The 72,089-nt window shown below is 40.6% G+C and overlaps 1 protein-coding gene and 1 non-coding gene across 2 annotated transcripts; one reads left to right on the top strand and one right to left on the bottom strand.

Moving 5' to 3' along the window:
• The first annotated feature begins 28,517 nt into the window (after positions 1 to 28,517).
• On the top strand, positions 28,518 to 28,624 carry LOC145625899 (small nucleolar RNA R71). The gene has a single exon (XR_014110794.1). It is a non-coding gene; the product is annotated as a small nucleolar RNA R71 (small nucleolar RNA).
• A 3,746-nt stretch (positions 28,625 to 32,370) lies between these two features.
• LOC145625162 (uncharacterized) lies at positions 32,371 to 45,552 on the bottom strand. Its single transcript, XM_081678239.1, has 2 exons — positions 45,396 to 45,552; positions 32,371 to 33,107 (listed from the first exon to the last, which is right to left on the bottom strand). The coding sequence occupies exons 1-2, from the start codon at positions 45,550 to 45,552 to the stop codon at positions 32,371 to 32,373; spliced, it is 894 nt and encodes a 297-aa protein (XP_081534365.1).
• Positions 45,553 to 72,089: the final 26,537 nt, after the last annotated feature.

Genomic DNA, 72,089 nt, shown 5'->3' with positions numbered 1-72,089 from the left:
GAGAAGGGAGGAGAAAAAGAAATAAGAAGGTCGGCCTAATTTAGGCGCGCCCGATCGGGCGAATATAGTGAATCTGGATATTGCAATTGCGCGCCCGATCGGGCGCGAACTCGAAGAAATTTTTCGCCATCCAATTCGCCCGACATATCTTTTTCCTTCACTCGATTTCTCCAAAAATGCGCCCGATCAGGCGAATTTCCCTTGAATTTCTAACCTAACATGCGCGACCGATCGGGCAAGATAAAGCTCCGAAAATTCTTCACTTGCGCGCCCGATCGGGACTCCTTGCCCGATAGGGCGTATTTTTGTTCGATTTTGACCTTTACGTGCGCGCCCGATCAGGCGAGCTTCGCCCGATCGGGCCCGTGCCCAGCTCAAAGTACGCAATTCTTCTACTTTTTTCTCTTTAAATATCCTTACTTGTTGATTCAATACCTATACAAAAACACTTTGGAAAGGTAAAATTGCACTCTCCTCACCTCTCTAAAAAAATAAAAATAAAGGAAAAGAAAAACTAGTCTAGAAAGCAAGAAATACTGGTTGCCTCCCGCATAGCGCTGGTTTATCTAGGTCCCGCACGACCCTCTTACCACATTGTATCTCAAGATGAACCGGTACCGATTAGGTGAAGTAGTTCAACCGCTCCAATCGTAGCCCCCTCATGATATAACTTAAGTCTTTGACTATTAACCTTGAACTCATTACCATGCTCATCGAATAATTCCACAGAACCAAATTTGTTATCCCTTTTGACAGTGAAAGGACCCGACCACCTTGACTTTAACTTTCCTGGGAACAGTTTAAGTCTAGAGTTGAACAACAACACCTTGTCATCACCCTCTTTGAACTCTCTCGGAAGGATCATCTTGTCGTGCCATCTCTTGGTCTTCTCCTTGTAGACACGTGCACTATCATAGGCCGTCAACCTAAACTCATCAAGTTGGTTAAGTTGAAGTAACCTCTTTTCTCCCGCGAGTTTAGCATCCAAATTGAGCTCCTTAATAGCCCAATATGCCTTGTATTCTAATTCCACCGGAAGATGACATGCTTTACCGTACACAAGTCTATATGGAGTAGTACCTATTGGGGTCTTAAATGCAGTTCTGTATGCCCAAAGGGTGTTGTAGACACCCAAATGCGTCTCCCCAAAACCAAACCCAGTGATGAATACCTTTCATGTCATTTGATTATCGAACGAAGCGAAAGTGTGAAAAGTCTAGTGATGAGGATGTTTTTATTAAAATATCTCTTCTTTCTGTTTTTGAAAATATTTCTTTTCTTACCCTATTTTTGAAAAACGTGCATTCCAGTTTAGTTTGGTCCATGATATGGGTCCAATAATGGTGTAGTTGGATGGGGCTTGAAAAGACCTTTCCAACGATATATTATAAGCCCAATTCCGATGAATAATGAGGAAGTTATGACCAAATTACTAAACTGGGCCCGGTTTGATACTTATATGCGGCCCAATGATCTAGAGTAGGGCCTAATATGGATTTATCATTCCTAATGCAATTATAATTGATTTTAGTCTTCTAGATTCTTCTAGAAGGATCTTTTCATTCCTAATTCAATTAGCATTGATAAATTGACTTTGGTTGACTTTTTAGAGTTTTAATCAGAATAAAAGAGTGTTTTTAAGGAAAATACGATTTTACCCTTCTGTACGGCTAAATTTTATCAGAATAAAGAAAACGCGTGAAAATAATAATTAGCGCCTGATGACAGACATTAGCTCCTGGCGCTAATGTTCAGCGCTTGGCGCTAACCTGTTTTATCCTCGTCGAAACTCTGATTTGTTTTTCTATCCGTTTGGCTGATTTTCTCTATAAATAGCCTCCTAAAACCTCTGTTTTTCATCATCAACTATCATCAATTCTCTCTAATTCTCATATATTCTCTAGTTTTCTTATTCTCTCTAGTTTTGAGAATACTCTTCTCTCTCTAGCTTTCTTTACAAATTCCGCATTCACAAGACCTAGAAGCACCTAGCCAAGTTTGAAGTTGCCTTCGCCCTAGACGTGAAAGGTTTTAATTTATGAGGGTTTGGTCCCAAATCTCTCTTTCAATTATTTAATTTAATTGTTTGTTTTATTATTTTCCTTGAAGTTACTAACACGTGTATTTTGTTATTAGAAAGAGGTACGAATCATCCAAGTAAAAGCTTTAATTGATTTATTGATATTATGATATAGAAATCATGCTTAGGTTGTTATTATGATTCCTAATGTCATGTTAGGGTGTTTTGATCTTCCTAGTATCATGTTTAGGGTAACAACTATAATTTCTAATATCAAATATGACAATTGTGATTCCTGCGATGCTTCCTATTTCTTTCCTAATACATTGATGTTAGTATCATGTTAGGGCTATATATTTGATTTTTATTGTTTAGTGACATGCTAGGTGTAGGCGTCATTCAAAGTGCGCCTACGTTAGAACATGTGCGAATATGCTTGGCACTCATAGGAAGTGGGAATTGACAAATACGATTAGTGACAAATAAAGTAGGGAGCCGCCAACAAGTTTTTAAGGAACTTGTAAACCATTCACGGATCATAAAAGGCAACCACGATAAAGGGACAACGAAGGCAACAACGATTGACCCGTGAAGGTTACACCCCATTCATAATCCATGAGATTACTAACTCCATATGGTTCGGAACCACGAAAGAAGGATCGGGGATGATGGTACGAAGTGAGCCATGGAGCCACATTCGCCCGTATTGGCCTCTACTTGATTCTGATAGTGAAAAGTGATTCCTGCGATCTCAAAGGCATGCAAACAAAGATTCAATTTGCTCCAAACTATTATTATGCTAAATTGGTTGAATATTAATGCAACATGTAATTCTAAAATATTTGTGATCACTTGATTAAATAATAAGATTAAAAAGGAACCTAAACCGGTTGTCCAAATTATCTTATTAGGCGTGATTTTCAATTACATATTCCCTTTAAACATGCAATATGGTGATCATAATAAAAATAATAGAATAAACATTAATATTGGAAGCAATTTAACAATAATTCCAACAATATAAAATCGTTAGAAAAATAATAGAAATAAAAGGAACATAATTCTTACTTTGATTCTATTTGCTTGCAACTACAAAATAATAAACGAGTTAGTAACTTCAAGGAAATAATAATAAAACAATGATTAAATTAAATTAAATAAAGTAGAGTTGATTTGGGGCCAAAACCTCAAACAGTTCTACCTTTCACGCCTTGGCTTAAGGACAGAACCACGAGTAAAGTATGGACTTCTTGGAGTGCTTGAAGAAGGAATTTTGAAAGAATAAGGGTAGGCTAGTGTTTAGGCTAGAGCATAGAAGAGAGAAAAATAGAGAATTAATTGATGCCCCGTACATCAGAAATGAGGGGGTATTTATAGAAAAAATGTGTTGAGGGAACACACGGAACCCTAAAATGATAAAAACCCTAAAAAAGTATACCGCGACACGGCAAAGTATACCGTGACACGGGAAATCCCACCGTCAGACGGGGAACATTCCTGTGACACGGTTTACTTTTGTGTGACGCGGGAAATATATGCTAAACGGGGGAGAAAACGCGTTAAGGGTTTACGTGGAAAGGACACGAAAACCCCCCGTGTCACAGCAGTGTCCCGTGTCACGGGGAACCCCACCGTCAGACGGGATAGTTTCCCGTGACATGGTGGACTGTTGCCGTGACGCGGGAGTTTTCGGTACATTTTTCCGTCTAAATTCATTTTTAACCCTAATTTCGTTCAACATTTTAAGTGCCGATTGATAATTTCGGGCCATTTTCTGATTTATTATTATTTGGGCTAAAATAAGAAAATAAATAAAATAAAATAAAATAAATTAAAAGGTTTGGGCCAAAATAAATAATAAAATAAAAAGGATTTGGGTTGAAATAAAAACTATGCTTTGACTAAACATCAAGACTGATCCATGGACTATTCAAAAATTAGATTTAATTAAATACGATTTTTTTAAAGCACTCTCGGGATTAAATACTGAACCCGACCAATAATGGCGGTGAAAGGTTGTTCATCATTGGGTTTGGTTTTGGGGAGACATTTTTAGGTGTCTACAGAAGCCCCCACTTTGACTGAGTTTATAGAAACGTCAGTTTCGAAAACGATAGTCAAAGTAGCCGATAGGGACGGAGAATGATTTAAGACGTTTTGCGATCCTAAATCACTCTGTATACGCCGATACCTGCAGAAAAATGTTAATTCCACAGATAAAAGAGTAAAAAGATAGAATACGTATCTGGCACCAGTGTATCGGTGACAAATGAGTTTGGCAGCTTCCTATGCTTGAAGGAATCCACCGGATACGTTCGTTGAAACGCTTTCCATGCCTGAGGAAAGCCGACTGAGGAATTTGGTAGCTTTCTAAGCCTGAAGAAACCTACCGGATGATACTTTCCATGCCTGAGGAAAGTCAACGTATGAATTTGGTGTCATTCTATGCTTGAAGAAATCCACCGATAATGCTTTCCATGCTTGAGGAAAGCCGACTTGGCGGTTTTCTATACTTGAAGAAAAATCCACCGATAACGCTTTCCATGCTTGAGGAAAGCCGACTTGGCGGTTTTCTATACTTGAAGAAAAATCCACCGATAACGCTTTCCATGCTTGAGGAAAGCCGACTTGGCGGTTTTCTATACTTGAAGAAAAATCCACCGATAACGCTTTCCATTCTTGAGGAAAGCCGACTTGGCGGTTTTCTATACTTGAAGAAAAATCCACTGATAACGCTTTCCATGCTTGAGGAAAGCCGACTTGGCGGTTTTCTATACTTGAAGAAAAATCCACCGATAACGCTTTCCATGCTTGAGGAAAGCCGACAACTACTGAAATCGTTGAAATTTGCAAGTGAATGATGGTTCGATTATCCCCGAATGTGGGCCACTGATGATTCACACCTTCAAGTCAACTATCAAACCATATTAGGTGTTTAAAACGTCGGCAAATTGACTTTGGCGCTTGCTAGGGATAAATAGTAATTTTGATACCGTTTAAACGCCAGTTAAAATTTTTCGCGTAATTTACTAACTGTCCACTATGTACAGAAAATTGCGCAATTTTAGTCAAAATGCCAGGAATATTCGCTAACAGCTTTAAGGAACGTGCAGGACACGCGCGAGACCATCGTGTCACGAAGCAAGATTCATGTGACACGACAGGGATCCCCGTCACACGGAATAAATTCCCGTGACACGGGAAATCTTGTGGCTGCAAATCAGTCAACTGGCATCTTTGACCAGTCCAGAGCACGTGCGCCACGTCAATATGTTACCGTTACACGATAACGGAAACCGTCGCACGGGAAACAAGATGTAACGGGATGCTTTTTTTTTTGTCTTTAAATTCAAGCTGCTCTTCACCATTTCTGCCATTTTCTTGCTACTTTTGCTCTTCCTCTTCTCCATTATTTTTATTTTAAGCTGCTTAAATCACCGAGCCACAGCGAGGATACACCGGCGCACGGCTGTGGTTCCCGTCACGCGGAGTTCCTTCCCGTGACACGGCGGTGCTGCTGGGGTTCTTGTTTCATTTTTTTTTATTTTGATCTTCTATTTCCACTATTTCTCGTTGCTGTTGCTGTTCAGAGCTCGTCGCTGCTGGGGCTTACCGTGACATGGGATTTGCTGCCGTGCCGCGGGATTTAACCACCGTGCCACGGTGGTTGGGTGGTCGCAAAATCCAGCTGTTTTTTTTTCAGGCTTTTGGAGCTCGATTCTTCACTAAATTCGGTCCAATATTTTTGCTATCTTCCTCATTTCCGATTTCTTACAAGGATCCATGTAAGTTCTCTTGCCCTTTTGTCTTGAATTTGCTTCAAATGTGTAATTTCATGTGAAAACCCTTAAAAATCAATTTGGGGATTTTTTGATTTTGAGGTTTATGTTGAAATTCTTGCCATGAATTTACTTGTATATGTATGTATGTGTGTTTGTGAGCGATTTGAGACAAAAATTGCATGATTTGGTGAAGAATGGAGCAAATCACCATTTTTGGGTACTACTTGTGTGAAATGGTTTTCTTGTTGCTCATGTTGTTCTTTTGCACTTGAAATGATGATGTATTGGTTGTAGATCTTGTAAATGATGCGTCAATCTATTGTTTTCGTGCAATTTTGAAACATGTTTTGTGTTATGTATGTACTACATTGTCATGGAGAACATAGTATCATGCAATTAGGAGAATATAGTATTAGTTTGTCATGGAGAAACTAAATACTATAAATAATTCCTTTGTTTTGCTAATTTTTAGCCTTGAGGTAAAAATTTAGTCTATAATAGAAAATGCAATAAATAACTAAATAACTTAAAAAATGATGCTAAGCATTTAGGTTTTTATTAAAATGCAACTCGATATAAATAACTAAATATCTTAGGAAATGATGCTAAGCATTTAGATTTTTATTTTTATAATAGCATGCCTAGACGACGGGATCACGATCTTTCCACTCATGGCCGGCGTCAGGCTTTTCGGGAGGACATTCCCACGATTCCCGAGGGTATGGATGATGACGTCTTAGAGTCTGAGCCTCGACCCTCTATGGGTAGAGGTAGGTGGGCTCCACCTCCGTGGATACCAGACCAGTTGGTTTTCTGTCGTGAGAACCACGTTTCTCATCGTCCACTTGCTGGCATAGTCGACGGTACGCTTCGCCATCACGGTTCTAGAGCCAGAGATTTGATTCCCCGACTTCATCGGATTATCACGAGGGATCCTGCTACAAACGCCTTATGGGAATCAGCTGGTCTAGTGGACTTTTATTCGGCGATCGTAGGGTTTCGCAGCCCCCGGGGTTGTGGTGCGACAGTCGTTCACGCGTTGTTGGAGTATTTTTGGGATACTACCAACACTTTTCACTTTGCTTGGGGGGAGATGATAGTGACCCCTCTAGACTTTAGCATGATCAGTGGTCTACGCTTCACTGACCGGGCCGTAGCACAGATGTTCGATCATTCAGCATATCAGGACTCAGCCAGTGTCTCGAGGTGGTCCTAGGAGCGGGCGATCAAAGTTGGCTTCGGTTCTGGCCCGTAGTTTTCACATGGAGGAGACATCACCTAAGCAGCGAGTGCGGATCTTCATTTTGATTCTCATTTCCATGACTCTTTCTCCTGATAGGAGTTCGTGTGCGCTCGTTTGCTACCTTCCTTCTTTGCTTAAGATCAGTGAGATAGGATCCTATAGCCGGGCCAGCCTTGGATATGCCGATCTTCTCTTGTCGTTACGTCATGGCTGTAGGCAGCTGAACGACGAGTCCTCTGTCACTGTATATGTTTTATGGAGAGTCATAGAGGTGACGATCCTTTCCTCTTCTTGTTTTATTTTAATTTGTTCGGCTTATGTGATCAAAGATTACTTTTCATTGCAGCTATGGTTCTACAAGTACTTTCCGGGATTGGCCCCTCGACGACGTCGTGGAGCGGTTCATGACTTCCCTGTCGGGGCCAGTTGGCGTGACCGAGGAGAGTCACGAGTGGAGTCTGTCTCTGCGCTACGCGGGCTGCTACGCCGAGGCACCTCTTTTGTTGGTGTAAGAATTACTTTTGTAGCCTGTTATTTTCTATCTTGACGTTATTTCCGGCACTTCATTGCAACTTTTTATGGTTTTTAGGTTGCTATTGATGTCCAGTATCGTCCTTGGGCTGGGATGACTAATCTCCCCGAGGCTTTGCAGCTTTCAGCGTACCGCACTGTTTTTGTTGGTACTGGACGCTTTGTCTGGTATCTAGGGGAGCGTGTTGTTCGTCAGCACAGCGGGGATCGCTTTGTGGTGCCCTTGTCTCCACCGAAGTCGATGCTGGACTCGCGTTTGCTTAGGGAGTTGATAAACAGGGGAGAGCGCTACACTTTTTCTTGGCATGAGCTTGTGCGTATGGAGGGCGATTATGCGCAGGACATGCTTCCCTCTTTGGCTCCTCCACCCCGTCTTCCAGAGGTATGATTTCTTTTGAGGAGTTTGTTGCTAGTCTCTGTTTAAATAGTCGAATAACTTGATTATTCGATAGTTTTTTCTGACGACTGTTCGCCGTGTGGGGAGGATTGAGATTCCGCCTCAATCTGTCCGCTACCCAAGGCCGATTGGTATTACTGAGGACCATATTGCAGATGCGCCAGAGGGTTTCAGAGAGGCGTAGGAGTCTCTGCCTGATGTTTTTGAGCTGGTAAGCTTTTGATACATTATTCATCCTTTTTAATACCGCTTGTTATTGATTTTTCTTTGTTTTGTTCTCAGCCTACCTGCCCGGAGATGATGGGATTCATGAAGCTGGTTGACGCTCTGAAGTACTGCATCATCAAGCTTCGGCGTGGTGCGAGTTGTCGGAGCGGTTCTGGCGATGTTCTTGAGGTATGTTCACTTTTTCTCATTTCTACCATTTGTTTTATTTTGCATTGTTAACATCTTTTGATTTTGTGTCCTTCAGGAGCGACGGAGGTCCCGCTCGCGCTCGAGGCATAGAGGCTCGGACGAGGGAGAGCCTAGTCGTGGTAGACGATCTCCTGAGGTTCATCGGCATTCTCAGTCTCAGGGGATCCTCAGTTTTCTCAGCCATTTCAGGAGGCTCCGTGGCAGCAGCCTCAGTCCTCCTTGTCGTTCCAGCATTTTCAGGGTCAGGGTCAGTGGCACCGACAGTCGTTTTCTCAGTTTTCACAGCCTGAGCTTAGGCCTGTTATCACTCCCGTGGATCCTGGCTTATATTCAGCTTCATCGTCTGGGGCGCTTCCTCCCCCGATGCTAGGCTTGTTTTCAGTTCCAGTGTATGGGACAATGCCTCCACTGACGATTCCTACTTCTTTGAGTCAGTCTGCACCGTTTGCCAGTTGGACGGGTCCTGCTTTGAGTTTGACTACTACTGGAGTTACAGGGACTAGTAGGGATGTTACTCCTCGTACCCGGATGATGGCGAGACTCTTTGGCTCACCGCTCCCATATTCACAGGCTGGAGATGACACTGATCCTCACTCTTCTAGTTCTACAGATTTTTGAACGAGGATCTTTATTTGTACATACTGTGATGACACTTGACGCTGCTTATTTATTATGACTCATTTTGTACATTATTCACATTTTATGTATTTATTAGTGTGTGTTAGTGTGTGCTTGAGACTCCCCACTGGGGCTAGGAAGTAAGCCCCACAACCCAAAGCGGCGAAGAACAAATAGAATTTACTACAAAAGCCGGCTAACGGGGGTATTCCTGCGATTGTGTGTGATTGTGTATTTATTAATGACGCGACAAAAAAAAACGTAAGTGGAGTAAGTGGAGGGTACCGACCTTCCCCAAAAGAAAAAAGAAATAAAAAGAAAAGAAAAATATGAAATAAATATATTTGGAAATGGGACGAGGTTTATAACTTCCCCAAAGAAAAAGAAATAAAATAATAATAGAAGTAAGAGTCAAAATAATAAATATGAATAAAAAAATAAAATAAAATAAAAATAAAAAAAAGGTTGAGAATTTTATTAGAAATGAAACTCTCGAAAAACAGAATAAAAAAAATAAACGGTGAAGATAAAATCCGGATAGATACAGGAAAAGGATAAAAAAAGAAAACACGTGGGCGCCGCGACACGACACCGTACACCGTGTCACGGAAAAATCTGCCGTGTCGCGACACTAATTCCCGTGACACGGTGGGAATTCCCGTGTCACGGTGCGCGTATTCTACAACGGTGTGGTTTACGCATGTAGAAAGATAGATTCTGAGTAGTTCCGAGCGTTTTTGCTATAAAATAGGTCCAGTATATTCGTAATATGCATAATTACGAAACACAAAATAATTAGAATTTCATATTTCAATAATAATGTCTCAAAATTTTGATAATACATTGCGCGACTGGTCTTATTCTTTGACTAATGTTGACAAAAGAGAATTGGAATTGTTTCATGTTAGGGGTTTACTAGCCCTGAGACATGTAGCGATTGAACATGATTTTATTAGGGCAGCATTAGACTATTGGAGTCCAGAAACACATTGTTTTAAATTTAATTACGATGAAATCTGTCCCCTGCCGGAGGAATTCGGTGCCATCTTTGGATTTCCTGCCAGGAATCTTATTGCCATGCCTACCCTACGTGAGTATAATTACCAAGATTTTTAACGCCATCGGAATCTAACAGATCCAGATTTAAATAAAATTGTGTGTGGTAATGAAGTAGACTTAGAAAAACTTGCAAATTTATATTTCAATCGTCCTGTCTCTGAGTCTTATCATGTATACTGTAGAAGGGCTTATATTTTTTGCATGTTTAGCAAGCTTTTATTCGCAAACGGTAGGGTAGGACATGCTTGTCTAGCATCTGTGCTTGAACATGTCGAATATGGGAGATCTCCTATGCCCACGTGCCTTGGAGAAACTTTACGCGGCCTCGATGAAGCAAAAGCTGACCAGAAAGCCATTAGGAAGGGCTCTCTGGTACTGCTGCAGGTAAAAACACGTTCTGAGTAGCCCCCGTGACACAAAACAGGCACCGTGTCACGGTGGTCTTCTACCGTGACACGGTGAATTCTGCAAAATTTTTTTTTTCGACTGATTTTTTTTGTTTTGTAGATTTGGTTGACGGAGCGTTTAGAACTTTTTGAAGCCCCCGACGATATTGAAAAATATGGTCCCAATGATCTAGTTCGCAGAAAGAAGAATTACTCTGTGAACATGTCGTATGAAGATTGGAAGAATTTCTTTGCAAAAAGAGAATTTTCCATTCGTTGGGTGGTGCCTTGGTGGAGGCTTACTAGGATGGTTGGTACGAATGATATTCCGTATTGTCGTGTTCCTAGTATCTCAAGACTGACTTTTTACTGTCCTTCTCGACTGATGCGACAATATGGACTTGAACAAGTAGTTCCACGCTATAACGATAGTCCTCGTGAAGTATCGTTGTATGATAGTAACGTTCACAAGTACGAGGCTTATTGGATTGAAAGACCTTTGTGGACCGTTTCTGCAAGTAACCAAGCTCCTCCTCCCTTATCTAGTGCATACAAGGCATGGTTGAATCCTAGAAGTAGAAGGGAACGAGTCGGATCACGCAAATCTGATGTGAAGAGCCGTTTTGGAAATAAGAAAGCGCCTCCTAAAGATCGTCTAGGTCCAAGAACACAAGGGATTGAGTTTAAGGCTCCTATAATGCCTAAAAGGAAGAACTATGTGAAAGGGAAGGGTAAAGAGAATATGGTTTATAGAGAGAAACAACCAAATAATTCTAAGAACGGTGAAAGGAGTGGAAGTTCGACTAGGGGTGTGACGGTTCGGGCTACAAAAGACACATTAATGGTGAAGGCCGACCTAGTTGAAAAAGAGAAGGAGGTTCCTAAAGTGAAGAGGGATTAGATCAGTATTGCTTTACTTATATGATTTATAATTTATAATTTTTAAAATAAGGCGCATGATGCCAATAATTCTAGTTATCTTTATTTCAATAATAATAGCATATTTATTTTCGCCTTAAATAAAAAATTACAATGACTTTTTATTTTTTATTTTTTTTTTATTTTATATATCCGAGTCAAGGAGTCGGACGCAATGGAAGAATGAAAATAAAAAAAAACATCGAACAAATAACTGAATTCGCAAAGACTGCGTCACTAAAAAAAATCGGAACGTCTGAATTCCACCGTGCCACGGTGGAAAATACCGTGACACGTTGGAAATTCCCGTGGCGCGACAATTTTTTTTTTGCTGCAATTCCACCGCGCCACGGTGGACTATGCCGTGACACGGTGGATAGTCCCATGCCGCGGCAACTCCCTTTTTTTTTAGGCTGCAATTCCACCGCGCCACGGTGGACTTTGCCGTGACACGGTGTATACTCCCGTGGCGCGACAATCCTAATTTATTTATTTTTTTTTTTAGCTCTGTTTTGTCGTGACGCAATGCTGAACTGGCGCGTATACTTGATCGTCGGAGGGATGATTTTATTTTTTTAAAGTGGTCGGCCCCCCTTGAGGGGTTTCCTACATATCCTTAAAAGGAATCAGGCCAAACGTAGCTCTATTGGGTCATGAACCCATGCAACTAGGCATAGAATTTCTTGAGTTGATCTAAGTTGGTTAAATTGTGAAAACCGTTACCGTCCATGTCTACCAATTGTGCCGCTCCGCCGGACAAGATGGCTTTAACAATGTACAGGCCTGACCAATTTGGTCTGAATTTTCCTCTTGGATCCAACACATTTTTGCGAAGTTCCTTAAGCACCAGGTCACCTTCTTTGATGTTCCTAGTCTTGAATTTTTTATGGAAATGTCGCGCCATACGCTGTTGGTAGGTTTGGACATGATGCAAAGCTGCCAAGCGTTTTTCGTCAAGTAAGACTAATTCATCATATCTTGCTCTAATCCAGTCGACTTCATCTAGTTGGCTTTCCAATGCGATTCGGAGAGAAGGGATTTCGAGCTCTATTGGTTGTACATCTTCAACTCCATAGACCAAAGAGAAAGGGGTAGCCCCCGTTGATGTACGAACAGAGGTTTGATAACCCCAAAGGGCGAAATGTAGCTTACTTGGCCAATCTTTGTAATTCTCCGTCATCTTTTCGATGACAGTTTTCACATTTTTGTTGGCCGATTCGACCACACCATTTGTTTGTGGTCTGTAGGGTGATGATCTGTGATGCTTGATATGGTATTTTTGTAATAATTCCGCGCATTCGGCTTGGAAATGCATTCCATTATCACTAATCATCTCATGAGGTACCACATAGCGGCATATGATATTTTTCTCAATGAATTGAGCTACGTGTTTTGCCGTTAACTTAGTATATGAGGCAGCTTCGACCCATTTGGTGAAATAGTCGATTGCTACGAGGATGAATTCATGCCCCCCTTGTCCTGGTGGCATTATCTTTCCAATAATGTCAATACCCCACGTAGAGAAAGGCCCTGGAGAGGTATATGTGTAGATAAGCGAAGGTGGAACGTGTTGTAAATTTGCATAGACTTGACATTTCATACATTCTTGACGTATTCGTGACAATCTCTCTCCATGGTAGTCCAATAATAACCTTGTCGTTGAATCTTCTGGACTAACATCTTAGCATTCATATGCGTTCCTATATACCGGCATGAAGATTTTCCATGGTTTTGTGTGCTTCTTTCTTGGCTATGCATAAGAGATTTCTTCCTAGTGCAATCCTTTTATGGAGTTCTCCCCTGATGAGCACATACTGTGAGCCCAGGAGCCTAAAAGCACGACGTGCCCTTTTATCAGTATTAGGAGGATATTCTCCTCTTGTCGCGTAGCTAAGGATATCTATATACCATGGCTCTTCATCTTCTTCTTGCGATTCTTGTTCATCATCAAGTGTGTGAATATAAGCCGGTTCATATCTTCTTTCTATGGTCAACGGCATTCTGATTGTATCCGTTGGAATTCGCACCATTGATGCTAATTTAGCTAGTGCGTCGGCGAACTGGTTTTCTTCTCTAGGAAAGTATGTATATTCCACTTCATCTAGTTACTCCGTGAGAGTTTCCAGATGAGCTTGATACGTAGCGAGACTTTCACTCCTCACCTTCCATCTCTTGGTGATTTGGTTAATGATTAGTGAAGAATCACCGTAGATTCTGAGCTTCTTAATACCCAAGGCGACAACTGTTTCTAATCCCAAAATACATGCTTCATATTCTGCGGCATTGTTGGTGACATCAAAGTCGAGCTTCATGGAAATTGGGATATGCTCTTCATTGGGTGATACAAGCAAGACTCCTACACCAAAACCTTTTTGCTTTGAACCTCCATCGAAATAGAGCGTCCAGCTATCATCTTCGATGATGAGTAAATCTTCGTCAGGGAAATCGTACTCATCTTCTTCTTTCTCAACTTCTTCTAGCGGAAAGTCTGCTAAGAAGTCATAAACCGCAAAACCTTTGATGGATTTTTGTGGTACAAATTTCAAGTCAAACTGAGCAAGATTGACTATCCACCTTGATAATCTGCCATTGAGTGTTGCTTTTTCGAACAAGTATTTGAGAGGATCCATCTTGGACACAACATGCACTGTATGAGTGAGCATGTAATGTCTTAGTTTCTGTGCGGCCCACACAAGTGCGAGACACAACTTTTCAAGTGGTGTGTATCGTGTCTCGTATCCTTGAAGCTTCTTGCTCAAGTAGTAAATTGCATTCTCCTTGCTTTCAAACTCTTGTGCTAGCATTGCCCCCATCATTTCTCTTGTGACCGTAAGGTAGAGTCGAAGAGGAAAGTCAGGTATTGCTGGCGCTAGCACGGGTGGGTTTGTCAGGTACTCTTTGATTTTGTCGAAAGCTTTTTAGCAATCGTCATCCCATGTGATCGAGACATTTTTCTTAAGCTTCTTGAATATAGGTTCACATATCGCTGTGAGTTTTGATATGAACCTACTTATATACTGCAACCTTCCAATGAAACCTCAAATTTCCTTCTCATTCTTGGGCGGTGGCATGGCCATGATCGCTTTGACTTTTGTGGGATCTATTTCAATCCCTCGAGAACTGATCACATATCCAAGTAATTTTCCTGACGTGACTCCGAATGCACACTTTGCTGGATTTAATCTCATGTTGTATTTACGAAGTCTTTCAAAGAACTTGCGAAGTGCAACGATGTGACCTGGGCGATCTTTAGACTTAACGATCATATCATCGACATAGACCTCTACCTCTTTGTGCATCATATCATGTAACAATGTCGTGGCTGCTCTTTGGTAGGTGGCACCCGCGTTTTTCAACCCGAATGGCATTACCGTATAGCAATATGTACCCCATTGCGTGATGAATGTGGTTTTATCCATATCTTCCTCGGCCATTAATACTTGATTATATCCTGCGTAGCCGTCCATGAACGATGGGAGTGCATGGTTTGCTGTGTTATCGACCAGAATGTCAATGTGAAGTAGAGGGAACCCATCTTTCGGGCTTGCCTTATTGAGGTCCCTGTAATCAACACACATTCTGACCCTTCCATCCTTCTTTGGAACTGGAACCACATTTTCTATCCACTCTGGATACTTGGATACTTTGATGAAACCTGCGGCCAATTGCTTTCTGATTTCTTCTTTGATTTTGAGAGCCACATCCGGTTTCATACGGCGAAGCTTTTGTTTGATAGGCTTCATGCCTGGAATGAGTGGTATCGTATGCTGAGCTATATTCCTGTCAATTCCTGGCATATCTTGTTATGACCAAGCAAATACATTAACAAATTCACTAAGCAAGTTAATTAGCTCTTTGCGTTCATCTTGACTTAGTGTTAATCCAATTTTTACTTCTTTAATAGTCATATCATTGGAAATATTAACTGTTTCTGTATCTTCGATAAATGCCGTTTTATTTTCATGTTCTTCCATTGATTTTATTATTTCATTGTCATTTTTATCATTAGCAAAGCAATATTGATCAGGGTTAGGGGAATGACACACATCATAAGCAAATGTATTCATTTTATTGAATTCATCGGTCAATACAACAAGAGGGGCAAGGTCACCTGCAACCTCACCGAAATTATTTGGGCTAGAAAGAGAAGACTCAACAAGAGACTCAGGATTGGACTCTATAGCAGAAAGAGGGTTGGCCTCGGATCCTAAAGATTCATCTCCAGACTTAGACTTAGACTCGGACTCGGACCCAGACGACTCAGACTCATCGAACATAGGACCTTTGCCAGCGGTTATTTCCAACTTCTCTCCGCTTGGCGTAGTGATCTTCACTGTCTTGCGCCATCCCTTATGAAATATTATCAGTTTAGACGATTAACTCGGAGGGGTCAAAATCCTTGTTTGCTATAACAACTTGAATGAGCTCGGAATTATCATTGCAGACAGGCTTAGATTCATTCTTCTCCAGTCAAAAAAGAAGGTTAATGCTTAGATCATCAGAGCTTGGGCTAGCTGGTTTCTCAGTTGTGAAGAGCTCTTTGCCTTCATCAATAAAGTCACAATCGAGGAACATCTCGAATCCTGGTTCACGCTTCCCATCGTGGACGAAAGGCTTAGGGAATTCATAGCATGGGAAGTCTTCCCCTTCTTTGATGTACTGGCCATTGAGGATGAATGGATATGGATCCATGGCCATTTCCGTCTTCATGATTCAAGCATTATTGCGAGCCTTCATTTTCAATAGGGCTTTTTTCACATCTTTTTTTGTTGGCTTGAATCCCAAGCCGAAGGTATCTTTCTTGAGTGCACCAGGATGGCCCCGAAGATCATCCATTTTCTTTTTGAGTCCGAGGGTCATTCCAGGGAAATGCCCTTGCTTCTTCATAATGGAATTAACATTGGTGTTTGAATATGGATCGAAGTTGAGATGACACTTCTCTTCTTCGATCATGAGAACATCATCGAGTGAAAACCCCCAAAGATCTTCATCTTCTTCGTCATTTTTGACATGGACAATAGGAGTGTCGATAACTTGAATGCGCATGGGAGAGGCATCAATGGTAATTGGAACCCCTCCAACTATGGCTTTCACTTTCTGGTGCAACGACGATGGGATCGCCTTTAGCTCATGAAGCCAAGGACGTCCTAACAACAGATTAAAAGAAGCCTTAATGTCCACCACCTGAAACTTGGTGCGACGTTCAATGGCTCCAGTAGTTATGTTTAGTATGATAGTACCCACGGATTGACGGCAAGTATTATCATAAGCGCGAATCCCTTGAGTAGATGGAGTCAGTTCTTCATTCTTTATGCCCAACTTCTTTGCAGTGCGGAGTGGACATACGTTGATTGCAGAGCCGTTATCAACAGGCTCAAAGGAACATTCATCTGCCTACACACCACAGTGAGGTGTAAGGCCTTGTTATGTTGGTCCCCTTCCGGGGGCAGATCCTTGTCAGAAAAGGAAATCAAATTATTAGTACTTGGCAACTCAGTAGTGAGAAAGTTGACAAGTCCTTGAGGAGTCAGATCATCATCAACTCCTATTTTCACCAGAGCATTCATCACAGCCTTTCGATGCTCGTGAGAGGTGGTCAAAAGCTTCCATACATTCATTTCCACCTTGGTCTTTTGTAATTGTTTGACCACATCGTTGTTCACAGGATCGATGGGATCAACTATTGGTTGTGATTGCGGTGGAGGTGGAGGTCGACTAGGTTGTTGCAACCGTCCACTTCTGGTGAGAACCTTGACCTCAAGGTCTCCCCAAACATCTTCACTTGTGCCAAGAGATGAACAGGCTATATCCTTGAGATAAACGTCTTCATCATCACTATCCCAAATTCCATTCACTTCTTCATAACTCGAGACAAATACAACTTCCGGCAGAGGTTCATTCATAGGTTGAATGAGTATTGAAGAATCAAAGGAGACTTTATCTCCCATGATAGCCAAAACATCAGAAAGAGGACATGTTTGAATGTTAGGCTTCTTGCCCCCTGGAGGGACAGGAAGTTGATTAGCATCAATTAGGTCTTGGATCGCATCCTTCAACCTCCAACACTTCTCAGTATTATGACCCTTGCCTTGATGAAACTTGCAAAAAGCATTGGGGTCATAGCTAGCGGTTCTATTCTCTGGTCGAGGTTCTGGAAATGGTCCGATTGGCATAATCAGTCCTTGACCATGCAAACGGTCAAAAGTAGCATCATAAGTCATTCCTAAAGGCGTGTAAACCCTCCTTTGCCTTTGGAATCTTTGAGGAGGAACATTAAGGGCCAGCACATCATTGATATTGATATTGTTGGTAGCATTATTGGGCTTGGAAGACAAAGAAGAAGAAGTGTCGTCGTTCTTGTTTTTCCAAGTGTTGTTATTATTGTTGCTACCAGCAGTCTTCATCAATTCATCCTCGATATTGATTCCAATATATCGTATACAACTTCGAAGGTACTCAGAGGCAGAAACTTCAAGTGTTGCTTGTACTTATGAGTCAAATTGGCAATGAACAAGTGAACCATCTCTTTTTCCTTAGGGGGATCCACCAAGAGCGCAGCTGTTTCCCTCCACCTGCTTAAGTAAGTGGTGAAGCCTTCATTCTCTTTCCCTTTGAGAATGGAGAGTTCATGTTCAGAAGTCTTGGCCTGAATGTTACACTTGTAACGATTCATGAAGCTTTCGGCAACATCCTCCCAGGTCGCAACATGTTTGGATTCCAAAGAGTAGAACCATTGTTGACAGACATGCTCTAAGGAAAGAGGGAACACCGTAGGGAAGAGTGTCACATCTACTCCCTTAAGAGCCATGGTCACAGAAAAGGCCTTCAAATGGAAGAGCGGATTATCAGTAGGCTTGAATTTGGGAATTTCTGCAGTGGAAAACTTCTCAGGAAGCTTGTCCCTCCGAAAAAAAAACGACACAAAAAAAGACTACCCTAAAATACGGTCATGAAATGGTGCACGACTAACGAAAAAAGTGTGTGAACACGACATGTGAGTGATTAAGTGAGGTTATGGACGCGTGTTATGACCGTACAGCTAGACATGACACCAAATTGGACACATAAACCACATACGTACGCACAAAAACCAAAAAAAGACTGACGGGACACTTTTCCTGGGCACCGTGTCACGGTGCTGACTGTCGTGACATGGTGCAGTCTACCGTCAGACGGTAGAAAGCGCCATGTCACGTCACTGTTCACCGTGGCGCGGCAGGAATTGCCGTGACACGGTGCTCAGTTCCAGGTCTTTTTTGTGATTTTTTTTTCCTGATTTTAGTCGATTTTAGGTCCGTACTAATTACTATGTGAAAATAAAAACCCTCGGTCATGGGTTAAACAAAAAGAGTGAACACATGAGGGTTAATTCCAAACAAACCATGTAGCATTTAGTTACGATGATGTAAAAAAAGTTCGCAACCTAGGGTCAAGATCTATGTTCAACTATTGGTCAAGCTTTGGGTGTCAAAAGGGTACCATGGTTAAGAGTTTGGACGCGTTAGCAAGGCAGCCTCCCTTGAGGGTGTATGCCAACGGGCGGCTCCGCGAGTTGTGATGAAATCGAACTCGACTCCATGGTTTGGGTGGATTTAATAAATCAGACGAACCCTTATTGCCATGAGCGTTTTTGGGTTGATAGAGATTAAATCCCCCGGGGCTAAGACGCATGTAGAACACATACGTTTTTTCAGAAAAATCGAAGGAAGTTGACTGTGAGAAGAGAAAACAAGACACCAGACTGATTTTAGGACTGCCGTGACACGGCAGAGATTCCCGTGCCACGGTACTGCACACCGTCAGACGGTGTACTGCACCGTGACACGACAGATTCTGCCGTGGCACGGCAGTCAGAAAATCTGACTGGTGCTATGTTTTTCCTTCGTACGCAATCAAGTTATTCAATTTTTCCTACGGGACAGACCTAAACGCGACGTTAAAACGTCTATGCTTATGCAAAAATGCCAAATTAATCACATTTTTAAGAATCTTTCAAGTCTCATCCACTCGTCTTAATTAAATACCGATCACTTAAATCGATAAATAACCAAGAATCCTCCCCAGTGGAGTCGCCAAATTGTAGGCGTCGTTTGAAGTGCGCCTACGTTAGAGCATGTGTGAATATTCTTGGCACTCATAGGAAGTGGGAATTGACATATATGATTAGGGACAAATAAAGTAGGGAGCCGCCAACAAGTTTTTAAGGAACTTGTAAACCGTTCACGGATCATAAAAGGCAACCACAATAAAGGGACAACGAAGGCAACAACGATTGACCCCTGAAGGTTACACCCCATTCATAATCCATGAGATTACTAACTCCATATGGTTCGGAACCATGAAAGGAGGATCGGGGGTGATGGTACGAAGTGAGTCATGGAGTCACATTCGCCCGTATTGGCCTCTACTCGATTCGTATAATGAAAAGGGATTCCTGCGATCTCAAAGGCATGCAAACAAAGATTCAATTTGTTCCAAACTATTATTATGATAAATTGGTTGAATATTAATACAATATATAATTCTAAAATATTTGTGATCACTTGATTAAACAATAAGATTAAAAAGGAACCTAAACCGGTTGTCCAAATTATCTTATTAGGCGTGATTTTCAATTACATATTCCCTTCAAAAATGCAATATGGTGATCATAATAAAAATAATAGAATAAAAATTAATATTGGAAGCAATTTAACAATAATTCCAACAATATAAAATCGTTAGAAAAATAATAGAAATAAAAGGAACATAATTCTTACTTTGATTTTGTTTGCTTGCAACTACAAAATAATAAACGAGCTAGTAACTTCAAGGAAATAATAATAAAACAATAATTAAATTAAATAAAGTAGAGTTGATTTGGGGCCAAACCCTCAAACAGTTCTACCTTTCACGCCTTGGCTTAAGGACAGAACCACGAGTAAAGTATGGATTCCTGGGAGTGCTTAAAGAAGGAATTTTGAAAGAATAAGGGTAGGCTAGTGTTTAGGCTAGAGCATAGAAGAGAGAAAAATAGAGAATTAATTGATGACCCGTACATTAGAAATGAGGGGGTATTTATAGAAAAAATGTGCTGAGGAAACACACGGAACCCTAAAAAAGTATACCGCGACACGGGAAATCCCACCGTCAGACGGGAAACATTCCCGTGACACGGTGTACTTTTGTGTGACACGGGAAATATATGCTAAACGGGTGAGAAAACGCGTTAAGGGTTTACGCGGAAAGGACACGAAAACCCCCCGTGTCACAGAAGTGTCCCGTGTCCCGTGTCACGGGGAACCCCACCGTCAGACAGGACAGTTTCCCGTGACACGGTGGCATGTTGCCGTGACGCGGGAGTTTTTAGTACATTTTTCCATCTAAATTCATTTTTAACCCTAATTTCGTTCAGCATTTTAAGTGTCGATTGATAATTTCGGGCCATTTTCTGATTTATTATTATTTGGGCCAAAATAAGAAAATAAGTAAAACAAAATAAATTAAAAGGTTTGGGCCAAAATAAATAATAAAATAAAAAGAATTTGGGCTGAAAAAAAAACTATGCTTTGACTAAACATCAAGACTGATCCATGGATTATTCAAAAATTAGATTTAATTAAATGTGATTTTTTAAGCACTCTCGGGATTAAATACTGAACCCGACCAATAATGACGGTGAAAGGTTGTTCATCAGCGGGTTTGGTTTTCGGGAGACATTTTTAGGTGTCTACACTAGGGTTTGTTATTAATCTTGTTAGTATCATGCCTAGGATCTTGCTATTATTATGCTTTAGCGTTGATATGATTATTTTAATTATGATTATAATTGTTATAATTTATGATGATTATTTTAATTATTATTGTTATGATTATGATTATTATTTTGATTATTATTATTATTATTATAATTATTTTTGTGATTATTATGTTGTTTGATATATTTATTGTTATTGCTTGACCACACCTTTTATGCATGTTTAAAGGGAATTTGTACTTGTAATCATGCTTAATAAGGTTATTTATAATCTTGTTTAGGGTTAATTTGATTATAATTCAAGTGATCGCCAATAATAGTTTTATTTTTGCATTAATATTCAACCAACATAGATAAACAAGTTTAGGGTTAATCCTATTGATTGCATGTTAGTCAGAAAGCGCACATGAATACGATCAGAATAAAGTAGAGGCCTATTATTAGGGCAGGTTCAATCTCTTTTTGGTTGGATTTGTACCTTCATCCCCGAACTACCAGTCATGGTTTCAGACCTATTGGAGTTGACGATCTCCTGGATCATTAAGGGGTGTAACCTTCACCTCGTGAACGGTTTCCAAGTTCCTAAAACTTGTTGGTGACTCTTTTGCTCTATCTTCTTTCAATTCCCTTTGGACGCCACCGTACTTTAGTGTATGATCACAGTGGGGTTCAAGTTAGGGGTAATGCTTGAAATATTCCCTACAGGTGTCATCCAACTTATCGCTCCAATCTTTCGTTGATTTTGCCACCACCTTCTCTAGAATGGCCTTGATCTCACGGTTGGAAACTTCAACTTGGCCACTAGTTTGGGGATGGTAGGCTAAACTTGTCCTATGGTAAACACCATACTTTTTGAGGAGGGTATCTAACTTCCGCTCATGAAAGTGGGATCCTCCATCACTGATTATAGCTCTAGGCACTCTAAATCTTGGAAAGATGGTTTTCTTGAAAAGTCTATGGACCACCTTGGCATCATTAGTAAGAGTGGCAATGGCCTCATCCCACTTGAATACATAGTCAACAACGACGAGTATATAGCGATTACCATTTGAAGAAGGGAACGGTCCCATGTAATCAACACCCCAAACATAAAAAATTTCAACTTCTAGAATCCCGGTTTGAGGCATCTCATGCCACCGCAGGATGTTGCCAGTCCTCTGGCAAGAGTCACAAGCCTGCACAAAAGTGTTAGCGTCCTTAAACATGGTGGGCCAATAGAAACCCGACTCATTAATCTTGGCCACATTTTTGGTGGGGCCATGATGTCCTCCATAAGGTGAGGTGTGGCAACTAGTAAGTACGCCGCGAACTTCCCATTCGGGAACACACCTGTGAAATAATCCATCTGCACACTCACGAAACAAAAAAGGATCATCCCAAAAATAATGTTTAACATCATAAAGTAATTTTTTTTTTTTTTTCTGTTGGTAGGACAAGTCATGAGGTAGAGTACCACCCACTTAATAATTAGCAACATCAGCATACCAAGGGTGTTTCTCTATAACTGCATACAGGTTGTCATCAGGGAAAGAATCATCTATAGGGAGAGAATCCTTACCCTCATCATACCTGATACGTGACAAGTGGTCTGCCACTACGTTCTCTGCACCCTTTTTGTCCTTTATCTCAATATTGAAATCCTGGAGCAAAAGAACCCAACGGAGTAGCCTAGGCTTTGATTCCGCCTTGGCTATCAAGTACTTCAGAGCTGCATGGTCAGTAAAAACAATAACTTTAGAACCAACCAGATATGATCTAAATTTTTCTAAAGCATAAATCACAGCAAGAAACTCCTTCTCCATGGTGGCATAGTTAACTTGGGCTTCATCCAAAGTTTTACTTGCATAATAAATAGCATGCAAAACTTTGTTCTTTCTCTTCCCGAGCACGGCTCCTAGTGAAAAGTCACTTGCATCACACATAATCTCGAAAGGAAGATTCCAATCGGGTGCACATATGATGGGTGCCAATATCAAAGCCTGCTTTATCCTATTAAAAGCCTCAAGACACTCGTCAGTAAAAACAAAAGGGGCATCCTTGAGTAAAAGCTGAGTTAGTGGTTTAGCAATTTTAGAAAACATCTTTGATAAAGCGACGATAAAACCCCGCATGACCTAAGAAACTTCTAACTCCCTTAACATTAACTGGGGGAGGTAATTTCTCAATCACAGAACCCTTATCAGATACAATATGACCCAAAACTACTCCCTCTGTCACCATAAAGTGACATTTCTCCCAATTTAGAACCAAATTGCATTCTTCACATCTTTTAAAGATTTTAGCGAGATTTTCTAAGCATGCATCAAATGAAGAACCATACACACTAAAATCATCCATAAAGACTTCCATAATAGACTATATGTGTAGACACCTAAACATGTCTCCCCAAAACCAAACCCGATGATGAACAACCTTTCACCGCCACTATTGGTCGGGTTCAGTATTTAATCCCGAGAGTGCTTAAAAAATTGTATTTAATTGAATTCAATTTCTGGATAGTCCATGGATCAGTCTTAATGTTTGGTCAAAGCATAGTTTTAATTTCAGCCCAAACTTATTTAATTTTAGCCCAAACCTTTTTTTTTATTTTAGTTCGGGGACAAGCGAACCAACTACAGCCCACTTTCAGGGACAATCGAACCACCATCATTTCACAGCGTAAGGTTCTCGATACACAGAGACTTACAATCTCATCATTTGTCGACTTTCCTCAAGCATGGAAAGTATTATCCGGTGGATTTCTTCAAGCATAGAAAACCGCCAAATTCATATGTCGGCTTTCCTCAAGCATGGAAAGTATCATCTGGTAGATTTCTTCAGGCTTAGAAAGTTACCAAATTCATCAGTCAGCTTTCCTCAGGAATGGAAAGCGTTTCAACAAACGTCATCCGGTGGATTCCTTCAAGCATAGGAAGCTGCCAAACTCATTTGTCACCGATACACTGGTGCTAGATACATATTCTATCCTTTTACTCTTTTATCTATGGAATTAACATTTTTCTGCAGGTATCGGCGTATACAGAGTGGTTTAGGATCGCAGAACGTCTTAAATCATTCTCCGTCCCTATCGGCTACTTTGACTATCGTTTTCGAAACTGACGTTTCTACAAACTCATTCAAAGTGGGGGCTTCTGTAGACACCTAAAAATGTCTCCCCAAAACTAAAATCAATGATGAACAACCTTTCACCGCCACTATTGGTCGGGTTCAGTATTTAATCCCGAGAGTGCTTAAAAAATTGTATTTAATTAAATTCAATTTCTGGATAGTCCATGGATCAGTCTTAATGTTTCGTCAAAGCATAGTTTTAATTTCAGCCCAAACTTATTTAATTTTAGCCCTAACCTTTTTTTTTTATTTCATTGTTTTATTATTTATTTTAGGCCCAAACCTTTTATTTATTTTATTTACTTATTTTCTTATTTTAGCCTAAATAATAATAAATCAGAAATGGACCGAAATTATCAATCGACACTTAAAATGCTGAACGAAATTAGGGTTAAAAATGAATTTAGACAGAAAAACGGATAAAAAATTCCCGCGTCACGGCAATAGTCCACTGTGTCACGAGAAACTTTCCCGTCTGATGATGGGGTTCCCCGTGACACGGGACACCTGCTGTGACACGGGGGTTTCCGTGTTCTTTCCGCGTAAACCCTTAACGCGTTTTCTCCCCCCGTTCACTAATTATTTCCCGCGTCACACAAATGTGTACCGTGTCACGGGAATGTTTCCCGTCTGACAGTGGGATTTCTCGTGTCACGGTATACTTTTTTAGGGTTTTTATCATTTTAGGGTTCCGTGTGTTCCCTCAGCACATTTTTTCTATAAATACCCTCTCATTTATGATGTACGGGGCATGAATTAATTATCTATTTTTTTCTCTCTTCTATGCTCTAGCCTAAACTCTAGCCTACCCTCTTTCTTTCAAAATTCCTTCTTCAAGCACTACCAGGAGTCCATACTTTACTCGTGGTTCTGTCCTTAAGCCAAGGCGTGAAAGGTAGAGCTGTTTGAGGGTTTGGCCCCAAATCAATTCTATTTAATTTAATTTAATTATTGTTTTATTATTATTTCCTTGAAGTTACTAACTCGTTTATTATTTTGTAGTTGCAAACAAACAGAATCAAAGTAAGAATTATGTTCCTTTTATTTCTATTATTTTTCTAACGACTTTGTATTGTTGGAATTATTGTTAAATTGCTTCCAATATTAATGTTTATTCTATTATTATTTATGATCACCATATTGCATGTTTAAAGGGAATATGTAATTGAAAATCACGCCTAATAAGATAATTTGGACGACCGGTTTAGGTACCTTTTTAATCTTGTTGTTTAATTCAAGTGATCACAAATATTCTAGAATTATGTGTTGCATTAATATTCAACCAATTTAGCTAAATAATAGTTTGGAGCAAATTGAATATTTTGTTTGTATGCCTTTGAGATCGCAGGAATGCTTTTTACTATAAGAATCAAGTAGAGGCCAATATGGGCGAATGTGACTCCATGACTCACTTCGTACCATCATCCCCAATCCTCCTTTCGTGGTTCCGAACCATATGGAGTTAGTAATCTCATGGATTATGAATGGGGTGTAACCTTCACGGGTCAATCGTTGTTGCCTTCGTTGTCCCTTTATCGTGGTTGCTTTTTATGATCCGTGAACGGTTTACAAGTTCCTTAAAAACTTGTTGGCGGCTCCCTACTTTCCTTGTCCCTAATCGTATTATGTCAATTCCCACTTCCTATGAGTGCCAAGCATATTCACTCATGCTTTTAACGTAGGCGCATTTCGAGCGACACCTACACTATGAAATCAGAAAAAATGCTCATCATGCAACGTTGAAAGGTAGAGGGGGCATTACATAAACCAAAGGGCATCCTACGATATGCAAAATTACCATAAGGACATGTAAATGTAGTCTTTTCCTGATCTTCAGGGTGAATTGGAATTAGGAAAAATCCCAAATACCAATCAAAATAACAAAAGAACTTATGATTAGCTATACTTTCAAGCATTTGATCAATAAAGGGAAGGGGAAAGTGGTCCTTTTTAGTGGCGATATTTAATCTACGATAATCAATGCAAATACGCCACCCTGTAACAGTTCTAGTGCGAATCAATTGATTTTCTCGTTTTTAATCACAGTCATCCCACCCTTTTTAGGAACAACATATACAGGACTTACCCACTTAGAGCCAGAAATAAGATAGATAATACCTGCATCAAGTAATTTCATAACCTCTTTCTTGACTACTTCCTGCATATTAGGATTCAACCTTATCTGGGGTTGAATGCAAGGCTTATATTTGTCCTCTAAATGTATCCTGTGCATACAAAAATTAGGGCTAATACCCTTAAGATCATCAATACTGTACCCAATTGCTCTTTTATGGATTCGAAGAACCTCTAGAAGTTGGGAAGTTTGTGGGTCATCAAGTGCAGTACTGATGATCACAGGGTATAGTTTCTGCTCATCAAGAAAAATATATTTTAAATGAGAAGGGAGAGGTTTTAGTTCAGGTTTCTTAACCTCTGTAGGTTTTGATTCCTGAACTACATTTACTACTTTCATGGTCTCCTTGGGGTCTAGCTTTTCTAGGGAAAGAGCTTTTTCAATGGCATCCACTTCATTACCCCAGACGCTTGCATTATTTGCAGATAAATCTCCACAAAGAATTTCCACCAAGGGATCCCTTGCAAGAACCTGTGGTAAGCTATCATCACAAATATCATCCATTATATCAATCACATCAATTAAACAACAATTTTCCTCTAGCATAGGTCCTTTCAAAACTTTCCCTAAATTAAAAGTAACATTATCATCACCAATAGAAAGGGTTAGTTTTCCATTTTTGACATCAATAATGGCTCCTGCAGTATGGAGAAAAAGCCTACCTAATATAATGGGAATTTGTGTATCCTCAACCATGTCTAAAACAACAAAATCAACAGGGATAAAAAATTTACCAACTCTGATAGGGACATCCTCTAAAATACCTAAAGGGTACTTAACAGAACGATCTTCCATTTGCAAAGTTATATTAGAAACTTTTAAATCACCCATATTAAGCTTAGCACATACAGACGATGGCATAACACTGACACTAGCACTTAAATCACACAAATCTTTATCAATGAAGACATTACCTATATGACAAGGGATAGAAAAACTATCAGGATCCTTTAACTTAGGAGGGGATTTATTTTGCAATAAAGCACTACATTCCTCTGTAAAAGCTACAGTTTCTACCTCATCAAAGGCCATTTTCCTAGTCAAAATATCTTTCATAAACTTAGCATATGCAGGAACCTGAGTGATTAAATCAGTGAAAGGAACTGTTACCTGCAAGTTTTTCACAACCTCCAAAAACTTACCGAATTGTTTATCAAACTTACTCTTCAATTGTCTATTAGGGAATGGTAGTTTGCTAACTGGGCTCTGCACATCTCCTCCCTTATCCTGAGATTTACCCTTCAAAGAAACATTAGAAGGGTTAGTATCTTTTTGTAGCCCCGCAGGGTTAACAGGATTAGCGTTTGGTATAAATGAATCAGGATCAGGAACAGGTCCATCTTCCTTTGGCATAGGAGGTCAATCATAATGTGAACCACTCCTTAGAGTGATTGCATTGGCATGATCTGTGGGATGGATTGGTTGCGATGGTAGAGCTCCCTGCTGACGGGTTTGTAGGGTAGATGAAATTTGCGCAATTTGATTATCCATGATTTTATTGTGAGCTATAATTGAATTAATTTGTGCATCCCTACTCTCCATGTGCTTTTGCATGCTTGAAAGCATTGCTCTAATTTCTGTCATAGCAGGGTCAGAAGATGAGGAGGATTGTGCTTGGTTTTTCTGGCCAGAATTAGGATGGTAATATTTCTACTGTGGTGGGGGTTGCTGTTGTGTTTGTTGTGAAGGTGGAGGGTTTTGTACATTGGTACTCCGGTTAGAAAGATATGGATGGTTCCGGAGTCCAGGATTATAAGAGTTAGAGTATGGGTTATTTTGCCTATAGGTTTGAAAGACATTAACTTGTTCCATGGAACTCCTACAATCTTGCTCCCAATGCCCTACAATTCCACAATTTTCACAGAAAACTTCATTATTAGCAATAGAAGAAACATTAGCTACATAGTTCAGAGCGACAATAAGATTATCTAGTTTTTGACAAATAGATGTTAACTAAGCTTGCAAAAAGGATACAAAATCGACAATATGTTTTCCTTAACCCTCTCGGATTCCCGTATTGGGACTTGTGTATTGCCATATCTTCGATAAACTGTCATGCATCTTCCACATTAAGATTCATGAATCTCCCACTAGCTGCAGAATCTAGAACTGATCTAGATGAATTTCCAAGTCCATTGTAAAAGGCTTGGATCAATTGCCATTGTGCCAGATTATGGTGGGGGCATTCTCTCTGTAGATCCTTGAACCTCTCCCAAGCCTCATATAGAGTTTCATCGGCCTCTTGGGAAGAGTTCTTAATGGCACTCCTTAGTACAGCTGTTATCTCTGCAGGGTAATATTTATTTTAAAAATTCAAGGCAAGAGTCTCCCAGTCAGTAATACCAAGAGCAGTTCTATATAAACCATTAAACCATAATTTAGCTTTTCCACATAATGAAAAGGGAAAAAGAATCTCCTTGATTTGGTCCTGCGTGACCCCAGCTTGTCTAATGGTGTTGCAATACTGGCAGAAATCTACAATGTGAAGATTAGGATCTTCACCCTTAGCTCCACTGAATTGCTTCCTCTCTATCATTGTGATAAATTGGGGTTTGATTTCAAATTGCACTCCATCAAGGGTCGGAGTGGAAGTAAGGTGTGGAAAATATGTAAGCTTTGGCTGCGAGTAATTACTGAGCTTCTTAGGTACCGCCATCTCTGATTCTGGATCTGAAGGAATTTCTGAGTCACTGGAATCAGTTTGAGGGTCTCTTCGATTATTGTCTTCCTCAGAGCCCGCCAGGATTTGTGTGTAGAGATTCTTTTGTCTATGGAACGAGCGCTCGATCTCAGGATCGAATGGAATGTAACCTCATCTGGAACACCTGGGCATAAACAAAGAACTAAAAGAAAAATATGAGAATTGCCTCAAAGAACTAACGTTTTCTTAGACAACAGGGGATAATCTAGACTACAAAAATAATCAGAAAATAAAAATAACACTGTTTCCTCGGCAACGACGCCAAATTTTGACAGACTAAAGTCATAATCACCCAATAAAAAATAATACCTAAATCCACTAACTATGTAGATAGGGAAGAAGGCTCGAACCACATGGAAACGAGCTAATTTATTCCTAATTAATCAAAATAATCTAAATTATCAAGTAAACAAATTGTTATTATAAAAAGGAACTAAACTACTAAGAGTAAAAGTAGGAAGGAATAGAAGTAGGAGGGAAATCAATGAAATAAAATCCTAGGGCATAGGTTCACCAATAAACAATATTCCAGGGTAAAACATAACAATCAATCATCAATGCATCAATTAATCAGAACATAAAGGGCTTTCGCTACGTATTACAATCACAGAGTTAATTTACCGGTATTAAATCTCATCTCTCGAATCTCAACTTAACCATTTATAAATTAGCCCGCCTATTGAAACTAAGCCTAAACATCAATTCTCATCTCGAATCAATATTGCTAAACTCATACAATTAAACCAGCACTAATCTAATTGCATAGCATTAAATCAATCAATAGGAAGTTAATTAAGCATTGACAATCAACAATCATAAATTACCCCTTCCTATTATTTATTAGATCCCCATAAACCCTAGACAGGAATCTACTCAGACATAATTAAATCTAAACTAAATAAAGCAATTAAACAAGTCATAAAGGAATTAAGGAATAAAATTGCTGAAATTAATAAAGAAGAAATCGTTACCGAAATCGACAGAACTACAAAGTTGAGTCAAGAACAAGAGTAAAAGTTGAGAGAAATCTAGAGAGAGAAATAATCTAAGTAGAGAGAGAAAGTCTAAGAAAAAAGGTATACCAAAAATATAGTACTAAATCGTACTTAAACAAACTCTAAAAACACTCCTAATTAGAAACTAAGTGCTCGTCAAATTAGCTGCTCCAGAAACACGCGCCCGATCGGGCGAAGGGCCGCCCGATCGGGCCCGCCTTTTTCATCGCGTTCTCTTCTAAGCAGTCGCGCCCGATCGAGCTAATTCTTACCCGATCGGGCACGCCTTGGCCTTGCTAGCAACACCTTAGTTGCGCGCCAGCCCGATCAAGTGAAGGCTTGCCCGATCGGGCCCGATTCCACCTCGAGGCTTGGACTTCGATTGGGCTCCGATTCTTCGACCTAATCCGGATTTCCTCTTCAGGTCTTGAATACTTGGTCCAAATGCCCCGGTATTACATATACCGAGCCCTTAATCACCGGCTTGATGACTCTAACCGGTCTTGGCCTTCAAAAACAGTCGTGTTCCTCCAATATCCGTAGTTGCTCCATGAAAACCCGGGAAAATGCTCCAAAAGTGCAATTTCCTACAAAACTCGAGCAAAACTACGAAAACACTAGAAAACACCAATTAGTAATAAAAGGGGCTCTAAAGAGCCAAAAACACTACTAATTATGACCAAGGGACGGGGGTAAAATACTACATAAATTAGACACATCACAAAGTCATTCAGTGTTTGAACCTTGCGGCCTTAAAAAGTGGATTGCTAAACACCGCCAACAAAAACGATCACCACCGCCATCATTTGGTGTAAATGGACAATCTTACCCTTACTAATTCACCACCCCTTATCCTCCCTGGAACCCACAACCCCTTCCGATCGACGATGACCACCACCACCCTGACCGGAGACCCATCACACCCTCCTCTATGACGATCCACCACCTCCCCTCGACGGAGGTAAGGTGGCGGTTTAATTTTTTTATTTAATTTCAAGCAAACGCGGTAACCTAAGCCCAAAACCGGTCATTGTACGCGGTAATCGGATCCCAAAATCGGCTACCGCGCATGGTAACTGGTTTTGGGCTCCAGTTATCGTGCACGGTAACCGGTTTTGGGCTCCGATTATCGCGCACGGTAACCGATTTTGGGCTTCGATTATCGCGCACGGTAATTGATTTTAGGCTCCGGTTACCAGGCACGGTAACAGGTTTTGGGCTCCGGTTACCATGCACCTTAACCGGTAACCGGTTTTGGGCTCCCGTTGGTACGGTTGCCAGAAAAAAACCCACCACCTTTCGGCCAAAGAGTGAAGGAGGTGGGTTGTCTTTGAGGGGGATATGACGGGTCGCCGATCAGGGTAGTGTTGGTGGTCGACGTCGTTGCCGGTCAATGTGGTGGTGGTGTTAGTCATCAATTGGAGTCGGTGGTGGTGTCAAGATATTAGTGATTGGTGGCAAGAGGGAAGATATTGGTAAAGTACTAAGGGTATGGTTGTCCATTCACACTAAATGTTGGCGGTTTTGATCATTTTGGATGGCGGTATTTAACACCCTCCTTAAAAAAGCCTTTTTTTTTTTAGTTTTCCTTTCAAACATTTTTTATTTAAAAAAATCATTCTTCTTTTTATAAAATCTAAATTAATAAAAGTAATACTTTCAGATCTACATAACCAAAAGCATAGAATTTATTTTAAACTCTAGTATACAGTATATACTGTGGTTTTATAAAAAAAATTAATAAAAATAATGGTATATATTGTGGAACATGTGGACCAACTTCAAACTCACCATCTCCAAATTTCCAATGAATCCATTTTGCTCTTTGTTTTCCTAATTGAATATTTTTCAATGTTTACAAATTGTAAAAATTTAAATTAAAATTCTTTACTCCTATTGGATGTGTTGATCCTCCTTAGTCCAATGGTCTAGTAAATAACTAACGTGTGTAATGTGTATCCACTTATGTTTGAAGCCTGCGACAATGCGTAAAATATGTTTTATTATTTTATTTTAAAAAATGCCTAATTGAAGGAATCATTTTTTTATATATAATATCAAAAGTAGCGAAGTTATACTTGTAGAGATCATTTTTGTTTTTGTGTGTACTTCTTTTTTTTTTTAAATATTTATTTTGATTCTATTCTATGCTGCGGTCATTAAATAACTTGATAAAAATATAATGTTTTTAGGAAAAAATAATTTTAAGATATCATTCTTGTTTTTATTAAATCAAAAATAGCAAAAGTTATAATTTTGTGGAACTCTTTTAGTTTTTTTTTTTAATTTTTGAAAGGCTCCAAGAGCAGAGATTAGTATTAGTAATCAACCATGATCAAGCTCAGTAAGGGATACTACCCCTTGCGGGAAGTTATCAACATACAAATGCTCGGAACCATCAGGTGGGTATTGCCTCGCCAGAAGGTGAGCAACACAGTTTCCCACTCTTTTGACATGAAAGCAAGTAAAACTATTAAACTCCCTACTCATTACACGAATGTCATCTATAACCAAATCCAATGGAGTCATGCCTTTCTTTGACGAGTTGATCAGGTTAGTCACCAAGAGAGCATCAGATTCCAGTTTTGCCTTTCCAAAACCAAGTTCCATCGCAACTTGCATTCCCATCCTCGCTGCCATAGCCTCGAGCACTTTGACTGAAGGTTTACCTGAGATGCGTTTCACCTTGGCTGCCAGAATAACCCCCCGATCGTCTCTTATCACTGCCCCAATGCTAGCAGCAACTTCGGAGATGACAGCCGCATCAGAGTTAACTCTGACCAGCCCCTCAGCAGGTGGCTTCCACACACTCCTGGATACTGCAGTAGGGGAACGAAGGTTCACAGCATTGCTATAGCTTTTGTAATCCTTCACCAGCCTAAGAAAACCCAGCACCCCAATGTCTCTGTTCTTCCAGGGGTTCTCAAACACCACCGAATTGCGATATGACCATGTTGCCCAAGCTAAAGCCGCAAACACTAACAATTCACTCTTACTAACCTTCCCTTTCAACCACGCAAAGCGTTCAAAAAAACTCTCACCAGGGGCATCTCGAAGCAATTCTGCAAAAGGAGAAAACTCCCACACTTGGCACACATTCGGGCAAAGGAAGATTGCATGAATAATACTCTCTTGCGCGCTATGACACAAACCACATACACCATTATCCCTGATGTGTCTCTACTGCAATCTTCCCATTGTTGCAAGCGACTCCGTGCACGCCTTCCATAAAAATTGACAGAGTTTAGGGGGACCTCCAATATTCCATATCGAATTCCAAATTTCAGCCCTATCCCCCCTAAAACGTGCAACCCAGCCACGCACATGCCCCATTCTTGCCAACCAATAACCCGACTTGGTGGAATAAATTCCATCCGTAGCAGGCCACCAATACATGGAGTCTGTCACCTGATTTAGGCTCAACGGTAATCTCTAGACTAGAGCAGCATCTTCGACTGTCAAGTGTTGATGTAATGCTGCAACATCCCAGCAGTGACGTTCATTGTCAATTAAATCCGCAACACAAAGATTCGCAGCACTCTCCACATTAACAGTAGGAATCTTAATTCCCTCCTCACTTGGCAGCCAGAACTCATCCCACACGTTAATATTTCTGCCATCCCCCACTCTCCATTTTAATCCATCAAGCAAGATCTGTTTCGGGGGTTTTTGTCCCTTGGGAGAGTTACAACATTGAGACTGGATTCAACAAAGGACGCCTGCACCTGCAAAGCAAACGGACCGCCGGATGGTCGGTGGTCCGCCTCCGAAGATTAAGTTAGTAAGCGTTCGGTAATAAAACGTGCAGAAGTAAAGTTTATCTACTCGGATTCCAAGCTCAGGTAAAGTGCTGTGTGTTCCTTGAAAACGACAGCTCTGTGGTAAGTGACGTGTTGTCTCGTATTGCGTGTATATTCTCTCCCGTCATAAATGGAAGAATGTCTCTATTTATAGGGTCCTTTTGGAAAGTGTTCCCCTCCTAGGATCTGGTGACCCAGGAATTAGGTCACGCCGCTTTTTAAAGGGCCCCTTGGGATTTGGGCCTTGAAAGCCGCCAATCCTAGGGGGCAATATCTGCTCGACACGTGTCACCATCTGGATGGTCCAACTAAGTGCCCCTTCCAATGACACGTGTCATGCTCTGATTGGGCCACTTGGCAGGGTATAAAATACCCAAATCATTTGCCCCTCACAGGGGTCACGTGTATTGCACGTGGCACCTGTGACTTGTGTCAGTATCCGAGTGGTCGGATTCAAAAAGTTAATGTTTTAGGGAAAATTTTTAGGGTTTTACCCTCTATAAATAGTAAGGTTTGACCCCCCCCCTTTAGATTCACACCTTTGCGAATCTTTGGAGAATCTTGGACTTTTTGACTTAAAGAATCTCAAAATTCCCTAAGTGTTTTAACTTTTCAAGCATCCGACACTCGGCCAACTGTCCGACCGTTCTTCAGCCAACCAAGCGTCTTTCACCCTTCTTCTAAAGGTAACGCCTGTTTTTTCTTCATTTTACTCTTCATTTTCTCTTCTTTTTTTTTCGAAAAAATGGTTTTCCAATCGCATGCGGCACGGCATAGGATAGTGATCAGCCGGTCACCGAGGACGGCTGAATCTAGAACTAGCAGTGCCGAATGCTTGGCCGAAGACCCTGCTTTGCGAACTTCTCCGAATCCGACCGTTTCCGTGTCTGTGCAGGACACTATGGCCAGAACCAAAAGAACAGCAAGACAATATAGCTCCGATGGAACTTTCTACCATTCGGATGGGTCGACTGTATATTCAGACGGCTCAATAAAAGTACCTCGAAGTGAGGTGTCGGAGCATCCTAACAGCCCTTCTTATCTTCCTCCAACCCCCCTATTACCATTCGCCCACATCTAGTGGGACTCCCAGTGATGGAATCTTAGAGGAGGCGGATGAACAATATCAACCCGGGCCTTCTGGACAAGCGCCGGAAGAGAGTCTAGGGGAGGACCCCGCTGGCACCAGTCGGCGGTCCCCTAGTTCTGATGAGAGCTCTGATGACGAGTCGGCCTCGTCATCTTCTTCAGAGAACGCCTCCATAACTTCGGAGGAGGCAAGAACGAAAATAGATTCTGCCAGGGAGTCCCTGGCAGTGGATAAGGGGGAAAGCTGGGCCGAGCCGAGCGCTTCCAGGCGCTTGGAGATAGCCCCCTACTATCATCATGTTCCGCACAGCAGGCGCAACTCCATGGAATCCGACCTTGCCAATTTTAGGCTTAAGGTCGTTCTGGGCTATGGCTATACTTTGTCGGTCCCTAACAAGGACGACACCATTACCTGGCCGAGCCTGGCCAGCTATGTGTTGGGGTTTGGTGAGTCCGACTCACCGCGGAAACAATCCCAAAAATAAGACCGCACTCACAATAAATAAAACCATAAACATAATTAAATTAATCACAAGATTAAGATAAGCTAATTACCTTTGACGCGTGCTTCGCTCCAAAATGAGCTCTTACTTGAAAGCTTCAAGTCCTGCTCACACGGAGACCTCCAACGAAGTCCACCCGCACCAACAAAACCGACTAGGTCCAATGTCTTGGGGTTAGCAAGACCCGACCAATAAAACCCGAGTAATTATATTGAGTTCAAAGGTTTTCACTAATTGTGATGCCTTTTCCAACTCTTACTCAAGCATCATTCCCAATACCCATACTTGGGTATTTATAGGAAATGATGGGAGTATCATTTACTCTCCCATCAATGTGGGATAGTATGATTTTTCCATTTTATTTTAAAGCTAAAATAAAATTAATAATCAAGCTAGTAATAAATCAACAAGTGGCAAGCTCATGTGAGTGGTTAGGTGAGGACCACTTGGAGAAGGGGGGGGGACCAAACTTGCTCCCCACTCCCTCTCCCATAACCGGCCACCTCACTCCACACACACTCAAGGACCACTAGCCACATGGCACCCACCCTTGGGCACCAAGGCAGCCAAGGTGGGCTGCCATGTGCTGCTGTCCGTGGCAGCCACGCCCAGCAAGCCCAGCAGGCCCAGCACTCGCATGCGGGCTGCCAGGCGCTGCTGGCCAGCAAGCCCAACATGCTTGTGCGGGCTGCTGCTGGCCTTGGCCAGCGCTGCTAGGAAGCAAGCAATGGCCTAGCCATGCTGCTGCTAGCTGTGGCGAGCTGGCGCGCCTAGCGTGCTAGCTGCTGCAGCTTGTTGCGGCATGGCTTGCTAGCCATTGCGCGCACAAGGCTGTGCCTAGCATGCTAGCACGCACTAGGCAGCGCCTAGCCTTGCGATGCTAGCATGGGTGCGCTAGCACGCACCAGCCAGCCTAGGCTCGACTTGGTGCGCATGCTAGCCACCATGCTAGGCCATACGCCCTTAGCACTCGGTTTGCTTGGGCATTCCGATGCTAGGGGTATTTTGGTCTTTTGTTGATTTATTACTATTTCTCGTCTCGTCTTTCACTATTTTTCGACTCGACTTCCGACGCTCGGTTTCGACGCTCTAAGCTCGAATTTCCGACGTCTAAATAAATATTACTCGGTCGACTCATTAATTCCTTCCGAATTAATTCGTCGGTTCGGTTTGTTGAATGCTTGGGTGTGACCCGAAGGGTTCAGTCAAGATTAAGCTGTAATATTAATTATTCATTAATATTACTGATCGGAAGCGGCCTCCACCCAGGCATTCCGATCACTTGACCTCATTGAATATATTAGCTTTCTAATAATTCTGAACCGACTAACGGAATAGTACACTTGTTCGAAGGACACCATTCCTTTCAATCTCCCACTTGTCCTTCCGGACAAGTGCGCATTTTGTGTACAACCTTTTTCCTATGTCGCTTAATGTCTCTTCGTGAACTATAAGGTAAGATTTATTTTGTCATCCTTATTACGTCCAGAAGTGTTTCTTGATTCCGAGTCCGACTGTCAATAAACAGATGATTTCTAAAATCCATCCGAGCACGGCCATGCATTTTACAGTCTCGCTCTACGAGAGGCCTTGTATACAACAAAGACATCTTCCCTATTTTAGTAGGGGGACATTCCCAGTCTTGTAATGTAGCTCCTCTTACTGAGAGAACCTAGTCGCCCGAGTGTTTCCGTTATAATCCCCTATTACGGCAGACGTTTGACAACATTAAAGCGAACTAGTACTCAAACAAGAGAACTCACAATACTCATGGTCGAGGAAATAGGTTCCGATAGCCATAATGAGAAGTATACTTATGACAAAATTTTTTAATTTCTTAAAGTATTCTCATAGGTCGATCCAGTATGGTTCTAAACCAATACCTGTGCAAATGATTTATGACAATCATGTTCTTGTAGCACATGAAACGGTGCTATAAATCAAACTACACACTAATCTCAATCGGTCATTAATCGTCCATTGTTTAAATGACCTTGATTAGGGATAATTTTCGATTATAATATGCAATGTACACTTAAAAGGTGTTTCCTTACCAAGACTGGTCTTGATACCCTATTTTGAATATTCTCAGAATCGAATGAACTCATTATTTAATCCTAAACCACAATTAAATAGCATAACGGAGTAATAAAATATTGCATGAAATTTTATATTACTCCAAAACTTGAATGGTTTTCCTTAGCGTCTTACATTAATTTTTTTCAAAATTAACTAAAACACTAAAAAAGGAAATCAAAGCAGTCTCCTACATGCTTGATTCCCATTGCCTCAACGTGCGTGTTGTGCTTCACTTGAGGCAAAGGTTTAGTAAGTGGATCGGCTACATTGTCATCCGTTCCAACTTTGCAAATTCTGATTTCACCCTCTGATTTCCATTCTCGAATCATGTGAAATCGCCGCTTGACATGTTTGACCTTCTGATGTTCCCTAGGCTCTCTGGCCTGAGCAATAGCTCTATTGTTGTCACAATAGAGGGCTATTGGACCCTTTATAGAGGGTACAACATCAAGTTCACCAACGAACTTACGAATCCAAACAGCCTCCTTAGCTGCTTCAGCAGCTGCTAAGTATTCGGCTTCAGTTGTAGAATCTGCATTTGTACTCTGCTTTGCGCTCTTCCAACTAAACGCCCCTCCATTTAGACAGAACACATATCCAGATTGCGATTTGAAATCGTCTCTTTCTGTTTGGAAGCTTGCGTCGGTATAACCTTCCACAACTAAATTCTCTGCACCACCATACACCAGGAATTTATCCTTGTTCCTTTTCAGGTACTTTAGGATATTTTTTGCCGCAGTCCAATGCGCCTCTCCTGGGTCTGATTGGTAACGGCTCGTAGCACTCAAGGCATACGATACATCTGGCCTAGTACATATCATGGCATACATGATCGATCCAATAAGCGAAGCATATGGAATCTGATTCATTCTTACCTGCTCATCAGGTGTCTGTGGACACTGCTTCTTGCTTAGGGTTATGCCATGTGACATTGGCAGGTGACCTCTCTTGGCCTCCTCCATGCCAAATCGAGCAAGTACCTTATCAATATAAGTACTCTGACTCAATCCAATCATCCTTTTCGATCTATTCCTATAGATCTTGATGCCTAGTATGTACTGAGCCTCTCCCAAGTCTTTCATTGAGAAGCACTTTCCAAGCCAGGCCTTTACAGACTCTAACAACGGAATGCTGTTTCCAATGAGCAATATGTCATCGACATATAAGACTAGGAAGGCGATGTAACTCTCACTGACCTTCTTGTAAACACAAGATTCATCTGGATTCTTGATAAAACCAAACTTATTGATGGCTTCATCGAATCGCAGATTCCAACTTCTGCTTGCTTGCTTTAGTCCTTAAATGGACTTCTTAAGCTTACAAACTTTCTTAGCATTGTTTTGGTCAACAAAACCTTCAGGCTGTGTCATATACACAGTTTCTTCCAAATAACCATTAAGGAAGGCGGTTTTGACGTCCATCTGCCATATTTCATAATTGTAATATGCAGCAATCGCTAGGAGGATCCGAACGGATTTAAGCATTGCGATTGGTGAAAAGGTTTCATCGTAATCAATACCATGAACTTGTCTGTAACCTTTTGCCACCAATCTAGCTTTGTAAATGAATACATTTCCATCTTTGTCGGTTTTCAACTTGAAAATCCACTTACATCCGATAGGTGTATAACCTTCGGGTAAGTCAACCAAGTCCCAGACTTGATTTTCAAACATGGAATCCATTTCAGATCTCATGGCCTCTTGCCATTTAGCAGAGTCGGTGCTTGCCATCGCTTGCTTGTAGGTTGCCGGTTCATCTCTATCCATAATCAGGATGTCCCGATTCTCGGTTAATACTAAACCAAGATATCTATCAGGTTGAGATCTTGGCCTCTGAGACCTACGTAGGGTAATGGATTGAGCATTTTCATTGTCGGTTCGACTTTGCACATTTTGATCATTTTGACCTGCGTCAACAGATGTTGTTTGAGCACTTTGACTGTCATTTTGATCATTTTGTTGCTCATCCTCACGAACTTCGTCGAGTTCGATTTTCCTCCTACTTGTCATTTTGGAAAGGTGCTCCTTCTCCAAAAAGACACCATCGCGAGCAACAAACACTTTGTTCTCCGATTTGTTGTAGAAGTAATACCCTTTGGTTTCTTTTGGGTAGCCCACAAAGTAAACCTTGTTAGATTTGGGATGAAGTTTGTCAGAAATCAATTTCTTGACATATGCTTCGCATCCCCATATCTTTAGAAAAGATAACCTAGGAGGTTTCTTCGTCCATAACTCATATGGAGTCTTTTCTACAGCTTTTGATGGAGCACAGTTCAGTGTTAGTGCCGCAGTTAGAAGTGCGTGTCCCCAGAAAGAGATAGGAAGATCACTAAGACCCATTGTTGATTGTACCATGTCTAACAAGATCCGATTTCTCCTTTCGGATACTCCGTTCCATTGAGGAGTTCCTGGAGGTGTCAATTCTGAAAGTATACCCTTTTCTTTCAGATGGTCATCGAATTCTTGGCTCAAGTATTCACCACCTCGATCCGATCGAAGGGCTTTGATTTTCTTGCCAAGCTGATTTTCAACTTCACTCTGAAATTTTTTGAACTTTTCAAATGATTCAGATTTATGCGACATGAGGTAGACATAGCCATATCTACTATAGTCGTCTATGAAAATGATGAAATATTGATGTCCATTTCTTGTGGTTGAGCTCATTGGTTCACATACATCGGTATGTATAAGACCTAATAATTCACTTGCCCTTTCTCCCAACTTGGAGAATGGCTGTTTAATCATCTTGCCTAATAGACATCTCTCGCAATTCTCAAACGATTCTAAATCGAAAGAGTCAAGAACACCTTCTTCTAGAAGTTTCTTGATGTGTTTGATGTTGATGTGGCCAAGACGACAATGCCACAAGTAAGTTTGATTTGACTCTATGGTCTTAGCTCTTTTGGTATCATTATTCACATTATAAACTTGTTTGTCTAAAGAAAGCACATAAAGGCCATTTTGAGAATGTGTAATACCATATAAAACATTATCGAGATAAAACGAACATTCTTTGTCCTTTACTCGAAATTCAAAACCTTTGGCGTCCAACGCCGAAATTGAAATAATGTTTTTGGTAATGTTAGGAACATAATAAACATTATCGAGTTCCAAAACTAGCCCGGTGGGCAAAGACAAACTGAGAGTTCCTACGGATACGACACCAATTCTGGCTCCATTGTCGACCCGGAGTTCAATCTCTCCCTTCTCTAGCCTTCTAGTGTTCCTTAGTCCCTGAGAATTGGAACAAAGGTGTGAGCCACATCCGGTATCTAGCTAGTGAAGTTAAATTCTATAACGAATATACCTGATTCAGAAGCAACGGTTCCGTTCTTCTTATCTTCCTTGAACTTGAGGCAATCTCTCTTCCAATGTCCCTTCTTCTTACAGTAGAAACATTCGGAATTAGATTTAGAAGACGTTACCTTCTTATCCTTGGTAGCTTTAGACTTAGGCGGAAAAGTTTTCTTCTTACCTTTCCCCTTAAAGCCTTTCTTCTTCTTGCCCGAAAATTTGAACGGCTTGCCCTTTTTAATCATGAGCATATCATGCTTTCCCTCATCCTTGAGCGTTTGCTCAGCTTGCTTCAACATACCATGAAGCTCGGTGAGGGTTTTCTCCATGCTGTGCATATTATAGTTCATCTTGAACTGATCATAGCCTTTGTGCAGCGAGTGGAGAATGATGTCAATTGCCATCTCGGTTGAATACCCCGCATCAAGCCTTCCCATGTTTTCAAACAATCCAATCATTTTGAGTACATGTGGGCTGACTAGCTCTCCTTTCTTGAGCTTGCTCTCAAGGATCTGCCTGTGGGTTTCAAACCTTTCAGTTCGGGCCTGCTCTTGGAACATATTCTGCAATTCAGAAATGATCTCAAAAGCCGTCTCTTTTTCAAAGAAAGTCTTTTGAAGCTCAGGAGACATTGTGGCCAACATGATGCATTTGACATCTCGATTGGCACTTTGCCATCGATTTAGGGCAGCTTGAGTAACCTCCTCATTGGGAGCCTCGGGCATTTCCTCATCAAGGACATATTCCTTTTGCTCTTGCATGAGAACAATTCGCAAGTTCCTTTGCCAATCAAGAAAATTTGGCCCACTCAGCTTCTCCTTGTCGAGAATTGAGCGTAACGAGAATTGGTTGTTTGAGTTATTTGAAGACATGATTCTACAATTGAAAGAATTTGAAATGAAAAACCATTCATTATACTTAAATAAGATTGAATTCATGCATTTTAATCAAACTTATTTAAAACGTCTTATTCACACATTAAAGATTGTCCCCATTTTAGGTGAGAATAAGTCGATTCCAAGATCCAAAGAAACAAAGAGTGGTTAAGCATGCTTTGGCTTGTCTTAACACTCAATCTCCTAAGGTAAGCAACGCTTTGCTAATGGCTCCAAGCCACTCTTGGTTGAATAAATCGTCGCATCCAATGCTCTCTAAACAATTTATTCACTTTGCCACGACATGTTAGGACTCTATCACTCATATCGTTGAGTATAACCAAAACCACCTTGCATACCCGGTATGCCTTACGTTCCTTGGAGAAGTAGTGACGCCTCGGTTTGGCGTAGCCCACCACTACCCTCGTTCGGTTGGTAAGTGTGTTTTGGAATGGTAAGTTTTACTCAATATTTTAGGGACCTAGGGTTTCTATGTTGGTTGATTTAAGTGAACTTAATTAATCATCTCAACATTCGAAATCCTAAACATGCATCTAACATATAATTCATATATATAAACATAAATATATATCGAAAACATAAATAGAGATGCATTTGGCAACTAGCATGACCCCTTGAGATCTTCAAGTCTTCAAAAGGTCTTCATTTGCAACTTCATGGCTTTGTCTTCTAAGAACCCCGTCTTCAAGACTTGACCAAAATATTACAATTTCTAGTATCTACGATTAGGACTAATCTAAATATTAAGGTACAAAAATACTCAACGGTTCGGAGACCGTATTTAGATTTACAAAAATACATCACGGATCACAGTCCGTATTTTCTATCCTAATCGGGCCCCACTAGTTGCCATTTCATAAAACCTGTGAGAGAATTTTACATTCCATTTATCCATTCACTATCTGTGAATGGCCCATGCATTTTACAACGATAAACAAGTAACAATGCATAAAACGCGCGAGAACTAATAACTAATCTAGGTGGTTAATCCAATTAACACGCCTAATTAAACTAGTCAAAGTTGTTTTAACCGGTTATGGAAATAACTAAGAGACGCTCCCACTAAATTCCGCATCCAACTTAACTAATCCAACTAATTAAGTCGGTGAACCCAAATATTTGCCAAAATTAATTTTTTGCAAATGTCGCTCAAAAACCGAGGCCTAGCCTTCAAAAATTTTAATTAAATAAACAAAATAATTAAAATAATTAAAACGACAATTTAAGCAAAATTACGAATTCCAAAATGTCTAAGTGCCTAGCACTAAGACTTGGAGTCCAAAAATTACCTTTACTTACATATTAAGCAACGCTAAAATTAACTTTAAAATAGCATCGCCTTAATAACCCGGGGTTATTGTGCCAATTATGGGATTGTACGTATCGTACAACAAGCACGTAGTATGCCCATGCGCACCCCCGCAACACCAAGCATGCATGTGGGCTGCTTATGCTCGCATGCGCTACGCCCAGCCCAGCCAAGCGTAGCAGCACGCACAGTGCACAGCATTATGCTGCTGTTGCGCCATGCTGCTGCTTGCTGCTGGCTGGCGCGCTATGCTGCTGGCAGCGAGCAGCAGCCCACGCCCTTCCTCGCACACACACACGCACATCACCAAGCACCTAAGAACCAAGTGCCCAGCAGCCTCGGCAGCCACATATGGGTTGCGTGAGCAGCCCAGCTGGTCGAGAGCTAGCTCGGGGCTCTTAGGCCTTGTGTTGCGTGCTAATGCTTCGAAAATTATTGATTTTTGTGTGTGACATTATAAATCAATTCTAAATTAATTTTAGAATCAATTTTGAGGAAAAATGAAAAATAACAAGTCCAGCTTAAATAGTTCATCCAAATGCAATTAACCAAATTTATTTCCAAGAATCATTCTTTAATAAAATTGGTTTAACTTGGTGTAATAAAATAAATTAGGGCAATTCTCACTATTAATTTAATCACTTTAAATTAATCTTGAGATTTTGACAAAATAAAAGGGAGTTGGAAAAATGAACATAAGTTCAATAAAGACTCCAACTTTCATACTTGTGACTCCATGAAAAAATTATATCTTCCAATATGAAGATAAACCAATTTCAATCACAAGTTTTAAACTTTATGATTCCAATCAACTAAAAAATGATTAAATCAACAAAGTTTAACCAAAATTCATGGAATTTAGTAACTCAAAGTTTCAATCACTTATCATAAATAAAGATTGAATCTTTAGTACTTGGAAGCAACAAAGAACAACTATTTCACACTTAATGCAATTAATTTGCAATTATGTGAAAAAATAAAACCAAATTTCAAGCACCAATTACTACCAAGTAATCATGCTTAAAGTGGTCTAAAATTGCATATAAATAAAGGAAAGAACCAAATTCATAACCACCATAAATATGCAATCAATTTTCAAGGTTAGAAAGACTTAAAATTTTTCGTCAAAACGAAAAATCCCTCGAAAAATGCATTTTTGGTCGTTTTTTGGCTAAAAACAGAGCCCTAAAAGGGTAACACCATTTCCAGAACGCCTTTTCCACCCAAAATTCACTATTTTTGGGTCGAAATCTGGGTTCGGGAGCTAAAGACAGCTCTAATACGAGGTAAAAATTGAAAAACCGAGTTACTAATCTAGGGTTCGTTTGGCATCGTTGTGGTTTTCTGTTTTTTTGTTTTTGGTTTTTTAAAAGTATACTATATATGTCACATAATGAATCAAAAATTATTTAGAATTATTAAAATCGTGATAATTTTGAAAACTGACAACAGAAAAGTGGAAACACCTTTTTCTTGTTTCCTGTTTTTGGTTTTTAGTTTTCAAAAAAACAGAAAACTGAAAACAAAAAACGATGACAAACAAGCCCCTAATTAGCAACTTAAAACCAGAAAAATTAAGCCATAAAAACACCTTGAAAATATTATGATTTTAAAAATAAACTAGCGAGGCTCTGATGCCACTGTTGGGGTTTGGTGAGTCCGACTCACCGCGGAAACAAACCCAAAAACAAGACTGCACTCGCAATAAATAAAAGGAAAATTTGTCAAAAATAAGTCAACCTTTACTCGGTTAGCTCAAAATAAGCTAACCTTTTAATTAACTGAAAATAAGTCGACTTTTATAGGGTATTATCATTTAATGAGTCATGACCGGTTGACAACCAGTTAAACAAGTTAATATGACACGTGTTGCAATTTTATTGGTCTATTAATTTTAATTTTAATTTTAATTTTTTTAACTTAGTTTTTTACTTCTTTTTCAAACAAAAAAAAATTACTTCTCTCTCCTACTTCCACCGCACCTTCTCTCTCTTCCCCCCTACCAGGCTACCACCCTTTTCGATCTCCTCAAGCATCGCTTTACCAATTAATGGCAACATAGGTTGTGGCAGACTGGCAATTGTTGGTCAGCTCACCGGTGATGACTCGATGGAAGTGGCAGTGAGCAGCGATGCTCGTCCCTGAGCCCTGGGAGAAGAACTCTTTCATACTTCACTACTAATATTAAAAAGCTTCTGCAACACAGTGTTAACCAAATAATTTCAATCAATTATCATAATTTAGGCTCGAAACATCACTTACACATTTGATTCAATTATCATATTAAGCAAACATCCCTAATTTGAGTGAACTTTATTAACGATAAACCTTAGATTGTGAGATTGATATTAGATGATTATAAATAAATTTACTGAAATTACCGCAGTTAGAACTTAGAAGCTTCTTCAATGGAGAATAGAAATTATCAGAAAGTGGCTCCTCAATGGAAAAGAAGGAGTGCGCTTCAATGAAGAACATTGATTTCAGTTGAGGTAAGGCGACGGCCGGGGTGATGCGGTGGTCTCCATGTATCTCCATGTTTTAATGGTGGACAACTGTTGCGTTCATGGGTGACAAATGGTAGTTGGGTGACTAAGTGGCTTTGGCTTGGTGGTGGACTGGTGGCTGGCAGGGCAGCCTGACAGGTGGTGTTCATTGTTCAAGCCTCATTGGAGTGGAGCATTTCTTTTCCCAAAAAGAATAAAAGATTTTTTTTTTTTAAAAAGAAAGTGACTTTTTTTTAAAAGAAAAAAAAAATAGAAAGAAAGTGACTTGTTGGACAGGTTGAAGGTCATTTGACTTAATTAAAGATAATACTATACAAAAGTCGACTTATTCTTAGTTAATCAAAAGGTTGACTTATTTTGAGATAACCGAGTAAAGGTTGGCTTATTTTTGACAAATTTTCCTAAATAAAACCATAAACATAATTAAATTAATCACAAGATTAAGATAAGCTAATTACCTTTGACGCGCGCTTCGCTCCAAAATGAGCTCTTACTTGAAAGCTTCAAGTCCCGCTCACACAGAGACCTCCAACGAAGTCCACCCGCACCAACAAAACCGACTAGGTCCAATGTCTTGGGGTTAGCAAGACCCGACCAATAAAACCCGAGTAATTATATTGAGTTCAAAGGTTTTCACTAATTGTGATGCCTTTTCCAACTCTTACTCAAGCATCATTTCCAATGCCCATACTTGGGTATTTATAGGAAATGATGGGAGTATCATTTACTCTCCCATCAATGTGGGATAGTATGATTTTTCCATTTTATTTTAAAGCTAAAATAAAATTAATAATCAAGCTAGTAATAAATCAACAAGTGGCAAGCTCATGTGAGTGGTTAGGTGAGGACCACTTGAAGAAGGGGGGGGGGGGGGGGGGGGACCAAACTTGCTCCCCACTCCCTCTCCCATAACCGGCCACCTCACTCCACACACACTCAAGGACCACTAGCCACATGGCACCCACCCTTGGGCACCACGGCAGCCAAGGTGGGCTGCCATGTGCTGCTGTCCGTGGAAGCCACGCCCAGCAAGCCCAGCAGGCCCAGCACTCGCATGCGGGTTGCCAGGCGCTGCTGGCCAGCAAGCCCAGCATGCTTGTGCGGGCTGCTGCTGGCCTTGGCCAGCGCTGCTTGGCAGCAAGCAATGGCCTAGCCATGCTGCTGCTAGCTGTGGCGATCTGGCGCGCCTAGCATGCTAGCTGCTGCAGCTTGTTGCGGCATGGCTTGCTAGCCATTGCGCGCACAAGGCTGTGCCTAGCATGCTAGCACGCACTAGGCAGCGCCTAGCCTTGCGATGCTAGCATGGGTGCGCTAGCACGCACCAGCCAGCCTAGGCTCGGCTTGGTGCGCATGCTAGCCACCATGCTAGGACATACGCCCTTAGCACTCGGTTTGCTTGGGAATTCCGATGCTAGGGGTATTTTGGTCTTTTGTTGATTTATTACTATTTCTCGTCTCGTCTTTCACTATTTTTCGATTCGACTTCCGACGCTCGGTTTCGACGCTCTAAGCTCGAATTTCCGACGTCTAAATAAATATTACTCGGTCGACTCATTAATTCCTTCTGAATTAATTCGTCGGTTCGGTTTGTTGAATGCTTGGGTGTGACCCGAAGGGTTCAGTCAAGATTAAGCTGTAATATTAATTATTCATTAATATTACTGATCGGAAGCAGCCTCCACCCAGGCATTCTGATCACTTGACCTCACTGAATATATTAGCTTTCTAATAATTCTGAACCCACTAACGGAATAGTACACTTGTTCGAAGGACACCATTCCTTTCACTATGAGGACAGAGCATTCGGCTGCTATGAAGCGGCCTTCCAAGATGGCCTCCGTTTCCCTCTCTATCCGGCCGTGGAGAGGATCTTGGATGGATACCAAATGGGTATCTGGCAACTTGTACCCAACTCCTGGATTAATATTCTGGGGTACGTTGCCGCCTGTGAGATGCTGCAGGTGGAGGCGAGATTTGAAGCGTTCGCCCACATGCACTATCTGAGCAGGGCGCCTGCTAGGGGCAGTGAGGGCTGGTACACCTTGACCACTTGCAAGGGTACATGATGGTTGTTGGCAAAGAGAACAAGTGGAAAGACTGGAGGACTAAGTTTTACATAGTCAAGTCTGCCGATAGCCGTCTGAACCAAAAGTATAACAGGTGGAATAAGAATCCACCTCTCCTAGCAGGCAGGAGTGCATTGCCGCCTCTTCCTAGGCGGGCAAAGGAGGAGATCATGGACAAATGGTTGTTTACCGTGTCCGTGAGGACGAATGATGAGGGGGACAAGGAGGTCACCCCTCAATGTTATCTCCCTTTGTACAAATGGTTTGAGGAGGGAACGTTCTTAGCCGCCTGTGGGCTAAGCTATGAAATGCCGAGAGGTAGTCGGTCGTCTGTTTAATATGCAATTTCATTTTGCTTTTCATTACTTGTTTGATGGTGCTAACACTTGTTCATTTTTGCAGACAAGGCAATGGAGAAGGTCTCGGCCTCAAGGAAGCCGGCTGTATCTGCTGCTCGATACAGATCAAATGTCCTAAACAGGGCAGAGGCAACCACCCACATCAAGGTGGATGAGTAGAAAACTGGCGGCACCCCCAAGGTGAGAACCTGTTATACTTGCCATTTCTGACTAATGCTAAATTTGTCCGAATGATTTCTGACTTGTTTTATCTTGTTGATGTAGGGTGCCCCTACCAAATCTCCCTCAAAACCATCCGACCCTAAAATCCAAAAGACAAGGGCGGGTGATGTGAGCGCATCCGGCAAGGGCGGCTGGAAGCACATTGCTCAGAAGCCCAAGAGAGGCCTAGACGCCTCTTTCTCTCGAAGCTGATAGGGGGATCAGCAAACCGGATATCTAGAGGACATCGAAGGGTGGCTTTAAGCAACCCACCATTGTTGTCGGCTCAGCAGGAGAGAGGAGGAGTCTGGGGAAAGAGGAGGAACCACAGGACGACGGTAAAAACCATTCGCCTTTTTTGTTCTTCCATTTAGATGTATTTATGTTATTTTTCTAACTCTCTTTCCGTCTCAGTCCCTGTGCAGAGGCCGACTGTAATCCAGATGGCCAAGTCCATGCTGAGGGCGGTTGATCCTGACGACAAAGCGTCTGTCAGAGGGGTCGGCACTCTGGACTTGGATGGCATCTTGGGGAACCTCTGCGAGGTATGAGTCTTAACTTAAGCAATTCTTCTCTCTTTTTTTTTTTTTTTTTTTTTTTTTTTTTTTTTTTTTTGCTCAAGTCTTTATCCGCCTGGTTTTAACCATTCGGCTCTTTTTGCAAGCCATGCTGCGCTTCCAAGGGCTCAGGCAACCCCTCAAGGACAGGTCCAAAGAGGTAACATCCGCTAAAGCTCGGGCCGAGTCCGCCTTGGATCGAGCTCAATTTGATATTGCTCAAAATGAGCTTCTGACGCTTGATATGATGTATTCGCAGGCGGAAGCCAATATGCAGGTGAAGAAGGATCTGGACTCGGCCCGCCTCCACATCACTTCCCTTAAGAAAGAAATCACAAGTCTTAAGGAGAAGCTCGAGCCTCTTCAGGATGCCAAGGAAGAGGCCGAGAGAGCCAAGCAGAGGGTGGGCCGCCTGGAGCAGCGCCTCACCAACCAGGAGCATCAGCTGAAGACCAAGTTTGAGTCAGTAGCTGAACAAGAGAGAGAAGCTCTTGTTAAGCAAATGATGAGCGACTATGATGCCATCATGCGGGACACTTGGGCGGCTGTGCAGCCGGACTCGGACTATCAGACTTGGAAATCAAAGTTTGATGAAGCCAGCAAAGCATTCGACGCTCGCCTTCTTGACGAGGTTGAGAATGAAGCTAGGGCTGCTGCTGAGGCCGAGGAAAGCTCTGGGTCCGACTCTTCTGGGGAGTCGTCCTCTGGTGGAGAGGAGGAAGATCAGGTGGAGGAACGAGAGAAAAATGATGAAGAGCAGCCGAAGGGCAACAGGCCGGCTGCCAATGAAGAGACTCTCCCCTAATCACTTAAGCTTTTTATTTTTTCTGCGGCCGAATGGCCATGTACTTGCTTTTCCGGCCTGCGTTCCGAGTATTGATGTTTCTTTACCGACCGATAGAAAAATGTCGTGTACTTTGACAATTTCTCTGGCTTGCCAGAAAACAATCTTAACCAGTCGTCTGATGGTGATTGGTCTTTTTAATTTTAAGTCATTCGGCCATTTGGCTGAAGTTATTCATATTGTTGTCCTTTGCATTTTTGAATTTTTCATTGCATGTTTTTGGCCAAGTATTATAACCTGTATACCATGCGAATGTTCTTGCCCCTGGACGGATGTCGAGTGGTTTCGGTTTATTGGATTGATTGACTTAGAAATTATTGATACTTAGAAGAGTATTCATGGTTTCTAAGTCAATCAATCACTATGGTGATTGCCCCAAACCACTCGGCAGACGTCCATCCAGAATTGGCAACATAAAGTTTTCATTCGGCCATTGGCTCAAACAAAACTCAAATTTCCAACTTAGCAAATTTTGCTAGGGGAAAACTTCCGCCTGTTTTGCCCCGTGAGCTAAAAACAGGCGCATCCGGCCATAGGCCTCTTTGAGATAAGATAAGTTTATAACTTAGCAAATGATTTTTAAAAAGAATTGTCCGCCTGTCTTGCCCCAAAAGCAAAGAACATGCGTCATCCGGTCAAAAGCCTCATTATGTGCTTAAGTAAACTTGTATATTAACAAGAATGTTCCGCCTGCTTTGCCCCTGGGCAAAAACAGGCGCATCCGGCTTAATGCCTCTTTAACCTCTACTTATGAAACAGTGACCATTTTCGAGCTGTGCTAGAACAGTTAAAAAATTCAGGCCTTTTAGATTTCACTTTCGATTAAAACAAATGACTGCGAATGCTGCCTTAGCATTCGGTAGGGCCGCTTGTTATATTTGTAGAGCAATGTGCCACCAAAATAGGAGATGCTTCTCCTCGACGAATTCGCCTGAATGGACGTCGCCGGTTATCTGACTCATGTTGGAGCAGACGGTCATACTCATGTTGGAGCAGACTGTGACCATTCGGTCTCTTTGGTTTATTAATATCCGGCCATGGGCCTCATCATTATTTTATCTGGCCTTAGGCCTCTTAAATGGTTGAGTAAATATTTGTTAAGGGTCGATATTAACTTGATGAATTTCATAGGAGCAACTGTTCTAAAGCAATCGGCTCCTTTAGAAGGATTGGGGCGTCTGCTGTTGGGACAGACGCTTTCCAAACGCATTGGCCGTCTGTACTTTGTACAGGCGACACTAAAAAATAAAAAGACGAGTTAGGAAATGAAGGCATATTCTCATTAACAAAACTTGAGATAACAAAATTGAAGTCTTTACATTCGTACTTAGAAGTAGTACTTTTTCAAGTTGTCTACATTCCAAGTTCTAGGCAGCTGCCTGCCGTCTGGGTCTTCCAGGCGGTAGGTGCCGTCTCTTACTTCCTCATAGATTCGGTAGGGGCCTTCCCAATTTCGGGTTAGCTTTCCCTGTTCATTCGCCCTACCGACTGCCTCCATTTTCCGTAGCACAAAGTCCCCCACTTTGAGAGGACGCTTGTGTACTCTCTTGTTGTAAGCTCGAGTCATTCTCAGACAGTATATCTCATGACGCAAGGCAGCATTGCCCCTGCGCTCCGGAAGTGAGTCCAATGCTAGGCGCATGGCCTCCCAGTTCGCCTCTTCATCATACAACATGATTCGAAGAGTCGGCTCATAGTGCTCAATGGGCAGAACAGCTTCTGCTCCATACACCATGAGAAACGGGGTTTCTCCAGTTGCCCCTTTAGCAGTCGTTCTGATGGACAAGAGGACGTGTGGTAATTCATCCGCCTAGAGACCACAAGCCCGTTCAATTTTCTTTTTAATCCCGTTTGAGATTAACTTGTTGAAGGCTTCGACCTGGCCGTTTGCTTGAGGCCGGCCGACTGATGCAAAGAAGCTTGAGACCCATTGCTCTCCTAACCAAGTCTTGAGTTGAGGTGTCTCAAATTGAGGACCATTGTCAAAAACAATAGACATGGGCACCCCAAAGCGAGTGATAATGTTCCTCCAGATGAAGGAAATGACATCTTTTGTCTTGATGTTTTTGACTGCCTCCGCCTCTACCCACTTGGTAAAGTAATCCACATCCACCAGTATATAGCGCTTGCCGCCTAGTGCAGCTGTATATGGCCCTAGAATGTCCATGCCCCATTTGGCAAAAGGTACTGGGCTGTGGATGGCCGTCAGGTCTGTGGCCGGACGATGGATGAGATTGCCAAATTTTTGGCACTTGTCATATTTTTTTACCATTTCCATTGCATCCGACTCCAGAGTTGGCCAGAAGTAAAGCCGCCTGGCCTTGGCAGCGAGGGATCTACCGCCTATATGGGAGGCGCAGAATCCCGAATGCAACTCTTCGAGGACTTCCTTACCCTTCTCAGGGGTTACACACTTCAACAGGGGTTTCAGAAAACCAGCCCTGAAGAGTTCTCCTTGTCGTAACTCGAAGTTAGCCGCTCATTTTTTCAGAACAGCCGCCTCCTGTGGTGAGTCAGGGAGCGTGCCGTCTGCAAGATAGGCCCGGATGCTGTCCATCTAGGTTGAGCTTCGGTCAAGAATTCCAATGGGGTCTTCCTCAGATATACTTCTTCTTTCCATGACCTCCCAGAAAACTGATCGAGGCGTTTCACAGGAGGCGGATGATGCCAGCTTGGACAGAGCATCCGCCTGATTGTTTGAAGACCTGGGCACTTGACTTAGATTGAACTCTTCAAGTGTCCCAACTTCATTCTTGATCGCCTGCAAAGTATTTAATCATGGCCGGATGAGTGGCCTTGTTCGTCCCATTAACTTGGAGTACGACAAGTTGTGAATCCGAGCAGGCGTCAATTTTCTTTGCCCTTGCTGCCTTACAGTACCGAATGCCAGCAAGAAGGGCTTCATACTCGGCCTCATTGTTAGAGACCTGGAACTTGAACCGTAGTGCATACTCGTATTTGTCTCCTTCAGGAGACTGACAGATAATTCCTGCACCACAGCCGTTCGTAGTGGAGCTCCCATCCACATACACTTTCCAAACCTGACTAGTATCATCCGGAGCAACCGGCCTTGTCATTTTCACAATAAAGTCGGCGAATGCTTGCCCCTTTATTGCTTTCCTTGGTTCGTAAGTGATTTCCAATCCTTGTATTTCAATCGCCCATTTGAGCATTCGTCTAGAAGACTCCAAGGTTGTGAGTGGCCGTTTGATCGGTTGGTCAATATAGACTTCTACCGCATGCGCCAAGAAGTAGGGTTTAAGCTTCTTGATGGCCATGTAAAGGGCCAGGCCGAATTTCTCAACCATGGGGTACCGAAGCTCCGCATTTCTCATAACATGGCTAATGAAATACACCGGAAGCTGGATGTCGTCTCTTTCAGCTAAGAGAACGACACTGAGGGCATGATCAGAGACGGCTAAGTACATGAAGAGCTTCTCTTTGGGCAAAGGGCTGACAAGCCTCGGCAAAGAATGCAGATGAGTTTTCAGCTTTTGAAAGGCCGCCTCTGCATCATCCCCCCATTCAAAGTTTGTCTTCTTTTTGATTGCCTGGAAAAAATAGAGGCACTTGTCGCCTGACCGACTGAGGAATCTCCCCAAGGCCGCCAGACAACCTGTTAGTTTTTGCACTTCCTTTACAGTACGGGGCGATTGCATGTCGATTACCGCCTATATTTTCTCAGGGTTGGCCTCTATTCCCCTTTGGTCAATAAAAAATCCGAGAAACTTCCCACACTCAACACCAAAGACACACTTTTTTGGGTTTAGCATGACCTTGTGCCGCCTGAGTGTGGCGAATGTTTCTCGGAGATCAGCAAGATGATCCGCCTGTTGTTTGGATTTGACTATCATGTCATCAATGTACGCCTCTACATTCCTTCCGATTTGATTAATGAAGACCGTGTTAATCATTCGTTAGAAAGTAGCAGGCGCATTCTTCAAACCAAACGGCATCACCGTATAACAGAACAACCCCTGATCAGTGACGAATGTCGTCATTTCTTGATCTTTTTTCCACAGGGGGATCTGATGGAAACCTAAATAGGCGTCCATAAAACTCATCAAGGCATGTCCGGCTGTTGAGTCGACCAGACTGTCGATCTTAGGCAATGAATAACTATCCTTTAGACATGCCTTGTTGAGGTCTGTGTAGTCAACACACATCCGCCAAGTTCCATTCGGCTTTTTTACTAACACAACGTTAGCTACCCACTCAGGGAAATTGCACGGCCGAATGAACTTGGCATCTAACAACTTATTTACTTCGGCAGCTGCCGCCTGACTTCTTTCTTCGCCGTGGTTTCTTTTCTTTTGCCGGATGGGCTTCTTTTTAGGATCCACGGCGAGTTTGTGGACAGCGAGATCCGGGCTGATGCCTGGCATCTCCTCCACTTCAAAGGCAAAGATGTCTTTGAATTCTCTAAGTAGCTGGTGAAGGCTTTCACCCAGCTTTGCAAATGCAACCGTCCCCACCTTAATAGTCCGTTCTGGACGGCTGTCGTCCAGAGGGATATCAATGTGTTCACCAGTAGGCTGGGGACGGAGGTCATCCGACCGTTCCCCAGTCAGTGATTGCTATTGTTTTTCTTTTTTGACCACCACCAGCTGATCAGTCTTTCTTTTCTTTCCGGATGGTGGGGCCGACTGTTCTTCCTCGACATTGTCGAGGTCGATTGTTTGCTTGCCCCAACCGGATGCTACGGCCGCGGGCTTGACGTCCGAGAGGTAACACTCTCGAGCCGTCTTTTGGTCCCCATTAAGGGAGCCGACTGTTCCATCATCCTTCTCATACTTGAGTAGCATGAGAGCAGGGATGATGACGGCCTTACACTCGTTAAGAGTGGGACGGCCAAAGTTGAGGTTGTAAGCTGTGAGCTCTTCAACCACTAGGAAACGGATGGTCATGTGCCGACCGTCTCCCCTGCTTCCCAGGCGAACAGGTAGGTCAATTTGTCCGACTGGGTGCACAAGTCCTCCCCCAAACCCAACAAGGGTGTGGGAGACCTCCATCATGCTATCCGGTTTGTACTTGAGATTGGATAAGCATTTGAGGCTGATGAGGTCAGAGGAGCTTCCTGTGTCAATCAGAATTCGGCCAACCAACTGGTTGGCGACCTTGCACTCAATGACAACAGGGTCATCATGTGGCCGACGGACTTTGCCTCTGTCCTGCTCGGTGATGACAACTTTAGGGAAGGTGGATGTGCTTGCCGCATCCCCTTCCTCAACAGAGTTGACCATCTTTCTCAGATGGTCTTGGGAGAGTTACAACACTGAGACTAGATTCAACAAAGGACGCCTGCACCTACAAAGCAAACGGACCGCCGGATGGTCGGTGGTCCGCCTCCGAAGATTAAGTTAGTAAGCGTTCGGTAATAAAACGTGCGGAAGTAAAGTTTATCTGCTCGGATTCCAAGCTCAGGTAAAGTGTTGTGTGTTCCTTGAAAACGACAGCTCTGTGGTAAGTGACGTGTTGTCTCGTATTGCGTGTATATTCTCTCCTGTCATAAATGGAAGAATGTCCCTATTTATAGGGTCCTTTTGGAAAGTGTGCCCCTCCTAGGATCTGGTGACCTAGGAATTAGGTCACGCCGCTTTTTAAAGGGCCCCTTGGGATTTAGGCCTTGAAAGGCGCCAATCCCAGGGGGCAATATCTGCTCGACACGTGTCACCATCTGGATGGTCCAACTAAGTGCCCCTTCCAGTGACACGTGTCATGCTCTGATTGGGCCACTTGGCAGGGTATAAAATACCCAAATCAAGATCGATTTCGCACCCCAAATACTTCGCCACACAAAGCTCGGGTCATGACCTCTAAGAGAAGATAAGAAGTCACCATTCTTAAAATATTTAGCTTTAAGAACCTTATAAATAAGGGAGTCCGGGTTGTTCATAAGCCTCCATCCTTGTTTCGCAAGCAAAGCTTGGTTGAAAATTTTCAAGTCTCTAAACCCCATACCACCTAGAGACTTTGGGAGACACAATTTTTCCCAACTAAACTAATGCATTTTGCGTTCCGTCCCCGAAGAACCCCACCAAAACCGAGCAATCATAGCATGAATTTCATCAATAAGGGTATCCGGAATGTGAAACAAACCCATCATATACGTAGGGATTGCTTGGGCCACCGCTTTGATCAAAACTTCTTTCCCGGCTTGAGAGAGCAATTTTTCCTTCCATCCTTGCATTTTCTTCCATATTCTTTCCTTAAGGCACGCAAAAACCGCCTTTTTTGACCTTCCAATGATAGTAGGGAGCCCTAAGTATTTTTCATGCTTCTCTACTTGTCTCACACCAAGAACCTCTAAGATATCCATCCTTCTCATCACATTCACACATTTGCTAAATGACACTTCAGATTTATCAAAATTAATTTTTTGCCCAGATGCTCTTTCATATATGCCAATAATTTCGGCAATTTTCGAGCATTCCTGAAGAGTCGCTCTAGCAAATAAAATGCTATCATCCGCAAAAAATAAGTGGGATACTCTAGGAGCACCCCGACATATCTGAGCCCCGGTAATAGTTTTATCATTCGCCGCCTTAGACAACAAAGCAGAAAAAGCTTCGGCACACAATAGAAACAAATATGGCGATATTGGATCCCCTTGGCGTAATCCACGAGAAGGAACCACCCTCCCATCCACCTGCCCATTCCATTTAAAAGCATATGACACAGAAGACAAACACATTAAAATCTTGTCAATCCATTCCCTGCAAAATCCCAGTCTGCACATTACCCTTTCTAGAAAACTCCACTCCACTCGATCATATGCCTTACTCATATCAAGCTTCAGGGCCATCGTACCCGCCCTACCCTCCTTCCTTCGCTTCATAGCATGAAAAATCTCAAAAGCCACAATAGCATTATCAGTTATTAATCTACCCGGGACAAAAGCACTCTGGTGATGGGAAATAAGCCCAGGAAGAATAACTTTGAGTCGATTTGCAAGGACTTTCGAGATAATCTTGTAGATCACATTGCACAAACTAATCAGACGAAACTCAGTCATTTTTTTCGGATCTTGGCATTTTGGGATAAGGACAATACAAGTCTTATTTATAACACTGAGATCCCCCCCATTAGTCCACCAATTCTGAACAAAAGTAACAACATCATGTCCTACAATGTGCCAGCATTTTTGATAGAAAAGAGCATGCATACCATCAATTCCAGGGGCCTTATTCGGATGCATTTGCATAAGAGCTCCATGAATCTCCTCCTCCGTAGGAACAATAGTCAACGTCTGATTCATCTCGTCAGTCACCAAACAATCAAGCCCTACAATTGCCTCCTGAAAATCAGAAGGCGAAGATGACTCAAAAATATTAGAGAAATATTCAGAAATAATTTCTACGAATTCCTCTTCATTGTCGTGCATCTGACCACTATTGTCCTCAAGCTCATGAATAGAATTTCTTCGTTGTCGATAGCTCGCTTTATGATGGAAATAAGATGTATTTTTATCCCCATCCTTAAGCTCATTCACTCGAGTTTATTTAAACTATTTTAACTATTCACTCGAGTGGAACTCTTTTAGCTTCATAATTCGTTTAGTTTAACTATTTTATTTTATCTTATATATATCTTTGGTAGAAAAAATAATTATTTTATTTTATATTTTATTCTATATTGTGGCCTTAAAAAACTATAAATGCCTTTATATTCAATCAATAGCTAGAGCTATTAGACATGACAATAATACCCTATTGATTCTCATTTTTAGGATGTCATGCGCCAAACTAAGTTTATGGATATGATATTATAAATACATGAACGATTATTATAAGCAAAAGTTCATTTCAGTATCAATTAAACATAAATAGCAAGGTACACTAATTAAGTATTTTTGTTTTTTTTAAATAAATGTTCTATATCAAAATTTACTGCAAAAACATATAATGTAAATATAATTACAATTTAACCTCCATGCCAATTTATAACACTTACTATTTCATATTATAATAGGTTTAAAATTAACAGACTCTGGCACAAATTTTTAAGACATAGAGATAGACAAATATATCATGTAGTCAAATTCAATAGTATGTAGAAGAAATAATTATAGAATTTATAACAAAAGTGATACACTTAAGGCATGTTCTGATTTACTGAACTAAATTGAGCTGAATTGAATTGATTGGAGCTGAACTAAAGTGAACTGAACTGAATTGTTTATAGGAAAAGTAAATTAGGAACTAAACTGAAATGAACTAAAATAAATTTTTTATGAGAGAAAGAATTTAGGTACTGAACTAAACTGAACTGAATTGATTGGAGCTTAACTAAATGGAACTGATGGAATTAAGATGAAGAGAACATGCCCTTAGAAGTTTTTCCATTTAGAAAGTGATACATCTAAAAGAATAATAATTTTATGTAGATTTTTGTTAATACATATTATTAAATTATATAAACACAATAAAGTTCAATAACATTACAAACTATATAACTATAATAAATTTAAATACCTTTAATTATCATCCTATTTTATTTAACACCGGCCCTAAACCCTAACTCCAATAGTTCTCACTAACAAAAGATCATATTATATTTTATGGTATCATATTGTATTTTACAGTATAATGAAATCCATTTGACATCTGCATACATACTGTCATAAATAGAAATATATATTTCATTAAAGAACATGCTGATACCCACTGCTTGCTTGGTTTATAGAATTATTGTTTGCTATGTGACCCAAATCCAAAGCTATTTTTATAATTTTTTCATGACCATCTACTTTAGGCCTAAATGTTGTAAAAATTAAAGCCTTGAAAACAAATTCTCAAACCATCTAATTTGGACGAGACAGATGTACTGCATCATAATAATTTAGGGCTTGTTTGACATTGCTATGTTTTTCTGTTTTTTGTGTATTAAAAGTATATGATATATGTCACATAATGAATAAAAAATTATTTAAACTTATTAAAATCATAATAATTTTAAAAATTGATAACCGAAAGTGGAAACACCTTTTTCTTGTTTCCTGTATTTGGTTTTTAGTTTTTTTTTAAAAAGGAAACTGAAAACCAAAAATGGTGTCAAACAAGCCCTTAACCTTATTTTTTTTTAAAAAAAAAATTAATGTATCACACTCTTATTTGCGGGATCATAAATGATTCACCTAGGGATATGAAAAACGGGAGGAGGGTAAAATTTATCGAAAATGATTCTAGCTATATCTCAATGAACCACGTCTATAGTATAAATAAAATAAATTAACCCTAAAAATTGATCCATTAACTTGTCATAATTGAAGATCAAATCAATTGACTATGCGGGATTTAAAAAATTGACTTCAAAATATTTAATTTCAAAGTTATAAAAGGCATAGTTGTGACTTATTAAAATTGAATTAAAATTATTACACCTTTTATTATGAACTTATTAGAAGCGGTATTTTTTAGATTTACAAAAAAAAGGAATTTGAAATTCAAACAAATAATAATTCATTAAGAACATACACAAAACACATTTACAAAATCAAAATACCCCGGCTCATTAATGACATACATATATGATAATTCATGTTACTCCGATATAATCCACACACGTTAGTTGTTGTTATAACAAATTAAAAATGACTATTATGTGGATTATTAAGTCATCGCTCTATATCACACGACATAATGACAAAAACTTCTTGAGAGATATTCCAACTAATTCATTAATATGAAAACAATTTACTAATAACTTATCAGTACGGGTTAAGTCTATCAACCACGTCTCTAGTGAAGGGGGTTAAGTAGTCAATCTACCACATATCTATCAATGTTATAATCCTCACATTGATCATTGTGTTAAAAAGTAATGTATGATCGTAGTATGGACGAGCAACCCACACCACACAATATAATGAAAACTTTTAATGTGCAGGATTATGCCAACTAATTCATCAATATGAAACACATACTAATAATTCACTAAGGGATTCCAATTTTTTGGAAAATAAAGTCGGTCTCACAGTCAGGCCACGAGACAACGACACTTGACATTCCTGTTTTTGTCAAGTGTCGCGTCATGTAGGCGTCAAATAGGTATTATTGTTACATATATGATGTTATGTAAGAAAAATTTGGATAGATTTGTTAATATAAAAATGTTGTATAGAGCTTTATTATTGATATAATAGCAAATCCGAATAGTGTAATAGCAAATCTTGATATATTTAGAGTTGTAGATGATCAATTTATGTTCCTTATATGTCAGATAAACGCCTAAACGAACTAAAATGGTTAATAATTGTGGGTCTTATAACTATTAAAAATTTAAAATTATAAACTATCATAGCATATATCCAATCTGGGTACACAAAAGAATGACAATATCAACATATAAAAATCTACTGATAACTACTAATTATCAAATTAACAAAAATAAAAAAAATAAATACATAGTAAATAAATTTAAAAAGAAAATAGTACAAAACATATATCAAAATTATAAGCTTCTCTTCTAAAAAGTGAACGTAAAAGATTTCTTTAGTTTATCTCTCTAGGAAACCCAAATTTTATCCTCCCATCGCTTTCATCGCCTTTCCTTCTCCTGCGGCCTGCTTGCCGGTGATCGGCGTTTCACTTCTTGCCATCGCCGGCGAGTCTAGTTCTCTTTTCTTTCCTTAAGTTTGCTTTTAATTTTGTTTTTTGGTGTTTCATAGTAAATTAGACAGGAAAGATAGGAGACCCAATTTCGTTCTTCACATCCATCGATGGTTGAGAAAAGTTTCGGTGTGTCGTCTAGTGTCTTAGGTTCAATTATCCAACGAAACAAGGCACCAAGGCTATTCTTAATGCCGCCGTCGAAAAGAGTTTCGTTAAATGATTTCCCGACAGTAAAGGTGAAGTTAAGACTAGGGTTTTCTCCCTTAATCTGAAGGAAGGGAGGCGGTTTTTCTTGCGTTGGCCTAGACAATTCTTCTTCGGTTTAGGTGTCGAATCCGTCGGTAAGGTTTGTTTGGGTTCTTTTTCTTCTTCCAATCGGCTCACGAGGTCTTGTGAGAGTCTACCTGTTTTCTTTACTTTGTTTTGTTCAGTAGCTTTTAGTTGTTCTATCTTTTTTTTTTTTTTGCTTTCTTTAATTATGTTTTTCTTGGTTGGTTTGCTTGTTTAATTGTTTGAATTTTTATTGTTTAATAATTTTGTTGTTGCTCATGAGTTGGAGACTTGGAGCTTTGTTGGGTAGCTCTAGTTATGGAGGTTGCCGAAGTGTTGTTGTTGTTTTTGGAGTCTTTTAGGTTGGTCTTGCCCATAGATGTAGGGGTTGTAAGGTTAAAAATTCCCTTGCTTGTTGGGTTTATGGTCCTTTTGGTTGTCGTTCAAGATGTTAAATTTGTTCCCCATGGAGCAATAACACCTCGGGTGTGGGGAAGTTTTAGCTTTGGATTAGTGATTCCCTTCCCCGGTAGTTTGGGTGGTCTTCCATGTCATGTTTTTCAGGGATGGTGTTAATTGTGCGGGTTGAAGATTTACCCTGCATTTGGAGTTTGTAGGAGGTAGGTGGTTTGAGGGGCGCACATTGTTTGTTATTCCTGTTGTTTCTTGATTGTGGGATGATAGAGGTGGGAATCAGCATTACAGGGATTACTTAGTCAGTGTTAGTAAGATAACTTTGTTTTTATACAAGCGGTCGCATGGTGTGGCTAGCCGCATACAAGACGCAATGAATAATAAGTTGAATAGAATAAAGTATGAACTTATCTTAGCTAGTTTTCTACCATTAAGCGGATATAATGTGAATAGAATAGATTGTGAACTTTTATCTTAGCTATTTTTCTACAAAAGATTTTTGGATTTAAGTACCTATTTTCCTTTTTCTTTTCTTCTTTTTCTTTCTTTTCCCTTTTTCCTTTTTCTTACTTTGGCTTTCTTTTGGGTTCATGCGTGAATCACATCCACACAAAGCAATCCAAGCTTCTCCCTCGCGGCTCGTGCAGCTACCCCGTCCAAATAATTGTGCCATATTAAAAAAAATATAAATAATTAAATATCTTATAAAATATGTAAAGTACGGGGTATTATATGAAGGAGTTAGGTTTTCGTCGTGTGTAATTACTAGATATATAAATGGATCAAATTATGGAGATAATTAAGTTCGTACTATTGGGTCGTCATTTTGCTATAACTAGAGGTACTAACGATCTTTGGACTAGTAAAATAGCCCAAAGCCCAATTGGACGGATCCTATAATGCACACAAAGGGGCTAGATCGAGCATTAAAGGACGAGGCCCATCATGGGCCTCATCACTCTAGATGGCCGGCCATATGGAGGATTAGAAGGTGTTTTGGGCTTCGTGCCCTAGTCTAATTATAATAGGATTATAAATAGACTAGGTGCCTAGGTTTGCAAGTGAGCAATTAACTGATCAGTGTGATCAAACCCTAATTAGCAAACACGAAACCCAACCCCTCTCAAAGTCCTCTCTCTCCCTCTCTCTCCCTCCCTCTCTCACTCTCTCTCACGGCTCTCTCCTTCTCACGCCGGTGGTGGTTCGTGGTGGTGGTGGTGGTTCGTGCGGTGGTTGGTTGTCCATAAAGGTGGTGATCGCGGTTTTCCTCAATCACTCGACCAATCTAGTATTGGTGGACGGCTCGTTCGAATCTCGTGAACTAAGTAGAGGAGCAACGCTTGAGACTCTATTCTCTCCCTGATTTGCATGTCGAATAGTTTCGTGGAATTCGCGCGTCAAAGGTATGATTATGTGTTTTGTGTGTTATGCATGTGATTCTTGGGATTGGTACTTGTTTGAATATGATTCATATTATTTCCGCTGCGTAGTACCTATAAATCCTTACATTATACATTGTACATCAAAAACAGACATTGCATGTTGGAGAGGTATTTTATTGAAGTATGCTCCCTCTGTTTTTAAATACTTGCTCCATTGCTATTTTTTCAGGTACTTATTAGAATCGTATCAATGAATAGATTATTAATTTTCAAATTTTAGAATTTATATTTATCGATAAATAAAGATATTATTGATAAAATATTAACATCGGCATATGTGTTCAAAAAAAATGGAGCAAGTATTTAAAAACAGAGGGAGTACAATTTAGACTCTAAAATGACAAGTACCAAAAAAAGGAATAAAAATCTTTTGTCGTGATAAGAAAATTGACGTAGGGGTGAAAGTAATTCAGATTAAAACCGAACCGAAAACCAATTTTTTTTGAATTCGGATTGGATCGGATTGAAAAAAAATAAAGAATATGGATTACGGATTGGATTTGGTTTGGGGTTTAAAAAAACCGAAAACCGAATTACAAACCGAATTTTGACCTAATAATTTAAGCTCATTTTCTTATTCAAATTATCCAACCACTTTCCCCTTTCATATATAAACTTAAAAAAAAAAACCTAATTCTCAATTCTCCTTTCTCAATATCTTACTCTCTCACAAAGAATGTAGTTAACAAGAAATGATTGTAGGAATTTTTTAGGTGAAATTCGAGTTTCGAGTTTGAATGTTGCAAAAGAAGGGAACAAATTTGGTTTGAATTAGATTCTAATTTGAAAAACCGAATTAATTCGGTTTGGATTGGATTGGATCGAATCATAATTCGGTTTGGATTCGGATTGAGATTTCTGAAACCGAATTTATTCGGATTGGATTAGGTTTTGGCTATAATCCAAACCGCAAACTGAACGTTCACCCCTAAATTGACGTACCAGGTTGTTTACTAGCATGGCTTTTCAAAAAATGTTGTGGCGCGTAAATCGCTAATTAAAGGGAAATTCCATATTCAATTTTAACTGACTTTCTAATGTGATTTGATCTTTTAGCTATCATTTCTACGCGTTTTCTCATTCTAGACTATTTCAAAGGGCTCGGATTAGGGTTGAAGCTTGTTTTGAGTGGATTGGGCTTTGATAAAAATTATGCGAAGGTCGTTTGGACTTAGGATAAAATTATGGACAAGCTTTGAAGGATGTTTGAGTTTAAAATGGATTGGATTAAGTGGTTTAAAATGAAGATTTACTAGCCTTGCTATGAATAGAATTTCAAGTAATTATCTGATTTGATACGTAATCCGACCAAAATGGTGGTAAAAGGTCACTCCATGTTTGGGTCGGAAAGACGAATTCGAGTTGACACACATTGAATGGTGCAAATATACGCACTTCAATTCAAAAATCAAAATATTCAAAAAATAAATCAATAAAAGAAAATAGATCCCTATAATTTTTTTTTCCTATATTAGGCCCTGTTCTCTTCACCTTAAAAATATAATATTAAGTAAAAATAATTTCAGTTCAGTAAAAATAAGTTCAGTTATGTCAGATTAATATCAGTTCAGTAAAAATAATTTCAGTTCAGTAATAAATTCAGTTCAGTAAAATTCAGTTTTCTTAAAGAAGAATTATAATAGAAAATCAGTAAAAATAATAAAGGAATTTAATCCGTGAACATTGCATTCCATATTACTGTGTATATATACAAAGTATCAGGCTTCACATAAGCCATAAATTAAGGCTATAAACTAGGCTAAGATAATATCCTAAGCACTAATCTAGTATAACAGAATATTTACATTTGACTAAGATAATTATTTACATAATTATCTTAACACACCCCCTTAGTCAAAGCGGGAGGAGGACGGACGCTTAGACTATCTCTGAAATCTTCAAAAAGTACGCGTGGTAGTCCTTTTGTGAATATGTCCGCAATTTGGTGCCTTGTAGGAACATGTAGAACCCGAACTTCACCCCTAGCCACCTTTTCACGAACAAATAAGATGTCCACCTCAATGTGCTTGGTACGTTGATGATGTACCGGATTACTCGAAAGGTAAATAGCGCTCATATTGTCACAATAAACCAATGTAGCCTTTTTAATCGGACAAAGTAACTCAAGCAATAAATTTCGAAGCCAACAAGACTCTGAAACAACATTTGCAACACCCCTGTACTCTGCCTCTACACTAGACTTAGAAAGTGTAGGTTGGCGTTTTGATGACCAAGAAATCAAATTATCACCCAAATATACACAATATCCAGAGGTAGATCGTCTCGTATCGGGACATCCACCCCAATCAGCATCTGTATAGGAGATGAGTGTAGAAATAGAAGAAGGATAAAGGTGCAAGCCATGGTCAAGAGTACCTTGTATGTACCGAATTATCCGCTTCAGAGCAGACATGTGAATATCCTTCAGATCATGCATGTGTAAGCATACCTGTTGGACCGCATATGAGATATCCGGCCTCGTAAAAGTGAGGTATTGAAGAGCCCCAGCAAGGCAACGGTACAAAGTAGGGTCGGCAAAAGAAGAACCGGTAGAGCTGTCCTTCGGTTTAACCTCAACTGGTGTAGCCGAGGACTTACATGATGTCATCCCAGCCCTGTCAATGATCTCCTCTGCATATTTCCGTTGTGACAAGAACAAACCACCCTTGTGTCTAGTCACAGCAATGCCAAGAAAATAATTTAAAGGACCCAAATCCTTCATAGCAAATTCCGAGCTAAGAAGAGACATGATAGAACACCGCAGAGTATGAGAAGAAGCAGTAAGAATAATGTCATCAACATATAAAAGTAAATAAGCCACATTCTTCCCATGACGATAAATAAATGAAGAGTTGTCACTCTTGCTATTAGTAAAACCAATAGAAGTAACAAAATCAGCAAATCTCTTATACCATGCCCGAGGTGCCTGCTTAAGACCATATAAAGATTTCCGCAATAAACACACATAATTAGGGTGTGTTTTATCACGAAAACCAAGAGGTTGATGCATATAAACCGTCTCCTGTAGCTCACCATGCAAAAAAGCATTTTTAACATCAAGTTGATGAATCGGCCAAGCTTTAGATAAAGCCAAGCTTTAGATAAAGCCAAGCTAAGGACAGTACCAATGGTAGCCGGTTTCACCACCGGACTAAATGTCTCCCGACAATCAATGCCAACCTGTTGTGTTTTGCCATCACCTACAAGACGGGCTTTATGCCTCTCAAAATCCCCGTTAGATTTCACCTTATGAGTAAAAATCCACATAGAACGAATGACATTAACATCAGGCGAACGGGGCACTAACTCCCAAGTCTTATTTTTAATAAGAGCATTAAATTCATCATCCATGGCCATTTTCCAATTCGGGTCACGAAGAGCAGAAATGGGGTTACGGGTAAAGGAGATTTCGTAACCGTAGTCACCGTTGCACTGAAATTTTTATATTTTGGATTAGGCTTTACTATACCATTTCTACTTCATGTCATTATAGGAGAAGAGAGGGGTAATGGATGTTGAAGTTGTGGTTGTGGGTGAGTTGGAGCCGTGGGCTGTGTGTGGGTAGGATCCGTGATCTGCTGGGCCAAAGGTGCGCTTGGGCCAGCTGTATGGGTAGGACCCTGCTGGGCCGTGGTTGACTGAACAGGCCCACGGTCCAGTGGAGTCCTATTCTGCCCAATAGTGGCTTGCACGCATGGAGAAGAAGTGGGAGTAGAGTGAGTTGGGCTGCCTGGTGGAGGAGAGTTCGGTGGCCCATTTCGTGGAGGAGAGTGAGGAATGGGCTGATTTTGGTGGTTTTCCAAAATGGGCTGATCAGAAGAGGGGATATGGTGAATAACATACAGACTAAGTCCATCATCCAAGAAGTCATATGCATAGGAAGGGGGGGTATACAACTTAGCAAAAGGAAACACATTCTCATCAAAAATAACATGCCGACTAATTATAATTTTATTAGATGACAAGTCAGAACATTTGTAACCCCTATGATTTGGTGGATACCCCAAAAATACACAAGGTGTAGAACGAGGTTGTAGTTTGTTAATGGTAGTAGAGGGAATCAAGGGGTAACACAAACATCCAAAAACACGCAAATGAGAGTAAGATGGTTCCTTTTGATAAAGAACTTGGAGAGGGGACGTGATAGAGTATAAAAACATATTCCTGAGCCTCAACTATCAGCTTAAGCTTTTGGTTGAGATGGTCCTCTAACATGGTATCGGAGCCAGCGTGACATAAAGGTCACGGGTTCGAATCTCATCCACCCCCCACTTTCAGGTGGAATATTAAGCGCTGGGTATGAGGAGGGCCCATGCTGCATCCACACTTCTAGCCCAAACGGGCTCTCGTGTGAGGGGGCGTGATAGAGTATAAAAACATATTCCTGGGCCTCAACCATCAGCTTAAGCTTTTGGTTGAGTTGGTCCTCTAACAAATAATTTTAGTTCAGTAAAATTCAGTTTTCTTAAAGAAGAATTATAACAGAAAATCTGTAAAAATAATTTCAGTTCAGCAAAAATAATTTCATTTCAGTAAAATTAATTTAAATTCAGTCAAAATAATCTATGTTCAGCAAATATAATTTTGTTTCAGTAAAAATAATTTCAGTTTGGCAAAAATAATGTAAAGAGAACGGGGCCTTAGTATTATTTTTCCTTACAATTATTTTCTAAGCATAATTATGAGTATATTTTAGTCACAAATTTTTGTATGTGACTTGCCTCACGGTTTGGCCAGCCACAATTATTATTAACTTTTTTAAACAAAAATACCACAATTCTTCTTTCTCCTATTTTCTTAGCTTCTTCTACAAGCCAAATCACATATCACCAACAATCATATCTCTACTCCACCCATTTTCTCTCTCCTCTTTTCTTAGCTTATTCTTCAAGTCAAACCACACATCACCAACAACCATATCTCTACTCCACCCATTTTCTCTTTCCTGTTTGCCAAATTTCTGCAATTAAAGCCCGAAATTGTAGAAATTGGGTGTCAAATTGCTGTAAAAAATTGTGATTAATTATCCTTAAGATCATCAACTACATTTGAAGTAGTGAAATTGATGAGAACCAAAAGAAATTTGAGCTCATTTTCTTCGTGGAATCTTAGATCGAACATTCTATGTCAAAAATTGTACGGTATTACTAGTTTGGTCGGGGGTTACTTGTAGGGTGTTACTGGTTTGGTTGGGGGTTACATCTTACATGTAGGGTGTTACTGGTTTGGTCAGGTGTTACTTGTAGGCTGATACTGATTTTGGTCAAGGGTTACTTGTAGAGTGTTACTAGTTTGGTCAGGGGTTACTTGTAGGGTGTTACTGGTTTTGGTCAAGGGTTACTTGTAGAGTGTTACTGGTTAGGTATGGGGCATACAAGCAACCCTTGAATAAGTAACAAGTAACCATTGAATAAGTAATTCATACAAGTAACCTTTGAAGTAACTCATATAGGTAACCCTTGAATAAGTAACTCATATAAGTAACCCCTGAATAAATAACTCATATAAGTAACCCTTGAATAAGTAACTCATACAAGTCCCCTTGAATTAACCCATATAAGTAAACCTTGAAAAAAAATATACAAGTAACCCCTGAAAAACATACAAGTAACTCCGAAAAAATAATATACAAATAACCCCTGAATAAGTAATCCATACAAGTAACCCTGAAAAAAAATACAAGTAATAACCCTAACAAAACTAGTAACCCCGTTATGTGCGTGAATAGTAACCCCGGTATGCGCGCGTTTGAATTTGTTATTTTTACTGACTTGGCATGCTGCACCAAAAAAGCTCTGTCACAAATTTTTGTATGTGGTTGGCCACACGGTGTGGCCAGCCACAATTATTATTAACATTTTTTTTTATAATACCACAACTCTTCTCTCTCCTCTTTTCTTAGCTTCTTTTCCAAGCCAAACCACACATCACCAACAACCATATCTCTACTCCACCCATTTTCTCTCTCCTCTTTTCTTAGCTTCTTTTTCAACCCAAATCACACATCACCAACAACCATCTCTACGTACTTCACCCATTTTCTCTCTCCTCTTTGCCAAATTGCTGCAATTAAAGCCCGGAATTGTAGAAGTTAGGTGTCAAATTGTTGTGAAATATTGTGATTAAATTTTCTTAAGATCATCAACAACATTTGAATTAGTGAAATCGATGAGAACCAAAGAAATTTGAGCTCGTTTTCTTCGTGGAATCTTAGATCGAACATTCTACGTCAAAAATTATGGGGTGTTACTAGTTTGGTCAGGGGTTACTTGTAGGGTATTACTGGTTTGTTCAGGGGTTACATGTAGGGTGTTACTAGTTTGGTCAGAGGTTACATGTAGGGTGTTACTGATTTGGTCAGGGGTTACATGTAGGGTGTTACTGGTTTGGTCAGAGGTACTTGTAGGGAGTTACTGGTTTGGTCATGGGTTACTTGTAGGGTGTTACTGGTTTGGTCAGGGGTTACTTGTAGGGTGTTACTGGTTTGGTCAGGGGTTACTTGTAGGGTGTTAGTGGTTTTGGTCAATTACTTGTAGGGTGTTACTGGTTTGGTATGGGGCTACAAGCTACCTATACCCTTGAATAAATAACAAGTAACCATTGAATAAGTAATTCAAACAAGTAACTTTTAAAGTAACTCATATAAGTAACCCCTGAATAAGTAACTCATACAAGTAAACCTTGAATAAGTAACTCATACAAGTAACCCTTGAAATAACCCATACAAGTTGTTTCGGGGTTTTTTGTCCCTCGGGAGAGTTACGACACTAAGACTGGATCCAGCAAGGGGCGCCTGTACTTGCAAAGCAAACGGAACGCCGGATGGTCGGTGGTCCGTCTCCGAAGATTAAGTTAGTAAAGTATTCGGAGTAAAACGTGCGGTAATAGAGTTATCTTTTCGGATTCCAAGCTTGGGTAAGGTGTTGTTTATTTCTTGAGAACGACATCTCTGTAATAAATGTTGATGAGACGTTGACAGGGTAAAGTCGTATCCCCTAATAAAAAATAATTACCTAAATCACTAACTAAGGTAGATAGGGAAGTAGGGTCGATCTCCACAGGGAAACAAGTCTTTTTATTCCTAATTAATTATTATGATCTAAATTATCTAAGTAACCAATATTTATAATTAAGTATGAATCTAAACTACAAAGAATAATAGTAGGGAGAAAACGATATATAAAGGGATCTAGGGTATAGGTTCACCAATAAATAATACTCCAGGGTAAAACATAGTAATCAATCATTGACATTGCATAAATAACATAGATCTATCAGGCTCTCGCAATTTACTAGATCTAAGTTCTTATTGAAAATAGCCTTTAATATCAAATTAACATCTGCTCGATTCATCAATTTAATATTGCTATACTTTTACAAGCCGCAATTGTAAAACATTAAAACAATCCAATAAGAAATTATCATGCAATACCAATAATCAATAATAGTCAATCATCAATGCATCAATTAACCAGATTGTAAAGGGCTCTCGCTACTTATTACAATCACACAATTAATTTATCGGTATTAAATCTCATCTCTAGAATCTTGACTTAACCATTTATAAATTAACTTGCCTATTGAAACTAGACCTAAACATTAATTCTCATCTCTCGATTCTTGAATCAATATTGTCAAACTCATGCATAAAAGATAGGCCTAATCTAGTCACAGAGCATTAAATCAATCGATAGGAAACTAATCTAGCATTGATAATCAACAACAATAAATTATATTATTTATTAGATCCCATAAACCCTAGAAATTAAACTACTCACACATATTAAAAACTAAACTAATCAAGGTAATAAAATAAGACATGATGAAAGGAATAAAATAAATAACTAATGATTAAGGGAAGAGAAATCGTTACCAAAATAAATTTGGAATTAATGAAAGAATTAAGAACATAGGTTTAGAGAGAGATTGAGAGAGAGGAAACTAAGTAGAGAGAGAAGGTCTAAGAGAGAAGGATACTAAAATCGTATTACGGAGGAGTATTTATACTCCGTACAAAAAAAAATCCTAAACTAAAACAAATTAAAACGACGCTAATCGTCTCCTAAAAATACACACGCCCGATCGGGCGAGGCACCGCCCGATCGGGCGCGCCTTTTTGACTCTAACACTAATCTCGCGCCCGGCCGGGCGCGTCACCGGGCGCCAGACCAAGCTTCTCCCGCCCGGCCGGGCGCGCCTCCGGGCGCCAGCCTTTTTGGCCGGGCGGCTCATTTGGGCCAATATTTGGACTTCGATTGGGCTTCAATTCTTCGGGCCAATCTGGGTTTCCTCTTTGGGTCTTGAATACTCGGTCCAAATGCCCCGGTATCACCTATACCGAGCCCTTAATCACCGATTCGATGGCTCTAACCGGCCCTGGGCTATAAAATCTGGTCGTGTTTCTCCAATGCTCGTGATTGCTCCAAAATATCTCGAGAAAATACTCCAAAAGCATAAATCCCTGCAAAAGTCAACCAAATCTACGAAAACACTAGAAAACACCAATTAGTAATAAAAGTGGCTCTAAAGAGCCAAAAACACTACTAATTATGACCAAGGGACGGGGGTAAAATACTATATAAAATAGACACATCAGACGTGTTGTCTCGTATTACGTAATTGTCCCATAAATGAGGAAATTGTCCCTATTTATAGGGTTTTTTGGGGAAGTGTGCCCTCCCTAGGGTTTGCTGACCTAGGGATTAGGGCACGCCGCAAAACGGCGCCTCAAAGTTTGGGCCTTTGAAGGCCGCCATTTCAGAGGTGATATCTGAGTGACACGTGTCACTGATCCTAAAAGGCCATTTGGGCGTCTCTTAGGGTGACACGTGACGCCCTCCTAATGGTACACTTTGGATCATCAAACATACCAAATCAAGGGTGATATCTGCCTGCCACGTGTCACCATCTTGGAAGGTCCAAGGTGGCGCTTCTTCCAGCGACACGTGGCAGGCTCCGATTGGGCCACTTTGCCGGGTATAAAATACCTAAATCATTTGCCCCTCACAGGGGTCATGTTCTTTGCACATGATGCCTGTGACAGGTTTCGACCTCTGATTATTACTTTTTACTGTTGGGAGAATTTAGGGTTTTAACCCCAAGGTTTCACCCCCTATAAATAGAAGGGTTTGACTTCTTCTTGGATTCACACTTGCGTGAATCTTCAAGAGAATCTTGAATCTTCTGACTTTCAAAGACTTTGACCTTCTAGAGCATCCAACAGTCGACCCCTTAGTCCGCCTGCTTCAACAAGCGCCCAAGACCGAGGACTCTCGTTACCTTCTTCTAAGGTAACCGCCTAATCTCTTTTTACTTATTTCTTTGCATTTTTTCTTTATCAAAATGGTTTCCCAAACGCACCCGGCACGGCCTAGGTTAGCGATCAGCCGGTCACCGGTGACGGCTGAATCTAGAACTAGGAGTGCCGAATGCTCGTTCGAGAACTTTGCTTTAAGTACATCTCCAAATCCGACAGTGTCTGTGCCTCTGCAGGACACGTTGGCTGGAACAAAGCAAACAACTAGGAGATATAGGGCGGATGGTTCTTTTTACCATTCGGACAGTGAGACTATCAATTCTGAAGGCTCCATTAGGGTGCCTGTTTCTGAGGTCAGTAGAGACCCGCCTAGCACCGTCAACACTCCAAATGACTCATTTTTGGAGGAGTGCGATGAGGAATTTGAGAACCCCGGGCCGAGTGGATCGGTGCCGGATGATGAGTTGGGGGAGTCCCCTAGCTTCGAAGAGAATTCTAATGATGACTCTGCGTCATCATCTTCCAACTGCGTCCCCCTTGACTCAG

The sequence above is a fragment of the Chenopodium album genome, chromosome 3 (genome assembly GCF_948465745.1).
Source record: "Chenopodium album chromosome 3, dcCheAlbu1.1, whole genome shotgun sequence".
Classification (NCBI taxonomy): domain Eukaryota; kingdom Viridiplantae; phylum Streptophyta; class Magnoliopsida; order Caryophyllales; family Amaranthaceae; genus Chenopodium; species Chenopodium album.
This window is presented reverse-complemented; position numbering and strand designations above follow the sequence as displayed.

What these genes read in the sequence shown, in the direction of transcription:
- LOC145625162 (XM_081678239.1), bottom strand. Translation starts at nt 45,552, where the DNA reads ATGGAGATACATGGAGACCACCGCATCACCCCGGCCGTCGCCTTACCT. An exon ending in GCTTCTAAGTTCTAACTGCG is followed by an intron (nt 33,108 to 45,395) that starts GTAATTTCAGTA and finishes CTCCTTTTGCAG; the next exon opens with AATTGCTTCGAGATGCCCCT.